Source organism: Hypanus sabinus, chromosome 14 (genome assembly GCF_030144855.1).
Source record: "Hypanus sabinus isolate sHypSab1 chromosome 14, sHypSab1.hap1, whole genome shotgun sequence".
NCBI lineage: Eukaryota > Metazoa > Chordata > Chondrichthyes > Myliobatiformes > Dasyatidae > Hypanus > Hypanus sabinus.
Window position 1 is genome coordinate 5,116,297 of NC_082719.1, and position 71,831 is coordinate 5,188,127.

Consider the following 71,831-nt stretch of genomic DNA (forward strand, 5'->3'; position numbering starts at 1 on the left):
ATCTGGTAGCCCTCCTCCTACCTGCATACAGGCAGACACTAAAGAGCAAGACACCAGAGCTAAAGACAACATAGAGGTGGTTGCGAAAAACAGAGGAGCAACTACAGCATTGCTTCGAGTCAAAAATACAAGCAGTCCAGTAAGGCATCTCACATATCAAGTAGCAATACTGGACCAAACTTGAATCACAGAAGAATAGTCCACAGCTGTGGCAAGGCCTGAATATTATAGCAACCAACAAAGTAAAACCAAGTGACATATTTGACAAAAAGGTTTCACTCCCAGATGAGTTCAGTGCCTTTTTAATGCTTCCCTTGACTGACAGAACATGAAGACACCTTCACAAACTCCCACAGCCCCCAACAACCCAGTCCCTGAGGTCAACATGAGAGCTTCCTTTAGGAGGGTGACCCATAAGGAGGATAATACTCAAAGTTGCCTTTTCTTGGATGGGAGACTAAGGTCACAAGTGCTGTTCCCCTTTAAGGAAACAAAGTGTGGCTGACGCACCGGTCTGCAAGTATGATTGATACGCAGAGGCTTTAGATCCCCACTCCCCTTGGAAAATAAAATTGAAGACCTCAGAGCAAGATTGCTGTACCAGAGGGACATCAGAGACTGTTGTGTACTTTGCTTCATGGAAACATGGCTATCCCGCATGATTTTGGATGCAGTGCTGCAGCTTGATAGCTTCATGATATTCTGCAAAGACAGATCAGCTGAATCTTTTAAAGTTAGAGGGTGTGGAGTATGCTTTATGATGAACTCACTGTGGTGAACAAACATGGCAGTTCTGTCTCAGTCCAGTTCACCTAGCCTGGAACATCTAGCAGTCAAGTGTCATCCATTTTATCTGTAGAGGAAGTTTTCCACCATCGTCCTGAATCCTGGTAACTGTCAACATTCCATCTCAGGCCAATGCCAGGCAGGCACTGGCAGAGCTGAGAAATGTAATCAAGGATGAAACTGCACACCCTGATGCCTTCCCTAACATTGCTGGGGATTTCAACAGGCCAGCTTGAAGAGGTCTCTGAACAACTACCAACAACACATTATCTGTGGAACCAGAGAAGCTAACAATCTTGGCCACTGTTGTGCCACCATCATGCTTACTGTGCCATCCCATGCCTACAATTTGAAATGTCCAACCATCTGGTTATACTTCTATTCCCAGTGCATAGGTAGAGACTAAAGACTGCATTATCAGTGTTAAGGACCAACAAGGTGTGGTCAAGGCAGGTGGGGGGGCACTTACTGTGTTGAGTCAGTGGACTGTACGATATCCAAAGATTTATGTCCGGAGTGTCACCAATTTCATCAAGACCTGCACCGAGGACAGTGTGCCTTGGAGAACATATCCAATCCAAAAGCCATAGATGAACCAAAAGACTTGTAGTCTTCTGAGGGCTAGGTCTGCGGCATTCATGACTAGTAATCCAGACCTATACAAGAAGTCAAGGTATGGCCAATGGAAGGTTACTTTAAGGGCAATAAAACAATTTCAATTGCAGTTAGGGTCAGAATTGGATGCTTATCAGCACTGCTAGTGTTTGCAGACCATTACTTCCTACAAAGTGAAACCATTAATGGCTGTGATATTCACTCCCAGATGAGTTCAAAACTTTTTATGCACACTTCTAAAGGGAAAATAAAACTATACATGTGCAAATCCCTGCAGCATCTGATGACTCTGTGATCTCTGTCTCTGAGGCCAATTTTAGAATATCTTTCAAGAGGATGAACCCTTGCAAGGCATCAAGCCCTGATAGTTTACATGCTGGAGCTCTGAAAGCCTGTGCCAACCAACTGATAGAAATGTTCAAGGACATCTTCAATTTCTCACTGCTGCAGTCAGAGTTTCTCATCTGCTTCAAAAGGACGACTATCATCCATGGCAATCATATCTACCATGAGGAAGTGCTTTGAGACGTTGGTTATGGTGAGAATTGACTCCTGCCTAAGCAAAGACCTGGACTGCTACAATTTGTCTATCACAACAATAGGTCTACAGTAATGCAATCTCACTTGGTCTCCAAATGGCCTTGGCTCACCTGTATGATAACAATACCTATATCAGACTGCTGTTTATTGATGACAGCTCAGCGTTCAAAACAATCATGCTGTCAGTTCTAATCAAAAAGCTGCAAAACCTTGGTCTCTGTACCTCCCTTGACAAATGGATCCTTGACTTCCTCACTAGGAGACCAGTGTAATGTAGATCAGAAATAACATCTCCTTGGTAACAAGCAACACTAGTGCACATCGAGTATGTGTGCTTAGCCCACTGCTCTACTCTCTCTATACCCACAATTGTGTGGCGAGGCACAGCTCAAGCAGCATCTATAAATTTGTCAATGCTACAACTATTGTTGGCAAAATTTCAGATGATAACGAGGAGGCATACAAGAGTGAAATAGATCAACTGGTTGAGTGTTGTTCCAGCAACAACCTTACACTCAACATCAGTAAGACTAAGGGATTGATTGAGGACTTCAGGAAGGGGAGGTCGAGGGAACACATAACAATCCTTACCAAGGCATCAGAAGTGGAAAGGGTGAGCAGTCTCAAGTTCCTGGATTATCAACATCTCCGAGGATCTTTCCTGGGTCCTACATGTTGATGTGATTACAAATATGGCACAACAGTGGCTATATTTCATTATGAAAGTTTGAGAAAATTGGTTGACTACCAAAGACACTTGCAAGTTTCTAGAGATGTACCATAGAAATCATTCTGACTGATTGTATCACAACCTGGTACGGCAGGATGCACAGATTGGAAAAATCCGTGGAAAATTGCAAATACCGCCGGCACTATCATGGGCACTAGCCTCCTCAACATCCAGGTCATCTTGAAGGAACAATGTCTCAAAAGGCGGCATCCATCGTTAAAGACCTCATCACTAAGAACACGCCTTTTTCTCATTGCTATCATCAAGGACAGGGTTCAGGAACCTGAAGACCCACTCTCAATATTTCAGCTTTCCCTTCCACCATTGGATCTCTAAATGGACAATGAACCCACTAACACATCAGTATTTTCTACTCTTCATTTAATTTAACTTTCTTTTTTTACATGCAGTGCTTGTAAAAAGTGTTCACCCCACCTTGGAAATTTTCATGCTTTATTGTCTTACAACATTGAATCAAAATGGATTTAATTTGGCTTTTTTAACACCGATCAACAGAAAAAGACTTTTTGTGTCAAGGTGAAAACAGATCTCTGCAAAATTATCTAAATTATTTACAAATATAAAACACAAAATAATTGATTGCATAAATCTCACCTTTAATATGACACACCAAATCATCACTGGTGCAGCCAATTAGTTTTAGAAGACAGATAATTAGTTAAATGGAGATCAACGTGTTCAGTCAAGGTGTTTCAATTGATTGTAGTAAAAATACACCTGTATCTGGAAGATTCAACTGCTGGTGAGTCAGTATCCTGGCAGAAACTACACCATAAAGACTTACGAACACTCCAAACAACATCAGGAAAAGATTATTGAAAAGCACAAGTCAGGAGATGAATACAAGAAAAATTCCAATTCATTGACTATCCCTTGGAGTACAGTTAAGTCAATCATCAAGAAATGGAAAGAATATGGCACAGCTGTAGATATGCCTAGAGAAGGCCATCCTCAAAACTGAGAGACCATATAAAAAGGGGACAAGTGAGAGAGGCCACCAAGGGACCTATAACAACTCTGGAGAAGTTACAACCTTCAGTGGCTAAGATAGGAGAGACTTTGCATAGAACAACTGTTGCCCGGGTGCTTCACCAGTTGCAGCTTTATGGGAGAGTGACAAAGAGAAAGCCGCTGTTGAAAAAAAACTCACATGAAATCTTGACTAGAGTTTGCCAGAAGGCAAGTGGGAGACTCTGAAATCAGCTGGAATAAGGTTCTATGGTATGGTCTGATAAAAACAAAATTGAGCTTTTTGGTCATTGAACTAAACGCTATGTTTGGTGTAAGCGGAGCAGCACAATAATCAAAAACACACTAAAAATCAACAAAGTTAAGTCTTGGAGTGGCCAAGTCAGATTCCAGACCTCAACTCGATTGAGAATGTGTGGCTGGACTTGAAAAGGTTAGTTCACTCACAATCCCCATGCAATCTGACAGAACTTGTGCAGTTTTGTAAAGAAGAATGCGGAAAAATTATAGTGTCCAGATGTGCAAAGCTGATAGAGACCTATCCACACAGACTCAAGGTTGTAATTGCTGTCAAAGATGTATCTACTAAATACTGACTTGAAGTGTTGAATACTTATGCAAGCAATTATTTTGCATTTTATATTTGTAATTAATTTAGATCACTTTGTGGAGATGGGTTTTCGCTTTGACACGAAGGAGTCATCTTCTGTTGATCAGTGTCAAAAAAGCCAAATTAAATCCACTGTGATTCAATGTTGTAAAACAATAAAACATGAAAGCCTCTGGGGACGGGGGGTTTAAACACTTTTTATAGGCACTGTATACTTATTGTAATTTATATTTTTATAATCATGTATTGCACTGTACTGCTGCCACAAAACAACAAATTTCACAACATATGAGGATGAGGTAAAACCTAATTCTGATTCTGATTCTGGAATTCTGGAAATCTTCTGGTCCAGTCTCTGTACCTGGCTGAGTACTGAAAACCTGTGTAAATCAACTGGCTGGACTGTTTACTGACATCTTTAAACTCTCACTTCAGTGTTCTGAGGTACCCACCTATCAAACAGGCTTCAATCATACCAGTGCCCATGAAGAACGTGGCAACCTCTCTCAATGACTTTTGTCCAGTGGCACTTACATCCACTGTGCTGAAGTGCTGAGAAAGGATGGTCATTAAACATATCATCTGCCTGAGAAGTGAGTTGGATCCACTCTAATTTGCCTCCCATCACCACAAGTCAGTACCAGATGGTAATACATTGGCTCTTCACTCAACCCTGGAACATCTGAACCATGAAGATGCATATATCAGAATGCTCCTCATTGACTGCAGTTCGGCACTCAGTACTATCATCCACTCAGAACTAATCAATAAGCTTCAAGTGCTAAGCCTCAATACCTCCTTGTGCAATTGGATCCTCAATTTCCTCACTTTCAGACCCCAGTCAACAAGTCAGATTTGCAACACCTCCTCCATCAGCACAGGTGCACCACAAAACTGAATGCTAAAACCCCTACTCTGCTCACTTTATGACCGTGAGGCTAAGCACAGCTCCAATGCCATGTTTAAGTTTTCTGATGCCGTCACTATGGTTGGCTGATTCAAAGATGGCAACCAATCGCCATATAGGAGGGAGATGGAAAATCTAGCTCAATAGTGCCACAAGTACAGCCAAATGTCACCAAAACCAAAGAGTTGATTATTGACTTCAAGAGGAGGGAACCAGAGCCAGTTCTCATGGGGAGATTAGAGATGGAGATGGAACTTTAAGTTCCTTGGCAACCAATGAAACCAATTAGGGACAACCATGTAAGCGCCATTACAAAGAAAGCATAGCAGCATCTCTATTTTCTTAGCAGTCTGCACAGACTGGGCATGTCATCTCAAACTTTGACAGACTCCAATAGATGCACAGTGGAGAGTATCATGAGTGGTTGCATCCTGGCCACGTATGGAATCACCCATACCCACATACAGAAAAGTGTATGAAAGTGATGGATATAGCCCAGTCTACCACAGGAAAAGCCTTCCCCACTATTCAGTACATCTCCAAGGAGGCCTGTCACAAGAAACCAACGTTCATCATCAAGGAACCCCACCACCTAGGTTCTATTCTCTCCTTATTTTTCCCTTCAGGAGATCCATAGAGTCAGGAGACAATATACAATAGACAATAGACAATAGGTGCAGAAGTAGACCATTCGGCCCTTCGAGCCTGCACCACCATTTTGAGATCATGGCTGATCAATTACTAACAATAACCTGTTCCTGCCTTGTCCCCATATCCCTTGATTCCCCTATCCTATCCTTGATACCTATCTAGCTCCTTCTTGAAAGCATCCAGAGAATTGGCCTCCACTACCTTCCGAGGCAGTGCATTCCAGGCCCCCACAACTCTCTGGTAGAAGTTTTTCCTTAACTCTGTCCTAAATGACCTACCCCTTATTCTCAAACCATGCCCTCTGGTACGGGATTATGGATATGTATAAAATCATGAGATATGAGGGGTGATTGATAAGTTTTGTGGCCTAAGGTAGGAGTCAATTTTAGAAAACCTAGCACATTTATTTTTCAACATAGTCCCTGCCTACATTTACACACTTAGTCCAGCGGTCATGGAGCATACGGATCTTGGACCTCCAGAAAGTGTCCACAGGTGGGTGATTGTTAAGTTCATGGCCTAGGGTAGAAGGAGATGAGTAATACAGCTCTTGTTACATGCACATGCAAGTCAACTCTTTGAGTGATTATGCAGAAAGTTTGAAGTTAATAACTCATCTCCTTCTACCTTAGGCCACAAAATTATCAATTACCCCTGATGTTATTAACTAATGAGTTATTAACTTCAAACTGTCAATGTGTAAGAAAAGTATCAAACTATCAACAATCAATATGTAGGAAAAGTAAACAAGTATATCAGAATGTGGAGTTATATTATCAGTTCAGGAGGTTATAATTTCAACTGTGCTAAACTTATACACTGATACTATGAGTCCTTGCTTTATATTCTCTAGTACAAAAAATATGGTAAATAAGAGGCTTAGAAACAAGTTATTGAAATAAACTTTCTTCTGTCTTTACTCTCCACTTTACAAGGTTGGATGCCTGTTCTATTGAGGCTGGATAATTTATTGTTGTCATGTAATAATGGAAATAAGGTTTTTGATATCATCACGCAATGATATCATTAGCACTAGCAAGTTAGATATTTGCAAAAATTGGTGGAAATCATATGACAGAAGGTGGAGCGATTTTGATCCTTGGTTATCAAAAGAGATAACTCAGAAAATAACCATTTTAAAATAAAGGACCACCCATATCTGTTGATAAGAGACAGTTGTGATATGTTTTTATTTCTCCAAGAGAGGGAGATGATGTCATCGAACCTCTTTTTCAAAAGGAAATAGAAGCAGTTTTTGAATGTCCTTAAGCCAGAGTAAAATTATTCTTGATAAGCGGATGGGTGAAATTTTACCAGAAATAGGTGAGAGTACAGAGTTGAGATTACAGTCAGATCAGCCATGATCTTACTATATGACAATGCATTCTTGAGGGACCAAGTAGCCTATTGCTCTTTATTAGAATGTTTGTATGGTGGATCTCAGGAATATTACTGTATCTTCCAGGTAAATGACAACATGAATTATCTGTCTGGGAACCCTCCGACCTGATGACATGAATATTGATTTCTCCTTCTGGTTAAAAAAAATTCTCTCCCCCTCCCCACACTTTCTATCCCCCACTTTGTCCTCTTACCTCTTCTCACTTGCCTATCACCTCCCCCTGGGTCCCCTCCTCCTTCCCTTTCTCTGATTGTCCACTCTCCCCTCCCATCAGATTCTTTCTTCTCCAGCCCTTTATCTCTCCAATCCACCTGGCTTCACCTATCAGCTTCCAGCTATCCTCCTTTGCCTTCCCCACCTTTTTATTCTGGCATCTTTCCCCATCCCTTTCAGCCTTGAAGAAGAGTCTTGGCCTAAAATATTGATTTTTTAATTCATTGCCATAGATGCTGCCTGGCTGGCTGAGTTCCTCCAGCATTTTGTGTGTTAATTTGGATCTCCAGTATCTGCAGACTTTCTTGTGTTTATTATCATTACGTAAACCAGGGTTCAATCTATCACCAAGGATGAGCATGAAAAATCCAACGCCATTAGGTCAAGAATTGCATAAATGTTCTAGAAATGACCTGACCAACATTTCTCTCTTGCTTAATACTAATAAAACAGGACTCCAAACATTTATTGATCCTGTTCTACTACTTAATGTACATTGCAGCTGGATCATTCTGCACACCCCAACTTCCCCATGCCACAGGCTAATTTTCACCCTCATAGTTGGAATAATTAAATGTTTTACATGGATGTCCACAAGACTAGCACCTCTGCCCCAAACTAAGGAAGGATTTTCACCATGCTGTCTTCTCATATTTTGGCCGCTTTGGCTGACCAGTGGTGCTGCATTATGTTTTTGCTCTTAACCATAACTTCTTCAAATTCACGTTCTTCTTCCCACCCCTCAGTTTGTCAAAAACAAGAGCTGTGCCCTTAAAATGGCCAAATTCTACAGCAGAGTACCACAAATTCAGGCACCTACTCATGAAAAGCAAAAGGAAACTGCAAATACTAAGTATTGTAGATACCCAGCTGGTCACTTTCACATCTGGAAAAAGAAATTATTACTGTTTCGGCTCCAGACTGTTCATCGGATATGGTCTCGACTGAGCCTCTCAGTGCTCCTTTCCAACAAGCCAGCTGGGGAAAGAGCTTCTGTATGACGGCAGCTTCTGAGAGCACAGTACCTGCAGTATTGCTCGATTGGGACAATCACATTTATAAAAATCATAGGGTCACAGTGCACTACAGCACAGAAACAAGCCCTTTGGCCCATCTAGCCCATGCCGAACAATTAGTCTGCCTTATCCCATTGACTTACATCTGGAACATAGTCCTCCATACCTTTCCCATTTATGTACTTATCCAAACTTCTCTCAAATGTTGAAATTGAACCCATATCAGGCACTTCTACTGGCAACTCGTTCTACACTCTCAGCCACCTCCGTGAGGATAAGGAATGTTTGGACCAAACTAATATTGAATCTTCAAGTAGAAGAGTTATAAATTACCCAAGTATCTGAGTATGAATATAATAGTTATAAATTACCTGAGTTTCTTTGAAGTTTCTCTTGGGCTTTGAAGGATGTAGAGCTTTTCCAATCCCAGAGTGGAAGATAAAGTCACAAAAGTAATAAGGAAATTTTAAAAGCAATTGCATATACTGTTCCAAGTGTTTGCAAGCTTGTTGAAATGTTTTTGTCATTCATCAACACAAATGAAAGAAATGGAACTGATGCAGGGACGAGGCTGAGGACGAACCCAAGCGCAGGACACAGGTGCAGAGGCAGAGTCGTGAGGCGTCAGTACCGTCGCGAACGGGGTACCAGTATCCAGGAGAGTCTTTACACGGAGACAAGGTTTACGTAGAATATCCAGGAAATGATGCAGACATTAGAACTGACAGTCCTACGGAATGCGGAAACGAGGCTTACTCACACTAGAGTCAACCAACGAACTGGCAAAGCAGGGCTATGATGCCCGAGTTTTATCCCATGGTCGCTAATGGGAACTAGGTGTGCTGGAATTAGTGGAACTGGGAATGACTGGAAATCAGACGAGGGGATTAAGGCCCAGTTAAGGAGGTAATAGCAAGATGGGGAATTGCCAGACAGGACCATGACAGTACCCTCCCTTCAACGGGAGCCTCCAGGCGATCCTTCGGGCTTGTTCGGATGGTCCCGATGGAAATCCTGGATGAGGGAGGGATCTAGGATGAAGGAGCAGGGAACCCAAGAATGCTCATCTGGGCCATAACCTTCACAATCAACCAGGCATTGGGAGGCCCCTACCCCGACGGTGCACATCTAGTAGCCACCGGACAGTGTATGTTGGATGGTTGTCGATAATCCAGAGGGGTTTCAGTTAGAGGACACAAGGGGCTGATAGAAAGTGGTTTTAATTGGGAAACATGAAAAGTAGGTAGATGTGCATAGACCTTGGTTGTTTAAATTGGACTGCTGTGGGGTTGATGATAATTTTGACCTCGAAAGGTCCCAGGAAGCAAGGGGCGGGTTTCTTAGGCTTGCTTTTGAGAGGGATGTCTTTGGATGAAAGCCATACCATCTGCCCAGGTCGATACTCAGGCGCAGGAGTCCGGTGTGGATCAGCAATCCTCCTATTGCGATTGGCTGATCTGAGCAGGGCCGTGCGTGTGTCCTCCCAAACCTTGTGGCACTGATCAATATGGGCCTGAACAGGCAGCACCGCAATCCCCTCTTCTTGCGCGGGAAACAGCAGTGGTTGGTACCCAAGGGAGCACTCAAAGGGAGACCTTCCGAGGGCAGTACTAACCAGAGAGTTGTGGGCGTACTCCGCCCACGTGAGGTGGTCACTCCAGGTTACCAGGTTGTTGGTTGTTATACAATGTAGCGTCGCCTCCAAGTTCTGCTTGCCCATTCATCTGTGGGTGGAAGCCGGACGACAGGCTGACCAAGGCACCTAAAGCTTGACAGAAGGCCTTCCATACCTGTGAGATGAATTGGGGACCTCGATCGAAGACGATGTCTGCGGGGATTCCATAGAGGTGAAGAGGTGGTGGAGGAGAAGGTCTGCAGTTTCCTGAGCAGAAGGGAGTTTAGGGAGGGCTACAAAGTGCACCATCTTGGATAACTGATCTACCACGGTGAGTATGGTGGTGTTTCCGTGTGAAGGGGGTAGACCGGTGACAAAATCTAGGGCGATGTGCGACGAAAAATGACCAGGGACAGGAAGGGGCGAAGTAATCCTGCAGGCGGCTGATGGGAGCCTTTTCCATGGGCACGGATGGAACTTCAGGAGAGCCAGGGTCTGATCAGTCCCAGGGTGGCAGGCAAGCCAAGATGTGTGACCCCACTGGACAACCTGAGATCTGACAGAATCAGGCACAAAACGGCGATTGGCGGGTCCATTGCCCGGGTTAGGGTCGTCCTGTTGGGCTTCATTTACTATGGACTCAATCTCCCAAGTGAGGGTGCCGACCACGCGGGATGGTGAGAGGATGGTCCCAGGGCTGGAGGTGTCCTCCTTGGACTTGTATTGGCGGGAGAGTGCGTCTGGCTTCCTGTTCTTGGACCCTGGACGGTAAGTGAGGGAAAACTTGAACTGTCAAAAAATAATGCCCAACGGGCCTGGCGGGAGTTCAAACGTTTGGCGGTCTGAATATATCCCAGGTTCTTATGATCAGTCCAAACAATAAACAGGTGTTCCGCCCCCTCCAGCCAGTGCTTCCACTCCTCTAAGGCTAGCTTGACTGCCAGTAGTTCCCGATTTCCCCATAATTCCACTTGGCGGGGAACAGTCGGTGAGAAAAAAAGGCACAGGGATGAAGCTTTTCGTCCGGACTTGATCGTTAGGACAGGACTGCTCCTACTCTGGAGTCGGAGGTGTCAACCTCAACAATGAATTGATGGGAGGGGTCTGGTTGGACCAGGATGGGAGGGGTTGTGAATTGCCTCTTCAGGTGAGTGAATGCCGAATCAGCCTCGGAGTCCCAACTGAAAGGTGTGGTAGGCGAGGTAAATTGGGTAAGGGGCGCCGCCACCCAATTGTAATCCCTGATAAATCGGCGATATAAGTTTGCACACCTTAAAAACCACCGAAGTTGCTTGCGGGTCGTGGGTCTGGGCCACTCTTCCACCATCCGGACCTTCTCGGGATCTGCCCTCAGCTGCCCACTCTCGATGATGTGGCCCAGGAAGCTGACCGAAGGGACGTGGAACTCACATTTCTCCGCCTTCACAAATAACTTGTTCTCCCACAGTCTCTGGAGGACTAGATGGACATGGTGAATGTGTTTCTGGGGGCTGCTAGAAAATATTAAGATAATGTTAAGAAAATATTATGAAGCGATTAATAATGTCCCTCTGCACATCATTGATTAGGGCTTGAAAATTGGCAGGGGCATTGGTGAGGCCAAACGGCATGACCAAGTATTCAAAGTGGCCCAAAGGTGTATTAAAGGCCTTCTCCCCCTCATCCTGACTAGATGGTAGGCGCTACAAAGGTCCAACTTCAAGAAGATGGTGGCTCTGTGAAGTGGTTCAAATGCAGAGTTAATGAGGGGTAGTGGGTACTTATTTTTAAATGTTATATTGTTTAGGCCTCGGTAATCAATACCGGGAAGAAGCAACTCATCCTTCTTCTCTACAGAGAAGAAACCGGCGCCCACCGGGGAGGATGAAAGTCGAATAATGCCTGCCGCAAGGGACTCACTAATGTATTTCTCCAAGGCCTCTCTCTCCAGTCGGGATAAATAATAGAGACGACTGGTGGGTAACGAGGCCCCGGGGAGAAGGTCGATAGCACTATCACATGGGTGGTGTGGAGGCAGGGAAAGAGCCCGTTGTTTGCTGAATACCTGTCCTAGGTCATGGTATTCTGCGGGGACTCCAGACAAGTGAAGGGGTTCCAAGACAGGCGAGATCACGGTAGCCTCCCTAGGGGATGGAGCGACCGCAGACAGGTGGCGTGGCAAAACGGGCTCCAGCTGGCTATCCCCCTAGCAGACCAGTCGAAGTAGGGGTTGTGGTTGTTCAGCCAGGAATATCCTAGAACTACAGGGGCTTGAGGAGAATGGATGAGATTAAATCATACCTCCTCTCGATGGTTTCAGGACAGAATCAAGGTCAGGGGTGGCGTATAGTGGGTAATCCGAGCCAGCAGTTTTCCATCCAGCGCCCCAGCCTCCAAAGGGGTACTTAATGGTTCCCGAGGTATTCCGGCTCAGGAGGCTATGTACTTGTCCAGCAGAATTCCTTCGGCACCGGAATCCACCAAGGCGGATAGGGACAGGGACTGTTGTTGATAGTTCGCAGTAGTGTGGATCTGCATCCGGGGGGTGGGTAACTGAAGTGAGTGTCGTCTGGCTCACCCTTCCCATTAGTGAACATAGGTTAAAACTCAGATTACCCTTTCTACTGGTGAGCCCTCCCTTTTGGCCGCAAAGGACAGGTATCCCAGAAATGTCCCGGCTGGCCGCAATAGTAACTATCTCCAGCTTTCTGCCTCCAAAGTTGTTTGGCAGGGAAGAGACAGTTCCATCCCAGCTGCATCGGTTCCTCCCCCAGGGTAGTGGGGATGGTCAGAACAGGAGCCATACTTGGAGCGGCTGGGGGAGGGAGGCTGGATGAAGATGGTAAGGTGGGATGTGGGCTGACCCGAGGAGTGGGGCAACTGGTCTTTTCTCTCAGATGCTCTTGAACTTGATTATCTGGCCTGGCGGCTAGAGAGATCAGGCAGTCCAAGCTGTCTGCATCATCCCTTGCTGCCAATTTGTCTTTTACCTTATCTGAGAGGCCCTATCGGAACACTTCCGGTGATGCCTCGTCATTCCACCCAGAGTCGGCCTCGAAGGAGTAATTTGCCTCACTTTGTGAACCCTGACAGAGAGTTAGCAAGTGCTTAGTGGTGTCCTGACCGCAATTGGGCTGTTCAAAGACCTTCCTCATTTCAGAGATGAAGGAGGGGAAGGAGGAACAGACCTGTGGTCAGTTGTCCCAGATCGCGGTGGCCCACGCCAATGCATCCCCTTGCAACAGCCCCATGACGTACACAATTTTTGATCTGTCCAAGGTGTACGTACGTGGCTGTTGCTCAAAGACTAAAGAGCATTGTAATAAGAAGGCCCAGCACGTCACTTCCCTAGGCCCCAGAATAGGGTTCCGGTTCGGGTACATACGGCTCTTGAGGGGATTGTGTTGCCTATCCAAGGGGTGTAGCCATCCCAGGCTGTGTGGTTTGGACAGTCGGGGTTCTTGGACGGTACAGAGTAAGGGAAGTGAATACCCGGTCAACCTGCTCACTGACCTTCCTCAGATTCGTGGACAGTGCCCGAAGGTTTTCCATGACCTCTCTGAGTAGCTGGTCGTGGGCATCCTGGTTGGTGAGGGCCTGTCGCGCGGGGTCCGTGTCTACTGGGTTCATTCTCGGCCTGTTCGTTCTGTTGCAAGGACGAGGCTGAGGACGAACCCAAGCGCAGGACACAGGCGCGGAGGCAGAGTCGTGAGGCGTCAGCACCGTCGCGAACGGGGTACCGGTATCCAGGAGAGTCTTTACACGGAGACAAGGTTTACATAGAGTATCCAGGAAATGATGCAGACATTAGAACTGACAGTCCTACGGAATCAAGAACCGAGGTTTACTCACACTAGAGTCGACCAACAAACTGGCAAAATGTTGGCTGTGATGCCTGAGTTTTAACCTATGTTCACTCATGGGAACCAGGTGTGTTGTAATTAGTGGAACTGGGAATGACTAGAAATCAGACGATGGGATTAAGGCCCAATTAAGGAGGTAATAGCAAGATGGGGAATTGCCAGACGGGACCATGACAGGAACTTATTAATGTTAAAGGCAAAAGGAAAAGAGTATTGAGAAAATACTATTTTCTTTCTTCCTTTAACTTTTTAAGTTATAATTGGTCTGAACAGGAGCGTAAATTAATACTAGTATCGACCTAATGTTTTCCACCATAAGTTGGGGAGGCAGTTAACTATAACCTGTCAAAGTTCTCCTTTTTTAGGACTTGTCCCATCAAGTTGAAAAATGGCCAATATACACTCAGTGAGTAATTCATTAAGTACAACTGCATCCTGCTTGTTAATACAAATTCCTAATCAGCCAATCATGTGGCAACAACTCAATGCATAAACATGCAGACATGATCAAGGATTCAGACCAAACATCAGAATCTGGAAGAAATGTGACCTAAGGGTCTTTGACTGTGGAATCATTGTTGACTGGCTGTATCACAGCCGGGTATGGAAAGACCAATGGCCCTGAACAGAAAATCCTACAGAAGGAAGTGCATATGGCCCAGTCCATCAAGGTTAAACCCTTCTCACTATTCAGGATATCTACATGGATTGTTGTTGCAGGAAAGCAATGTCTACCATCAAGGACACCCACCATCCTGGTCATGCTCTCTTTTCACTACTACTATCGGGACTCACAGCACCAGATTCAGGAACAGCTATTACCACTCAATCATCGGGCTCTTGAATCAAAGGAGATAACTTCCCAAACAAGAGAAAATCTCCAGATCCAAGCAAAATGTGCGACACACACAGAATGCTGGAGGAACTCAGCAGTCCAGGCAGCATCTATTGTAAAAAAGTACAGTCGACGTTTTGAGCTAAACCCTTCAGCAGGACTTCACTCAACATGCCCTGTCACTGAAATGGTCCCACAACCTATGGACTTACTTTTCAGGACTCTTCATCTCATAGTCTTAATATTTATTGCTTATTTATTTATCATAATTCTTTCTTTTTTTGTATTTGCACAGTTGGCTGTCTTTTGCATACAGGTTGAACATGCAGTTAGTGTGGTTTTTCATTGATTCTATTATTGTTATTACACTATTATGGATTTATTGATATACTGTATGTATTTTGATAATAAATTTACTTTGAACTTTGGTGCCAGACAGGGTGGCTTGAGTATTTATTTATTTTTATTTTACTTTATATAGTGATACAGCACAGAATAAGTCCTTCTGGCCTTTGAGCCATGCCACCCAATAACCCTGGCAACCTCCGATTTAAACTTAACCTAATCACGGTACAATTTACAATGGCCAATTAACCTACTAACTGGTATTTTTTGATCTGTGAAAGGAAACTGGAGCTTGCGGCGAAACCTCTATGGGGAGGATGTACAGACCCCTTACAGAGGACTCTGGGATTGAACTCCAAACTCTGATGTCCTGAGCTGTAATAGGGTCACACTAACTGCCATGCTACCATGGAGCAGTATCAGTATCAGTACAGTATCTCATAAACTGCTGATCTTTTGGGATTTTATTGCATAACCATTCTAGAGTTTACAGAGAATGGCCAGAGAAACAGAAAAGCTGTGGGTGAAAACACCTTTTTAATGAGAGGAGACAGAGGAGAATGGCCAGACAGCCTCACAGGAAGGTGACAGTAACTCAAATAACTGTGTGTTATATCAGTGGTGTGCAGAAGAGCATCTCTGAATGCACAACACATTGTACCTTGAAGTGGATGGGCTACAGCAGCAGAAGACCACACACATACCCTCAGTGGCCACTTTATTGGGTACAGAAAGTACCTAATCAAGTGTCAAGTGAACTTCATTTTTCAATAAAAAGAATGAAGGAGCAAAACAAGTCTATAATCCTAATAATCTCATATGCATTGTAAGTTTCTGAAATGTATGGTTAATACTGAGTAACTGAGCAACTGGGGATAGAGATCATTATCGAATGAAAGGCATTCCTGAGATGTTGGCTATAGTTCAATAATTTTCTTTGATGAAGTAGAATAAATGGTAGAAAATGGGTGTATTTATGGTACATTGTTTCTGGGTCTTGCAGAAGGCATTCTATTGAAGGTATTCATGTGGTATGAAAGTTCATGATAGAATTGGTGTGGACAGGAATGTAAATTACAAAATAATAAATTAATTCAAATAAAGAAATAAATTGTGTGCTAGACATTTGTGGAACAAGGAGGCTCACCTGAAAAATTGACAGCACTCATTTATCTGATTTGGACTTAAACATGGAGTTTGGACCCTTCCCCCCTCCCAAATGGCATAGACTATCAACTTAGTTATTAAAATGAACATTTTCACAAAATGGACAAGAGTGACAAGGGTCAGTGGTTTAGGCAAAATACATGTGGACCTTAAGCATTCAAAATGTGCACAAATCAAAGCAATTAATTTTATTTCTTAACAGTTGATTTCAAACAGCTAGAAGTCTGTATAATAATTTAAGCTAATAGTCATTGTAAAGTGACCCCGGACACTAAAGGCACACCAGAAAATTTAAGCTCATACAGAATTTATTTTTTAATCAGTCCAAAATAATGAACCTTTTATCAGAAGTTACCATGAATTATTTGTACTTTGTTAAGCTACTTTAGTTAACTGCAGGAAATATAGAATTAGAAAGGAAACTTGTCCAAAACTTTTCTGGAAATGGGTACATTTGATTGTATATTTACATTCACCTTGTGATATGTTTACCTCAACTTCCAGAAAGGGTAATTACAAACATTCAGCAAGGAAGGCTATAAATGAAACTTCAATCTTCTGGCATGATAGATACTGTAGTTCCTGGGCCTGGGGAAGCAGCAGTCGGGAAATGTTAGGTCCATGCTAGAGTAGCTCTTTCAGAATGGGGAACACACTGATTGTCTTCACCCATTGGTTGACATTGAGCTCAGTTCCCCTTGTACTCTCTATGAATAACCTGGAATCTGAAACACAAAACAAAGTGATCAATGGTTTTACTTTTATCAAATTAGCAAGACCAGCAGGTCTGAGAAATAATAGGAAGGTTATTCTTGAGTGATATTTCTTGGACTCAGTAAATATAACTAACAAATGATCAGGCCTACTCTTGCACAGACTGTTTTAAATTTTTACTTACAACAATAGCAGAAAGAAGTGAAACTCTGAATGATTCTGAAATCATGATATTTTTTCAAGACTAGTTCTTTCTCTAATTGGCTTTAAGATCATTTTAAAGTTGGCATATATTTCCTACAATAGCTGGATATGCATATGTTAAATTCCTGGTCAGCATGGTGAGGGAACTACTAATCCTGATTTTAAAACTTGCAGCTTGTCTTTGACAGCTCTCCGTGCGTGAGTCTTGCCAGTTTTTTTCCCGCAGGGTGCCCTGTAAAGGTGACATCGTGTGGGGCCGCCCATAAAACTGGAGGAAAGCGCTTGGCGTTCCAGAAACACATGCCTCCAAAATTAACCGGAGCTCCAAAGGCATGTTTGAACGTATTTTTTTAAAAAAGCTTGAAAAGTTATACAAGCTTTTAAGATAGTTTAAACACTTCAAATATCTTAGAGATGAATTAAAACTTAAATTAACAATGACGATGTTTAACGTGCTGTTTTAAGTTAAAAAGCTACTGAGTCCGCAGCCTGGGTTTTCCGCACCTGTTCTCTCCCTTTTTTTCTACTACGGAGAAGTACTCTGCTGCTTCTCAGACTTGAAACAAAATCTTTACGTGAGTTGTCACTGTAATGGACAATTGATGCAAGTTCCTGCTCTCTGGTTGATTGATCCCTGTTGGTTTCATTGTCAGCCTGCAGCCCGCAGTCACGTCAGTTCACTGACAGCAAGCTCTGGATTTATGCATCGGATCAGGCGTATTCAGAAATACTGAAGCCCGGGTCGGTTTTGTGATTTGTAAACTTCAAGCTATTAAGATTAAAATTCTATTATTATTTCAACGGTTGAATTTCTTCGCGAAGACATCGAGGAAATTTAGGGGACGTATGGCTGTTGATAAAACATTGTGAAATACTTGAAAGAATTTAAAATAGCGGCTTCACCTAAAATCTCTGCACTCCCCCGCCCCCATATTACTAGTATTAATATTTATTCAACCAATCAATAACATTGGGCCTTAGTGAACAAAACTTAACTTCCGAGTTCTGGTGGTCCTCGATTCCTATTTCTAAAATAAAAAAGGGAACAGTGGAATTTGATGAGAGGCATTTAAGGTAATTATTTGTAGGGTTGTTACATGGGACATTCAATAGTATTCTGCTTGAGATATTGTTGACTGCAATTTTGACAACCACACGAACTGTTCTGTTGACAAAATAAATAGAAAGAATTGAGTTTACTTAGAAACTTGAGATGTTGCGTTATACATAATCCTCAAGCTTTCAGAAAGCTTCGGTACCGCGTACTTGATCTTCACATTTTCGTTAGCTTGGGGTCGCTGTTTGGCTACTTTTGGCGATATATTCTGCCCGCGCGCTGTTTCTTTGACAAATGAATTCGTGCTAATATTTCATTAAGAGTATCATCGTCTTATTGCAGAATGCAAATAAAGGTATTATCCCAACCGTGAATTTTGAAAACTGAAATATAATGCTCAAAGACTCGATGGCTTACAGAGTTGCAATTTGAAGTTATTTGGCAGCGCTAACGCAAGGCTTGCACTCTTCTCAATCGGACAGTAAAAGGGCGAGTTCAGGGTGCAGTGGCACTATCAACTGAACCAAACGGGTGCTTTGATCTGCAGTGGGTGAAACGTTATACAGACATCAGTTTGTTCATTTCAATCCGAGTCGGCCCGAAGGGACCACTTAACAGACACATTACATTGTCTACCACATAGACTATCGCCTAATCTCACAGCCCCCAATACCCCTGCCCAAAAATAACTTCGCACAGTTGTTTTTACTCGGAATTCGTGTCAGTGCAGGGCACATTCCTTTAAAGCTCGGTTATCCTTGATAGCATAAAGGAATCTATTACCTGTTGCTTTTTAAACTATGCAATTTGCGTTGAAGCAAGCTTTAGATGTGTTTCAACGCTACTTGAATCAGATGCTATGTTTAAAATAAGTAAACGCGAACCATCTATAGTACCACGAAAATTAGATTTGTAATTGAATTAGCGTTGTAATTTAATTACGCGGACAGACATCTAGTATCACTATTTCCATTTTACTACGAAACAGTAGAACATTTCAAATTTGACAGCAAAAGCCATGGAATTATGAATCTCCTGAATCTGTTTAATGCATAGCGTGATGTCCACGGATCACTTTTGCGTTGATCCCCCCCCCCCCCCCCCCCCACGGGATTGTTGTTTAAATTGCTAATAATTTAACGATCAAAATTATTCGAATTCCTGAAAAAACATGGCAGCTAACCGCAAATCTACAGTTAACCCGACTGGAAGTGTCGAAGTTCATTTCACTCCTTCGTCCCCATTGGAACCAATACACCGAGACTGCCAAGTGCGCTTCTCTGGAGAGCGTCCGGTTGATCTTTTTGTTTAATGCCAGCTTTCCTTCAGCTTTAAATTTATATAATGACGACAAGCAGGAATAGCTTGTATGTTTAGTTCCTGTTAGTACGATATGGGATGCTCACAAAGACCGTTTAATATAACCGCTCATATGGTGACAATACATTCACATTTGTTACTAAATGTGTATGGTCATGTCTATTATGATTCCTTGCTTTTTTAAAAGCCGAGCCTCGGTTGTTTGATCAAATTACTTTCGCTGCTGATCTATATTAATGCTTTAAGATTGAGGAATCTACAAGTGCACTTTTAAATTCATTTATCTATGAAGATCATTCTCATTTCTCAACAATGAGGCTGTCTAAGGATCTTGGTCATTGGAAGAATTTTCAAGCATATTTCACGACAGGTCTGACGTGAATTGCCACACGCAGCTTGCATAGCCTTCTGTATAACTTGACATATATAGTAATAGTTGGTGTCCAGACTGAAGCAAAGAATAAACCGTAATGGTAAATCTTCAGACCGGCAGAAGCTACAGTGGGAATACCAAGAACTGTGTTTACAGTTTACAGTTTACATTAGCAAAGTAGACAGCCGAACCCAAAGCGAAGTTCCTAAATTTGCGGACGGAAGGCACTAAATGACTCACCTATGGGGAGGATGACAAACAATTGCAAAAAATATAATTATAATATGCATAGTTATATAATAGTTAAATCGATTTGGTAAGAAAAAAAGAAAAAAAAGTTAAACTAGGAAGAGAAGTGAGGCTGAAGTAGTTCCAAGTGGGATAGGGATGGACGGGAATCTGAGAGAGCAAATGCGCAAATCACTAGGATTATACAGGAAAACAAGTATAACAGTGTATTTCAGAGACGTGGAGCTAAGATGTAGGGAAGTAAAGATCAACTTGTTTCTAACTTTTTTGTCTGCCCAATTAGGGACTTCTGTGTATCCCTATTTATTCAGAAGTTACAGAAGCAACGGGGGTGGGGGGTGTAAAAGAAGGGTTTACAAAGATTGTGCGCAAAATGTGATTTCAACTTTATAAGTAAGATCTCACTCCCAGAAGGTGGTCAGAACATGTACCATTCTATCACATCATATGGGCTGGTTAAGTCAAACGGTATAGATGTACTTTAGGGTAGGAAATGGATAGTTAGGAGAAGATGGTACATCGAACGGTTTGGTCATATAAAACTTTGCTGCAGGGTTTATGGTGTTCTATGAAAAGCAGACAGAGAGTGGGTTCCAGAGTTGAAAGATAGACCTCAGTATCTGCTGTCCCTGAATGAGTGCACCATATACCTGATGCCTGTTGTATAGCGAATCTCATGATGAACATTAGGTAATGAAAAATATATATCATTTTTCAAAAGCGTAATTAATAGAGTATAAACATTTACCAGAAAGAATTATAATTAATTATTATTGTAATATAATATTATTTGTAGCATTGTGAGCAACAATTTAGGATGTTAACCCTACTTCTTACCGTAGGTGAAGTAATAATTGTCTCTCAATATGCTTTAATTTCAATCAAAAAAAAACACGCGTGCAGTGATTCCCTTACGGTACTCTTCTGTGCATGGGAACTCAACTTCTGATTTGTAAAATACTGGAATTTGCAAAAGCCCATCGCTGCATTGCTAAGATAAGAATAACTGTGACTCCGATAACGTGAGAAAGTATGAACAAAAGCGTTACAATGTAGTTGTGTAGGTTTTAGATTCAAGGCAGAGGCGACACTTCTGCGGCGTTGCATATTTTGTTCATAATCATCCATTTTTAACATGTCATATAAGTGTTATTAGAAATATTTAAAGTATCTCAGAAAGCGTTTTATTTCAGTTGTTGAGCCCAACTGCACCATCCCCCACCAAAAAAACTTATAAATTAATTATGTTAATTAAAATGTACATTGTGTGTTGTATGACTTAATGTGTAATATGATTTTAATTTTCATTGGAGTACTCTAAATCATTTATGACTTCATTACAGAAATTATGATTTATTACACACTTGCACGCTATTAGGAGTGCTTTTAGACTTTAAGTTGCAGTGTGGCAAATCATATCTGTGTTATTTGAGTTCTGCTGGATAACATATTTCTCTTCAGGGCGGAGTTTTACACTTATTAACATTACTTGCACGAATTCCATTAAGTAGAAGTTTGTTTTTGCTTGCAACGTTCACAACAATATCACATTGGATTTACAATTTATGTAATGTTATAACTGAGCTGAAACGTGAAGTGACGCGTAGAGTAGGTCTCATTTGAATATTTCTGCCCTTCCTAATGCTGTTTTCTGTTCATTTTGCATGGTCAAATGAAGTGGTTGTGAGCCGGGTTAAACTTGTCTTTAGAAAGGTCGCATTTACTATTTAGATACTATTAAGTTTTTCAAAAAAAAAACTCTTCTTTACTTCCTATAAAAGTAATAGAAGTCACTGAGTTAAATAAGTTTGTAAGCCAAAGCATTTATGGAATAAATTGAGCCTTGCAAGTTCAGGAATTTGATTAGAGTTATTTGAATGAATAAGACTACCCCCCACCCCCCGGATATAGTCAAAGTAGAGTGGTATGCAACAGTACTATTTTGCTATGTTTCTAACGATCACAGAAAGTGGATTTAAAACCCCGTTTGGTCTGTAAATCTTCGCCCTGTCTGTACAATTGCCTTTCTTTGTTATACAATAATATCATTGTATAACATATATTAAAGCTAATAGAATTCTCGTAACGGGCAGTTACCTTCCTCTATTATTCCCATTCTTTTGCTCATCAGTAAGACTTCCCTTATTACTCCCCATTTCCGAGCCATTTGCCCCTACATCTTCCATCAGACACTCCCTTTCTCGATACCTATTTCAAACCGTTTCTATTTTGGTTTAGTTTCAGATTGCTGAACATTTAGAGTTGTACATGCAGTACACTGTACAATTGGACTAAGAAAATCCCCCTCCAACAAAATAACCATCCCCGGGGTAATAAAAATGTGCAAAATAAAGCAACTGAAATATGTCAAAAATGCCGTGAATAGACTGACCAAATTATATCTTACTTACAGAAATTAAAAAAGAGTAATGAATATAATTAAGTTTAGAAAATACATTTTAGAAGTGTTTCAGTCGTGTATTCAGCCAAAAAAGATTCCCTACTGAAGTTATAACAGGTACTGAGTTTTTAAGTTAAAGAAATACATTATACCTCATGTTCCTCTTGTTATTCCCTTCATTCGTCCCAAAGGCTGACTTTTACCATTGACTTCAATAACTTTTATTTATTGTGTGATCGAGAAAGCAAGATATTATCAGTTAATTTTTGGTGGTCTCAGTGAGAATCGAGATTTAGAGCTGATTGCGTACCAACAGTGGTTCTTCCTCTTGATCTTCAGTAGTGTGTGTGTGTGTGTGTGTGTGTGTGCGCGCGCGCGCGCGCGCGCCCACCCGCTAGGAGAAGGGGTCGCATAGTTTGAAAAGTGTTGTACAACTTTAAACACTTTCTTTGCTGATTTTCACTCACTCTGACTCTTAAGATTTCTTCATGTTTATTTGAGAACATTATTTCTACGTTAGGTTTGAACCAGGATTGTTTTAGCGGAGTCTTTGCAGTTCCAGTCCAATACAAACTCAGTAACTTGAGCAAATTGGGAACTATTTCAACCTACGTTGCAGCATCTTTTTTCTGAAATATTATTAATATGAATGAGAAAAACATTCAACAGTTCTGCTGTAGGCAGCGCCTTTAGTGTTTGCACAACTATGTGTCTGGTTCGAGCGCGCTACTCCACGGTATATGATATTGCGCCTTTACTATTTTATAATGAATTTGTCTATGGCAATCGACTTTCTGCGCGTAATCTGTTTCTCAAAACAAATCGGAATTAAGTGTGTAGAAACTATATTAATTATGGGCATTACTGAGTTACAATATTTTACCAACAAATTTAAATGATTACATATACACATACATATGGTCAAGTAAAAATAAAGCTATTTATTGTTGAAGCCAGCCAAAATGACCAGATAAACTATCAAGATTCATAGATTTCGCCAAGATTGAGAAACACAATAACTATTAAGACTTTTTTTACACTGGCACAAAATAGTACATTTGATTTGTTTTATAAACGAAAATATTTACAAAAACAACACATATTCCGCACTGTCCCACCTGCATTTTGGTGTTCATAATTTTACGCGTTTTACATGCATCTATTCTGTCATCAGCTCTGCATCTCCTACGGATAAACCGCTCATATTTGTTTAATGGTGACACTGAAGTGCCTTAATGAAGTCAATTAGACAAGATCCATTCTTTTACCTTTTATTTATCTAAAATAAAATTATTTACTTAAATATGATAATATCATATATTCCTCTGCCAAGCTACCATAAGCACCTAAAGTATTTAAACTGAAATAAATTTCTGACAAAATGCATTTGTTTCACTGTTGTTCATAGTTACAAAATGGCAAATGTAAAGGTGTCATCACAATCACCCCTTCCCTTAGTTTGTCTGTATATTAAATTAGTATTACAATCGGGCATAAAGTTTATTCAGTTATGAGACGTCATGTGCCGGGAAAGATGATGGCGTTCCCTAAAGGATTCATTGCAAATGGGACATTTAAGTTTTTCTTCTCTTCGTCTTTTCACTAAAGGCTCCATGGCATATTCTTTTTTGTGATGAGATCGCATGTGGTACACTAAATCGGACGTCATTCTGAAAGAAGCGTTGCATTTGGCACACCAGTTTTGTGCAGGTAAACAAAAGGATGTGAAGGAAGGAGGAAGAAGGGTCAGAGCGGACGGAACTTGCAGCTGAATGGGCCCAGCGGCCTTTGGCCAGAAGGCAGTAGCATAGATGAAAGGACTTTGTTTAGCAAGGCCTCCTTGCAGATTACAACTGCCGTTAACGTCTGCACTTTGGAGCTTTGCAGCCAGTGCATTCGCCTGATAAAGTCTGCCAGAATCGCCAACGCCGGGGTGGCACTCTAAACCAGGGATCACCTTTTGGGACACCAGGAGTGGGGGCAACTGTGCAAATGATCTGGCCGGTTGAGAGAACGCGCTCTTCCTCTCTTCCGTTGCACAGAGCTGAGAGACGCTCCTGAACGCGCTTCCCATGGCAATGTTGTCCAGACAAGAAGGGGCCTGCGTTTCAGTCAGGACTGATTTAATGTCCACTGGCTTCTCCGCTGGGCCGGTGTTGGCCACTGAGCCATTCTTGTTATCTGTTTCAGGAGCGTGATCCTTTGTTGTCTGTTTAAGGGAAAGTGAAGTTCTCCTCACCTCGTTGAAGGCGCTCTGTTTAGCATCCGTAGACTCTGGGCTGGATGTCATCAACCTTCCATTTTCTCTCAGACTGAAATAGCTCCCTCTGAACTGCTGGGAAGGACAAGGGAGCTTCTCTCTCGGAGTAGGCTGTGATCTGTCTGCCATTTTTGTATCGTGCATTATATCGTCATTCTTTTCCATTTCGTCGTACTTCCTTTTATTTTCATTTATGCTTTCAGCTTCCCGGCGATTCCTAGCGTCTTCCCTTGGATTTTCCATGTCCCTGGCGAGATTGTGGAAATCCGTCGTAGGTTTGCTGTTTTCTACATTGGTGAAGACTGATTGGCGCTCCGATCGGCCGAATTTGACACTTGACTCCACGGCAACAACGTGGTCACGGTCTTCGCCGCTTTTAACGTTCTCATCTGAGGCAATGCAACCCATTCGCTTCTGACAGCGGAATCTCAGGTGAGCTAGAAAGGGGTATTCACATTGGAACCGCTGGCTGCAGTCCAGGCATGTGTACGGCGAGGCTCCTGTATGAATAAAGCACATTCGAATGAGATTGCTCACTCCCACAAGTCAATCGGGCTCCAGCTTCCACTGGTTTAACAGCCAGCAATAAATCACAATGTTAACCGTGCACATTCTCAATGTAAAAATATATCAATAACGTGATACATAGTTCATTGTCATTGCAGTAATTACATTAGCATGCATATTCCCGAATCTCTTCGCTTACGCTTGTCCTTGTGCGGATCTCTACTCCATTATACTCCCACTGTGGATCTGTCCATACAAAATTGTCCTTCCATTTTCCTATCTGGCCCCTCCTGTAAGCAATTCGGCAGGTTCTTTCCAACTACACACGTCTCCATCACTTCTTTCGACAACTTGTTGTTGTTTGAAAACCACTTGAAGGATATGAACATACATCACACGCCGATTTGTTACATAAAAGGGATTCAGGAAAATGAAATAATCTTAAAATTACTCATGCGAGTTGACAAAACTCACTACAGACACATTAAATAATACATTTTCAGTGGCCAAATACACAGTGCAGCGTGCATCCGCGTGTGTGATTGTGTATTATAACTTCAGTGGGAAGCTTTAGGAATACCGGCTCACCGTTCATTTTGGCTGGCGCTCTGACGTTGCAGAGAAGGAGCAGTTCCAGCAGTTCTTTTCCATACCACACAAGTAATTCTTCGTCTTTATCAATCCGCCTCAATGACCGATAAAACAGCTGGCCGTTCTTCACATAGGCTTCGAGATTCTGTTCTTCTTTATCTCTGGCCGACTGGACCAGCCTGAGCCACATTAAACCCTCGGAGGAGCCGTTTGCCGATGATGTATCCACCTGCAGTAAATATGAGCCACACGCAAGGTGAATACAGGCCAATTATCAATAATCAAATTTAGATCTCCCTCCCCCAAGTTCCACATAACATAAATCAAACCCGTTACTGAGATCGTATTGGGGTTTGCGACTGTTATATAGCGTAATTTCATGTTAATGAATTCCGGGGTCAGCAGGATAACATATACCGCCGAATATTACAAAGACGATTGAACGTCTCATTAGTGATTTACTATGCACTACATCAAAACTGATTCAGCACTGTATTAGGAGTAAATCGTGGTCAGATTCGCGATCTAAATACTTTACTGAATCACGCTCACTCGCTCGCAAATGTAAGGAATACATGAAATGCCGCTGTTCGGCGGAATGTCTGTCAGTGATCAAGAAATTATTATTCAAAAGTGGGGGAGGGTTGTTGGAAGTGACAAGCACTTTCCAGTTACTGAGTCACTCTGGAAAAACCAAATGACAGGCGAGCCTTGGGCGTCTTTACGCGCTTCTATATACTTTCAATTTCGCTGCCCCGCCCAAACCTCAGTTACCCCCCCCCCCCCACCAACACCAGCACTAACCACCCCCCTTCCCCCATTACCAACCACCTCCCCTCCTCCAATAAACCACTTTCCCGGTGTGTCGCTTCTCTAAAGGGCAAGCGCGAGAGCATTGGGGAAGAAATCGCTCGAGATACACATATATGGGGAACATTTTATGAAGAAAGGAGACGCATCCCTATGTCTAAAGTAGAGGGAATACAATATGGGCCCATATGCAAATCTGGTGATAAACAGAACGTTTAAAAATGTAACGAGCGCACGAAACGTTTAACTGGTGAGACAAAAGACGAAATCATGAAGGGCATATGATGAGCACAGAGAAATAAAATTAATCCTACCCTAAAAATGTAGGGCACCGTCCTTTTGTCGGCTGACTTCAGAGCAATGAAAGCGATGCTGTCATAGAGGGACGTGTGGCTCAGTACGCAGGGCCCAAAGATGGCATTTTCCGGAATGTCACAGGTTGTATAGACGCTGGTGAAAATGTCGGTTAGACACTGCTGAACGGCCCTGCTTGCATCGCTCTCCCAAAACCCCTTGTGAGCATTTGGATCTTCCATCATCGAGGTTTGTTCTTGGAGGAAATGATATGAAAAGGTCACCTCGATGCTTAAGGAGACAGAGAAGGCAAAATGCTCAAGCTTTGAAAATCACGGCACCATTACTAGCCCTGATTACAAATTAATTCCCTATCTTTGACCAAGGACATTATGAGACACCATTAAAATATTTACAGCATGCATTAAGTGTGCAAACAAATTGTCTAATACTCCAGGGATAACGGATAAAACCAAGCCTTGCGAAAATTAGGTCTTAAGTTTTACAGCTAAAATAGCACTGACGTGATCAGCCTAAAAAGGCTTTTCATGTCATTTTAAAAAAAACTTTTGTTCACGCGGTATTATCATAAACAGCTTCCATGTTGCAAATAATAATCTCGTCCTTGCACTTACTGATGATCAGTTTTCAAAATTTGGGTGGGTTCTAGCACAATGAGTGGGATTGTTACCTGCGTCGCTCCCAACTCGGTGTGTTATTTTGGCAGAATGCTGACGAGACCATTCATCAATAAGCATCAAATCGAACTGTTCCGGTGTCTGGAAGTGCAAATAAAAATGGATGGAAAGTGTGCAGTCATCTACGGTGGTTTGATGTCAGATAACCTTTAGATCTTTTCTACAAGAAAGAACGTATGTCTTCTTCGTCCGCTCTCCTCATTACCATAATACACCACTTTCCCTCTGAGACTTTAATTAAAAGCAGCATGCAGAGTTAATTATTTTTACCTCGACACGGTTATTTATGGATGAGAATGAATCCCAGTTACCTTGTTCGACACAGGGAGAGATTCGGTCAAACGTAGCTTGTGAAATCTGAATTGTAAGGGGAAGGGGGTGGGGGGTAGTTTGCATTGCTGGTAATCTTCGGAAGGTTTGAATGAGTTCCGGACCAATTCTATGCAGCAGGCACGCTTCGTAATCGTAACCTATGTCAGAAGCTTCTCAGTTCCAACTTGGATTATTTGAGCAAGCATTTGCGTTGTATTTCATGTGCCAAATATTTTGACATTGCATCTTACCTTTCAATATACATTTCAATACAGTAAAACGCTTATTATTTTAAAAAGAGGAACACAATTGCATCGATGGCAAACCGATAAAGTGCTAGGCATTTAGACTTCGGAAAGTAGAAAGTTAAAGGCAAAAATAACCCCCATCGTCCTTCGATGCAAGATGGATTGTTTTGATTGCAATAATAATAAAAAAAAGAAGTCTGTCAGTCAACGCCAGAAAGCTACCTATTCTAATGTTAAATGTACTGGCGTTAACCAGCGGAGATTTCGCTGCCCAGTCTTACTGCATCGTTCGCGCAATGTGAAACCAAAGCCAAGTAGACAATTGTAGCCCTTACGAACTTGGAGTGAACGCAACGCAGAGAGTCCTCAGCCAAAGCACTGTCACACAAGAAAGTGAAACCCTCACCTTACCTGATCAAGGGATAGTTATCGGCACATTTCTCTAGATTCCATCTTTTGTTTTGTTTGTAAAGCAATGAGTAAAAAATGCAACATATCCTGTAAGCTCATTTTATAAATGCCTTTTTTTGTGAATGAGGTCGCGCGTCGCTTGGGGCGTCAAATGAAAATAAAAACGGCTTCATGAATATGCATTTCTTTCCAATCCCCGGCGTCCAGGACGAATGAAAACAATAACAGAAAGTAGACACTCACCAGAAAAAAGGCAGCGTTTTGTTTTAAAAGGTCTCTCTCTTGGCTCTTGATTTGGGGAGGGGGGGAGAAGGGGACGGGTGCAGGAGGATGGAACAGCAACTGTAGACGCGGCGCTCCGGCTCTGTGCTGTCAGCGCAGTGGCATCGTTGGTGAAAGTGACGGCGATGCTGTGCTTCCGATACAAAAAGAAGCAGAGGAGCCGCGGAGAGAGTTGCATATGGGCCCAAGCGTAAGTGGCAGACACTTTGTTTGGTGGAGATAATCTATCCAATGACGCGTGAAACTCCATCCCCACCCCCACCCGCTCCCGGAATAACCACCCTGCCTGCGCTCCCGATTGGCCGGCGGGAGGTCGCTGTTGGTGGCGGCGGCTCGTGCCCCGCCGCACCTGCCACGCGCCGGGTGAACGCTCAGGAGCGCGCGCGCACGGGGGGGGGCGGGCACGCGCACGGCCGCTCGGTGGAATGCGGGCAATGAGGGCTCGGCTCGGCTCGGCTCGGCGGCACGGCGGGCTACCACCCCGACCCTCCAAAAGTGATCCCAATTTCACAATGTGAGGGGGAAATGCTCTTCATCCGAGAAGGTAACATAATGCATTCTCTGAGCTTGCCAACTCTCATGTTCCACTGGCGGCTCATTATATTAAAGCTCTTCCCGACATTAAGCCGCTCAGTAGGAGCAGTTTCTCTGTCACAAGTACATTTTACACAGATGCTCTTCAGCCTGGAATGATCAACTTACGGCAGGGCCTTTAAAAGGGATGGAGAGGTACGGTTTGTTATTCATGTTGAAAGAGGGCTGCCTAACTTTAAGAAATTCAACATGCAGTTTGTTTCCTGCTGAAATTGGAGCCTGTTTGGAAATTTTGAATTTTTACACGCAATTCAACATACAGAGCTAAGGTTCTATAAAGTTTAACAATTTTCCGTTTCCAATTGATTACTTTGATGCTTTTAGAGTATTTGGAGTGCATTACATCTTCTATTTGACCGGGAAATAACATTATCATTATTTTTTTACTGCTAATATGTAATTAAATTATTAGGGAATGCATAAATTCATGGTGGAGTTTTTTTTCTATGTTTCATAAGCAGCTTTGTTCTGAAAGTGTTCACGCTCTTCACTTGAGAAAGTTTGCAAAATTATTATGACAATTCAACCTTTTTTAAAAAAATTAATTTTTGCAGCTATGAGCGATCCAAAGGTGCAGAGTGAACAGGTGCGAACCTACGCGGTACCGGGGCGAATTCTTTTTAACCTGTCGGGAAGCTGCAGTCGAATTCCTGCATCTCATTCAGGCTCCACCAGCGTGGATGGCTGGTGTTTTAACCATTCGGTACAAACGGAAAAACATGGCATCCTATAAAAGCATGTGGCACTTCTGTGAAGTGTATTTAGTATATACCTCCCTACCTGCCATGGTCCATATACCTGCATATGTTTATTCACCAAGGTAAAATTGTAGACGCGTGCACATTGTCATTTACAAATATGTACAGAAACACCCACGCACACAGAAAGATCATGCATTGATCTAAATATTAATAGAAACATTCACCATAAATATGTATATGGGCAGTTAAACGCCAAATACACACTCATTTCATGAATACTTAAGTAGGAGCAAATGCAATTATCAAATTATCTACACAATTCCTGTTGAATTTCACTCAGAAAAAAGCAGTTTTTGCAAGCATTTTTATTATAGATGATATAATAATTCGCAATTTGTTTTATATTATTAGCTAACTGCGGTGATTACATGCAATAATATGCCCGGGAAGTTGCTATGCAAACAATTCCGGGGCTCTATTGCCTTTTCAATGAGTACATTTTGTGAATCAAGTGTGAAATCTGGAAGCTGTCACTCAAAACGTTATTTTGCTGCTGCTGTATTTTCAGGATTAACAATATTCTACGCTGAATTAAGGCATAATGAAGACTATAAAGATCCAAGAGGGGAATCAAACTAGAACTAATAATGGCTTGTGTACCAGGCCATAGACATCACGTAGTGATGAAATATGAAAATATTGAATTTAATTTGCTATTATGTATCGACTGAGTTACAGGAACAGTGAATAATCACACAGCGCAAGCCAATGAAAGGCTCACAGTCGCACATGCTAACAGGGCAACATGCTGTTCAAAATAACAATGGAACTATCCGGTATATATTTTATTATACTCCAAAGAGTACCCTTTTCCACATGAAATCGATTGTCAACAGCTTTTAGATGCTTTACTCGGCGTTGCTTACGTGAGTGGGATTTGAAATGCGACCCCTCCTTTAAGAACAGTGTTTTCAAACTTACGGTTAAACAATTTGGGAGATCTTTTTAAATGGTAAAGTAGGACACCAACCAACTGAATTGCTGCGAAACTGTTTTGTGATTTCTGTCGATAAAGCACAGAAAACGATTGATATGCCGTAATCATAAATCTTCTCCATTGTGCCTCTGACCAACGAAGCATGATAAAACCCTTTTCCATAAAGTATTCAGCATTAAAACCACAAAGCTCTCTCAATCAGTAGCCATCTGCCTCCACCACCACAGCAGCGTGTGTGCGGGAGGACGGCGGTCTGAGCAGCCACGCATCACACAGGTTCCTAGCACAGAAACGATCTGCAACCATATCGTGTCAGCAGAGACACTATTACATTTTTAAAGTGCAAGGGACTACAAGAATGCAGGAAGCAGTTGGTATAAAACAAGCAAGTTAGTGTTACACAGCTTAACTGCAGGATCATCAATATGATGCGATGCATTCATTCAAAAAACTGAGTCGAAGGGTGCCTGCTCTTTGTAAATATTGAAATAATATTTACGTTTTCTGTCCGATTGAGTCTCTGACCTTTCCTCGAACAAAAGTGCTACAACAAAACAAAGTTAACAGCAAAAAGAATTAGGAACGAAGTCATAAATCTTAGTGATACCGAGTCAGTGAAGTGTATGAATCCGTACAACGTCGCGCGAGTAAAATTTATTGCACCACCCCCCCCCCCACCAAAAAAAAATTGTTTAGTTTTAAAGTGTGGCCCGGATGCTTCTGTATGGCATTGGGGGAGATATTATAATTTGATATATTGACAACTTTGTTGGATCATTTACTTAAATTGAAACTACACCGCTATCGGTACTCCTCTGGTCTTACTGTGCGGTGTTCATCTTTTCATGGACAATGATCTTGTCACCGCAGCTGCGGTGTGTCAATTGCGACCGCTATGAGTGTATCACTGAAGCTCATAGTTAAAAAGGCCAAGATGAATTGAACTTCTAAAATTTTCCCCCTTCACTGGGACGCTTGGAATTGCTCACCTGTATACAGGTAACGTCCGGTTATATTTGTGTCTATGCACTGCATTTGAATCTTGTAAGCATAATAGCAAACCCATACGTTGCTCTTATTGGGACCTTAATCCCCATCTTAATATCAAAGTGAATTATATCATGACTTTGTTAATCTGTCGAGAAAATATGATTCACGTCGAGATTTTTACTAAATAGTTCAAACTTCAAAGTACATTTATTAGTAAAGTATGTATACATTATGTATTATACATATGGTCAAATATGTTTTAAAGATGAAGTGGTTGATTGAATTCCAGCTAACAACAGGTACCTTTTGTTTCTCAGTTCTGCACTTTAATTTCTTATTTATTTATGAATATTTTAAATGAATTACTGTTAACTTAATAGAAAATAGTCTGATGGGAAAGAATACTTCCCCTTGTAGACATAACAGACTTATAAATTGTAATATTTGTTATTTGCTCATTATAATCACCTGCAGATTTTCTGTCATCAGCTACATGCATGTCTAGCCGTCAAGTAAATTTGATCACCTTGGCTATTCAATAACTTACAACTATACTAATCAAATCAGACATCTTTTAGGAGTACCCATTGTAATGAATCATTCCGAATAGCAATAGAGTTTTTTTTCACTTTTCGAATAAACAGTATATAGACGTGAATGAAGCAATGGTCATAAATACAATTAACTCATCTCCAAATGTATAAACATCACATTGATCGAGATGCATAAGAGAAACGTATATTGTCTGTAAACTTATATAACAGTTTGCATAGTTTCGAAATTAATATTTCGTAAGCAAAAATCTGGGTGTCAATTACTGTTTGGCAATGCTCACTCAGTCTGACCGGACCCATCGTACAATACAGTTGAACGTGAAGAAATACCTCGTAACAAGATATTTGTATGTTCAATGCAAAACAATTATTTTATTTATATTTCTTATTTGGAATACAGTGCGGAATTGGTGCCCCGCCGCCCAGCGACTCCCGATTTAACCCTAGCCTAATAACGGGACAATTTACAATGACCAATTAACCTACTAACCCGTACTTCTTTGGAATGTGGGAGGAAAGCGGAGCACCCGGAGAAAACCCACGCGGTTCACAGACCGCTTCCAAATGGCGCTGGAACTGATTCCAAACTCCGACGCCCCGCGCTGTGACAGCGTCGCGCTAACCGCAGTGCCACTATTTTGCCTATCCAAGCGGTTAGTTTTTCATATAAGTAGCACCAACTAAAATCTATACATCCCTCATAGAAACTGGTTTCATTTCATTTCAGAATGTCACATGTAGCATATCGCTTTTCATGATATGAATGAGAACTTGTCCAGTTACATTTAACTTGTACTTAACCATTAAATTTGAATTTTCGTACACGGACAAGTTTAAAAATAAACCAGAGGGTCTCGGTAATGAAGACTATTTGAATTAGAACACAAAGTATAGAGATTTTTAAAATAAACATGCCCCGTGCTTATAATTAACATACTGATTCTAGACGACAACTACCAAATTCCCGAAGGTAAATGCTGTAACTTACGTGCAACAACTTTTCAAGTGCTTTTATTATCTCACTAATTTTACGTCCTATACGGCCCGACTATTATAACATCTCACCTGAAAAGTTTGTTTTCCAATAAGTGCCCCAAATGCAATGCCAGGAACGCGTTGTATTTTTAGTTCCCATACTGTTGGAGACTGTTTGGATGAATAGCGGAATCCAGATCTATACTTGTATTAATATCTGTTGTTCGAATATTAATATTACAGGATACTACTGTTCGCAGCATATATTCAAGGATTATCCGGTGATTGCAAAAAATTCACTTTGTACCGTGACTCAATACTTAGTGTATTCACAATGCGAGCAAAGTCAACACCCTAAACAATCAAGCATACCTTTTATGTGCACTCAATTAAGCCGTGTAATAAAATATTTCCAATGTTGAGTATGGTACTTTGTTAAAAAAAAGTGTAAATACTGTTCTTTCCGAAGTGTTCAATTGAGGCTTTTGTCCTCTCCCAGTAGCAATATAATTAAACGTGCCTGCATCTATTCACTCGTTTCGAGGCAACCAATCTGCTGAATAATTTGATTGTTAGAATTCAAATGACACTTCCTCTGTTCAGTAATGAGCAAATATATTTTCTCCACAGTTTGTCTTCAGTATTTTTTTCAAGTAGAAACAAATAAAAGCCCCCTTACTTAATAGAAATGGTCAATACTGTATATTGTACGGACACGGAAGCTGGATTTTTAGACTAGTTGCTTTCTGTAATTTCAGGTTTAATTTAGTGACGTAACTGACGGTTCCATACCTAGTATATATACCATTTGGAATCGGTTAAGTTCACTTGTTCAAGATTAATCGCAGCACCAAGAGGGACTTCTTTAGATCGTTACCGAGTCTAACAAAGTAAATAAAATATATCGTTCCTTGGCACAAAAGGTAACTTCAAATGACCACTTCTTACTATTTCTTAAATTTTGGTAGCTACAGTAACTCCTGACTAGCAACCATTTTATCTTAAACTTAAAGGTAGATACCACAAAAGCAATATTTATGTACATCTATTGGCAAGAGATAAAGCCCAAGAGAAAGGGGAAAAAACGCTCATTAGGAAGTCTTAGCCTTAAGGTCACGCTATTGTTGTATACATATAAAATCTCTAAAGTAGTAAAAATTTGTTTAACAACAAGATCAGTATATTCATTCTCCTTTATTAATATTAAAGTATTTTTTCCCATTGCACCTGGTTTATCGAGTTCCTTAATGTTAATTGATGTAAATGTATTTTTCTTTTCTTTGATTAAGAATTGTACAGGACATACAGAAATAGACTTACCCTTTGATTGTAAGCAGCCACGTAGCTGGATCAATCATGTTCCCGTGATAAACTGGGATTTCAGTTCTTCCCTTACACCTGGATCTGCCTAGCATTTCACTAAAGCAAACTGCACAGCCATCTGGAAAGTTACGTCATTTAGCGGAGAAGGGTAGCTATACTGTATGGGGACTAGGAGGTGAACGTTTCCTTCCTATAACTATTCTTCAAGTGATCCACGCGGTGTAAATTAGGCATCTCCTCCGAGAGTTCAGAGAGCAAATGGACTTGCTTTAGATAAAGTCATTATCACGACGTTGAGCATTGAACAAACCATTGCCATGGCTAATTCTTGAACTCTTCTTGGCACCCAAGCGCCGCACTAATCTTAGAGTCAAAAACAATTTCAATTTCTTCTCTCTCCACCCCCCACCCCAGCCCCCATAAAGAGAGCCGCTTTGTCCTCAGTTTGCTCAGAGTCCTTGGGAACAAAACGATTGGCTTTCAAAGTGGCATCGGTATGAAAACATGGTTCTGTAGGGTTCTGCAGTAACTTTGATGGGTAAATGTTAAACATCTGACCTTTGATATTTATGAACCCGGCGTCTCCATTGTACTTAAAACGCAAGAAACACAATTTAAACACTGGTCACATAGTGCAGTATCTGGGACAAATGTCATACCCCAGAGTCAAGAATATCAGACTATCTGCAACAAGTGGATGATCATGAAATGCTGAAAATATTTAGCAGGTCAGGTCGCACCTTTCTCTTCCGGCTATTTCAAGCATTTTCGGCTTTGGAGCAACAAAGAAGATGCTGGAGGAACTCAGCGGATCAGGCGGCATTTGTCAGGGAGTAATAGTCGCATTAGGGTCGGGACGCTACTCCTGCCCCGTTTGTTGTCCCAGATTCCAGCACATGCAGTCTCCATTTTCTGCCTTTACATTTCCAGTATTCGCAGAGTTTTGTTCTATTTCCAAGTGGACAACTACTAAATCACGACTCGACGATGCAATGGACCATAATAAAATAATACAAGCGGAAAGCGATATTGGTGTATTTTGAAGGAAGCAACGTAACAACAATGAAATCATGAAATGTGTTACTCTGCACTAGATTAGATTTTGTTTTTTTTTAATTCTGGTAGAGGGCAGAAGAGTTGAAAGTACTGCATCCAAAGCGCAATCAAGGGCTGATGTATTCTGATCTTTGCTTATTTGCCCGTGACTGACACATTACGGTTTAAAACGCTCCACTCCCAAACTAATAAAACCGATTAAATTTACATGTGCCGCGTACATTTTATGTGATCAGTTATTACATTCTTTTGGCTAGTTATCAATTAGAATTCGGTTACGCAATATAAACACGAATGAGTCACCAGTCCCAGATCATTAGCGCTTCTGCTGCGGACGCCACCCAGCCTCCGCCCCCATGAATATACCGGTAGCAGCGCTATTCAGCGATTCGAGTATGGCAGACCGGACCTACTTCAAGTTCTTAATTGCATTTCTTCAATTAAAGTTCTACTGTATTTTCGAGCCTATGATTGAACATGAGAATGACGTACTGCCTCCACAACAACAGCATAACATTTACTGAGATTCTATGGTGGGTCTTCAGGGAGCTAGGGTTGAAGATTCCATTTCAGGATTAATCACTGTAATACGCCCCAGCAAGGGTAAAAACAGGAAGATAGAAAGAGTTAACGTTTTGTTTAAGACAAGGTTTGGGATTTCGGGCAGAATACACCAATTCAGAAAGGACATATTGAAACTGGAAAATACTGGGGGCAATATCCTTATCGTTAAGGAAGATGAGACAGAAGAGAGGAATAAGATGCTTAACTGAGGGTGTTAGATTGTACTAGTGAAGTAGCACATTATCAGGTAAGAGCAGAGCCCAGAAGAAAACAAATAGGGTGTGAAGCTGTGGCCGAGTGAGCCTAGGAGATAGCAGACATGTGGCTTTAAATGGTGAGGACTGAACATTTCATCGTCACTGGTGTACAATGTGTTCAGTAAAGTTGGGCAAGGACGAAAGGAAGGTGGGTGGTGGCAGTGATTTGAGAAGGTGTTTAGTGTGTTTGCGTAGAAAAGAACAAAGTCTACAGTAGTTTTTGATTAGAGATGAGAACCTTAATGGATATGTTCATACTAATGGGATATTCTGTAGGCTTTCAAATAGTGAGAGGGAGACTTCTAAATATATCTGTAGGGGAATTACAAAGATGTACAGAGATAGATTATTAACATTGGTTTTCTTTAATTAGCCAAACAGTGGATAGGGTATTGTTAAAGAAAAAGAAAAAAAATCAGTGTGTGTTCCAGAGAAATTCCTTAACTGGTCTGTTCTGGGCCTAATTAAGAGAGAGGTAATACTGAAACTGGGGCTAGAGGATCAAGTGACTGCGAATGAGAATGGTTTAGATTTGCCTTGGAGAAGAACAAAGAATATTTTAATTGGAATTAAACATGCATCATTTTCACTGGAAACAATGAAGTTTGTGGAATACAATGCCAAGGTAAAACAGGAGCAAAGATTTACAGGAAAAAGAGTGATTGAATAGTGCAAGAACTTTAAAATGAAGATGCTTTGGATTCATATGAGGTACTGTATATTCCCAGGAGAAGAAAAGTCAGGAGAACTGAAGCTAGTGTTCCTTGAGAAAATATGATGAAATGTGAACCAGAGCATATGATGAACGTCAGGTGAACTTGCAAGCTCGAACCAGGTGAATTACAATAAGTTCAGAAGGAAAGTGAAGAGACAGTGCATATGCAGATTCAGACCTGAGCTTGAGTGCAGTCTGTGTGGAGTTTGCATGTTCTCTCTAGCTGCAAATGTTTCCTGCAGTTGTTCCATTTTCCTCCTACTTCCCAACAACAGGCAGGTTTGCTAGGTTAACTGGTCGCTGTAATTTGCTCTTGGGCTGAAGACTAGTGCTTAAAACTCAGTAGAGTTGTGCTATATCACTCGGTATCACCGTCTTCTCAAGAGCAAGTATAAATGAGCAACAAACTCTGGCCTTGCCAGTGAGCCTCAGAAATCCAAACTAATCTTGTTTTGAAAAATTATAGATCAAAGGAGAAGAATGTTGGGGATTAAGGGCAAAAGCAAGTAACTAATATTGAATCTTCATAAAGGTCTTGTATGGCCTTACCTAGAATGTTAGTCTGGTCGCAGTAGAAAGGATGTGGTCCTTGAAAGTGAGCAGGGGGGATTAAACAGAATGGTTCCAATTACAAAAGTACATTAAAGATGCTGGCATTGTTCACATTAGAATAGAGGAGACAAGCAAACGATTTGATGGAGACATATGAGATTAAAATAGTTTTAGTTAATGTAAACAAACAAGATCTGTTTCCATTAGTTACTATTCAAGGACCAATATTTGAGTAAGCAGTGTGGGGAGGATATGAAGTCTTTCTGATAACTACATCTGCATGAAGTGCACTGAGCTGACCGCGTTAGGGAACTGGAGCTGCAACTCAATGTCCTTTGGTTCATAGAGGATAATCAGGAGGTGATAGATGGGAGCTACAGGGAGGTAATCACCCTAACTTGTGACTGTCAGGAGAGGGAAAAGGAATAGACAGCCAGTACAGAGTATGTATATGGCCATTCCCCTCAATAATACCTATTCTGCTTTGGAAACGGAGATGTGCAGGAAGGAGGGCTTCAGATTTTTGGATCATTGGGCCCTCTTCCAGGAAAGATGGTACCTGTAAAAAAGGAACAGTTTGTACCTGAACTGGAGGGGGACTAATATCCTAGCAGGAATGTCTACACAGGGATGTTTAAACTATAGTTGCAGGGGGAAGGGAACCAAAGCACCAGAATAGGTAGTGAAATTGTTGTGGAGAAGGATGATATTAAGCCTGCGTGCAGGGTTAGAAGTCAAAAGGTTGAGTATGGTGGCTAACGTACTGAGCTGCATGTATTTCAAGGCAAGGAGTATTGCAGGAAAGGTGGATGAGTTTAGGGCATGGATCAACTTGTGGAATTATGACATTGTAGCCATTAGTGAGACTTGGTTTAATGAGGGTCAGGACTAGCAGCTCAATATGCTGGGGTTCCATTGCTTTAAACATGATAGAGTGGAAGGGATGGTATTACTAGACAGGGAAAAAGACAAGATAGTGCTCAGTCAGAGTAAACTGGAGAACTTGTCTGGTGAAGCTGTATGGGTAGAATTGAGGAATTGGAAATGTATTACAACATTAATGGGATTATATTATAGACTACCCAACAGTCTGCAGGATTTAGAAAAGCAAATTTGTGGAAAAATAGCAGACTGTTTCGGGAACCATAAGGTTGTGATAGTAGGTGATTTTAACTTTCCACATATTGGCTGGGGCTCCCATACTATAAAAGGACTGGACGAGAAAGAGTTTGTCAAATATGTTCAGGAATGTTTCTTTATCAGTCCATAGAAGTCCCACCTAGAGAGAGTGTGATTCTAGATCTCCTATTAGGGAATGAGACAGGGCAGGTGACAGAATTCTATGTAGGGGAACACTTGCATCTAGTGATCATAATGCCATTAGTTTCAAGGTAACTATGGAAGTGGAAGAGTCTGGTCCTTGGGTTGAGATTCTGATTCAGAGAAAGGTCAACTTTGATGCTATCAGGAAGGATTTTGCAAGTGTGGATTGGGGTAGGTTGTTTCTGGCTATGTTGTACTTGGCAAGTGAGAGTCCTTCAAATGTGAGACTTTAGGAGTACAGAGCTTGTATGCTCCTGTCAGAATAAAAGGCAAGGGTAGTACATTTATAGAAATCTTATTGAGGCCCTGGTTAAGAAAAGAAGGAGATGCATAGCAGCTATAAGCAGGTAGGAACAAATGAGGTACTTGAGGAGAATAAGAAATGCAAGAGAACACTTAAAAAAGAAATAAGGAGCACGAAAGACAAGAGTTTGCTCCAGCAGACAAGTTGAAGGTGAATCCTAAGTGCCTATACAAATATATTACAAGTGAAAGGATAGCAAGGGAAAAAATGTGTCCTCTGGAAGTTCAAATTGGTAATTTATGCATGGATCCAAAAGAGATGGGGGAGATCCTAAATGGACTTTTTGCATCTGGAAATGGACGCAGAGTCCACAGAGAAAAGGAAATGCATCAGTGAAGTAATGGTCCCTATACAAATTGCATAGGAGGAGGTGTTTGCTGTCTGGAGACAAGTTTTTGCCTTGGATTCTGTGGGAGGCTAGTGCAGAATTTGCAGGGGCCTTAGCAAAGATATTTAAAACAATCTTAGCCATAGTTGGGGCACCAGAGGATTAGAAGATATCTAATATTGTTCCATTGTTTAAGTTAAGCCAGGAAATTATAAGCCAGTGGTCTTGATATTAGTAGTAGGAAAGGTATTGGAAGGTATTCTAAGGGATCAAATAGATCAATATTTGGATAGACAAGGTCTGATTAGCGATAGTCAATGTCATCATAGATCATGTCTAACCAATCTTACAGAGGTTTTTGAGAAAGTTACTAGGAAAGCTGATGAAGGCAAGGCAGTGGATGTTGTCTACATTGACTTTAGCAAGGCATTTGGCAAGGCGCCACATGGGAAGTGGGTCAAAAAGGTTTAGTTGCTTGGCATTCAAAATGAGGTTGCAAATTGGATTAGACATTGACTCTGTGGAAGAAGCCAGAGAGTGGTAGTGGAGGATTGCCTCTCTGACTGGAGGCCTGTGAGAAGTGGTGTGCCAAAGGGATTGGTGTTGGGTCCATTGTTGTTTGCCATCTGCATCAATGATCTAGATGATAATGTGGCAAGCTGTATCAGCAAATTTGCAGATGACACCAAGACTGGGGATGTAGTGGATAGCAAGGAAAATTAACTAAATAAGCTTTCAGTGGTATCTGGACCAGCTGGAAAAATGGGCCAAAAATGGCAGATAGAATTTAATGCAGCCAAGTGTGAAGTGGCATACTTTGGGTAGATCTTACACAGTGAATGGTAGGGTACTGAGAAGTGCAGTATAACAGAGGGAGCTGGGAATATAAATCCATAATTCCTTGAAAGTGCCATCACAGGTAGATAGGGTTGGAAAGAAAGCTTTTGACACATTTGCCTTAGTAAATCAATGTATTGAGTGCAGGAATTGGAATGTTACATTGAAATTGTTTAAGTCGTTGGAGTATTGTGTGCCAGTTTGGTCACCTACCTACAGGAAAAATGTAAATAAGATTAAAAGAGTGCAGAGAAAATTTACAAGGATATTGCCAGGACTTGTGGGCCAGAGTTACAATGGTAGGTTGAATAGGTTAGGACTTTCGAGCATAGAAGATTGAGGGGAGATTTGATGGAGTTATACAAAATTGTAAGGGGTGATGTGGTTCCTTAAGGTTCTCATAGCAGGAGCGGTAGTGGGGATAAGCCTCCTCTACCTATTAAATGCTGCCAATGGCATACATCTCAAATTACCTCTAACAGCCAAACTCCTGGACTCCTCATGCGGCTTAGCTACTAAGCCTACTCACAGAGGTGTGCTACTGGAGCCTTAAGACCAGTCACTTCAGGCTCATCACCTGTGGTTGGCAGCTCATCTAGGAGAAGGAAAACTCTGATCTCAAGCTTCTGCTGTCTTTGGGAATATACCCACTCATGGGGAAGGCTTTGGGAACAAACACTGAGGAAAAATCTGGAGCTGGAGTCCCTAAGGTAGTCCAACATTGAGTTCAATGCAGGCTGGCAATTCCTGAAAAGATGCTGGTGCCAAAGTTATTGGTCTCTGTCTTTTCTTTGGATTCATCAGCTGTGTGGCGAATTGGAGCCTACTGCATGGGCAACTGCTTGCTCTCCCTATTGTACTTCCCTGACTTGCACATCACCTGAACAACTAGGACACAAGATCCATAGTTGACCGCAAACAATGGAGGGCCTCATTGCAACAGGGTTGGGTAAGACAACAAATAGAGGTCATGGGTTAAAGATGAAAAGTGAAATGTTTAAGGGGAACATAAGGAGAAATATCTTCACTCAAGAGTATGATGAGAGTGTGGAACAAGATGCCAGTGCAAGTTGTGCATGCGGGGTTAATTTCAATAGGTAGATGAATGAGAGAGGCATGGAGGGCTATGGTCCAGGTGCAGGTTGATGGGACTCGGCAGATTAATGGTTCAGCACAGACTTGATGGGCTGAAGGGCCTTCTTCTGTGTTGTAGTGTTCTATGACTCTGACATATACTGTGAAATTTGTTGTTTTGCAGCAGCAATACCATGCAATACATAAAAAGAACTATTAGCTTACAATGAGAATGAAATAAATAAATTTTATACATTTATAATTTTATAAATTTTATAAATTCATAATTTTATAAATTTTATAAAAAATAAATAACGTGCAAAGAAGAGCAAAGTAGTGAGTTAGTGTTCATGTGTTCACGGACCAGTCAGAAATCTTACAGTGGAAGGGAGGAAGCAGTTCTTAAAGTGCTGAGGCTACTTCAGGCTCCTGTACCTTCTCCTCGATGGCAGTAATGAAAAGAGAGCATGTCCTGATGGGCATCACCTTTCTGAGCTTTTACCTTCTGACAATGTCCTTGACAGTGGTGGGACTAGTACCCATGATGGAGCTGGCTGAGATTACAACCCTCTGCAGCTTTGTCCAATCCTATGCATTGGCACCTTCATACCAGACAGTGATGCAACCAATCAAAATGCTCTCCACGTAGACGTGCACCAGTCTTTGGTGACATTCCATTATCTCCCAATGAAGTATAACTGCTAGCTATGTTCTTTGTAATTGTATCAGTATATTGGGCCTAGGATAGACCTTCAGAGATGTTGATGCCCAGGAACTTGAAGCTGTTCACTCTGTAGGGCTATAGGGACAGGATGGAAAATAAGACCCTGTACAGAGCTGCCTTGATGAGTTCACTGGCCTGCTTAATGACTTTCTGACTCTAAGAACAAATCTCACTTACGTAATTTTAATCAAGTAGACTATACTGAAGTCTACACTGTGGAGACATCGAGGCACTGGAAGAAATGTCATGTGGATTTGCAATCATGCAGTATTTTCTGTTATTCTTTCGATATCTTCATTTGCTGAAAAGATTAAGCTGCACATAGATATTTTCTGCTGAAAAGAATTCCTTAGTGGCATAAGGTTCTTTTCATGTAATATATTGATCTTTCAGGTCAGAAGCCATGAATGCATTTTTAGAAATGTTATTTTAGCAATACAGCATGGTAACAAGCCCTTCTGACCCAATGAGCTTAGTTGTCCAATTACACCCGATTAACCTACTAACCCGTATGTCTTTGGAACGTGGTGGGAAACCAGTGCATCTGAAGGAAACCCATATAGCCACGGGGAGAACATACAGTCTCCTTACAAACAATGGTGGGAATTGAACCCGGGTCACTGGCACCACGAGAGCATTACGCTAACCGGTACACTACTGTGTCGACCCAAAATGTGGAACCTTTTATGCATTTGCGTGCCATCATTGTGCACAGGACACACTAATCTTCTCTCTATTGTTCCAGTTTTAGTGTATGTGTGGCATTTGATAGGCTACCACTAGCACTTCTTTCCATTAGGGAAAACCTTTGCACTGCTACTTTATTTTGGTAAGACATATATAAAGAATTGATTTATGAATATTTCTATTATTCTCACACATTGCTAAGGAATTATTTAAACATTACTCAACTGTATAAGGAGTAGTGTATGGAGAAGACAGAGCAACGATAAATCAGCCATGATGGAATTGTGGAGAAAACTCAATGGACTGAATGGCCTAATTCTGCTTCTGTGTCTTTTGGGCGTATGATCTAATTTTCTTTAAATCTTGTCACAATTTAATGTAGCTTCCCTTAAGGCAATGATTCACTGTTTGCCATTTTTAAAATGTCAACAATTCAAACAGCTTAGCAATTATTTTACTTCCACCAATCTTCACTGTGCAGAAGAGTGGACATTGACAAAAGAAAGTGGAAGCCAAGGTGATTGTTAAAACATAATATAGCAATCAAATGTGCTAAGTGTTCTTTACTTCATCTTACAGAGCACACAAGTGGAAGGCTGACTACACGAGTATGATTTCTTTTGAGTAAAGTATGATTTTACAAAGAACTGTCAGATAGTCATTGAAGGAGACATAGCTTAGGAGTTAAAAATTATGTCTTCCTTTCTCTACTTAAAAGGTTCGGACTCTTAGAACAGTAACACTGGAAATTAAAAGATAAAGGACATGGAGGAAAATGTCATGTTAATCATTAATATTTCAGATCAGCTTTGGTGAGATTTGTATAATGCTTAGAAATATATTCTTTTTAAAAAAAAATTAATTGAGTTTTCAAATGATTACAGAAAGAAAAAACAAATTATTTACCCTTCCCCCTCCCCTTAACCCCTCCCCCCTAACATCCCTATAGAAGAAAAGAAAAAGAAACATAAGTAAAAAGAAAGAAAGAAAGAGTGCCTGGATATCGGAAGATCCCCACATGCTCCACGGAGTTCATAATTTTAGTATATATAGTTCTTTCTTTCCCCAAATAACCAATTATTTTATCTTCAGAGCACCTATATATTTAATCCTGTCTTTTGTAAATAAGGGTGCCAAATTTTCAAAAATGTTTCGTATTTATCTCTTAAATTATAAGTAATTTTTTCAAGTGGAATACAGCTGGAAATTTCATTCTTCCAACGATCTATACTTAAGTATGCATCCGATTTCCAAGTAACTGCAATAGCCTTTTTGGCTACTGCCAGTGCAATTTTTATAAACTCTTTCTGATATTTATTCAATTTGGGTTTCGGTTTTATCCCTTCAATATCGCCTAATAAAAATAATATTGGGTTATGTGGAAGTTGTGTTCCAATAATTTGTTCCAGTAAAACTCTTAAATTTGTCCAAAAATGTTGAATTTTAGAACAAGACCAAGTAGAATGTAAAAAAGTACAAATTTCTTGGTTACATCGGAAACACTGATCAGATAAATTTGGGTTGAATTTATTAATTTATTTATTTAAGGAATATATTCTTGACATGAAAAATAATCATACCTCATTACACTTTGAATATTCCACCAGTTTGCTTATTCATTTTCAACTCAGATTTTAATTTTGATTTAATAAATATTGTTTGAAAATATAGAAATGAAAATTAATTGCATAGATGTGTATACAGTGTGTGTATGTTTTTTCATTGTTCAGTGCCTCAGACAGCCAATGCAGTCAAAGGTAGCCATTTCATTCATTGCATATACTTGATATACTAAGCCTTTATTTGAATAAAGCATCTTTTATTTTTGAATAGTAGCCAGAATACATTTTAGTATGTTAATATGGTTAATGCTTTGAACAAAAAAGATTGTATAGGCATTCCTATCACAGTAGGATCATATATCACAGCTAATCGGTTGAATTTTCCCCTTCAGGATTTCTTCATGCTGCAGATGGTTCTGACTGCTATGAAGGACAGATGCAAAGTAGATCCTTGGCAATCTCCTGTATACTCAAGAGCAGGCAACCTGGATCTGCATGTGCCCTCCATGTAGTGGAGTCACTATGAAATTTATCCACTTAGGGGATAGCCATCTGGGGAACACAGCAGAGACAAACCAACACAGAATCAGGTTTATTATCACCGGCATGTGGCATGATATTTGTTAGCTTAGCAGCAGCAGTTCAATGCAATACATAATCTAGCAGAGAAAAAATTAATAAACAAGTAAATAAATTATGTATATTAAATCAAATTGAAACAAATATTACACTAAACTGTGCATATCAGAAGACATCTGTTGTGATTTAGGATTTTACCTCTGATTATAAGGCCAAGGTTTTAAGGAACTTCAAGAGGTAGCTGGGGGAGAGGACACAAATTGGGAAATGCCTCAAAGCTGCGGAACTTAGTATTGGATCTCACATGACTTTGTAATGACATATGATGAGCAGCCATCTTCGGCAGGGCAAAGCAAAGTTAAACAGAAGTGCCCACACAATAGAAAGAACCCATAAACCAAAACTAATTTTGAAGTATTGAAAAGTTGTAAAATATGAGCTTCAGTTGAGTTACAGTTCAAACTCCATCAATTTGAAGCAGTCCAAAATAGTTTATAGCCAGCACAAGAAAATCTGAGATGCTGGAAATCCAGAGCAACACCCACAAAATGCTGGAGGAGCTCAGCAGATCAGACAGCATCCATGGAAAAGAGTAAACAGTCAACGCCTCAGGCCAATTCCCTTCCTCAGGACTGGAAAGGAAAGGGAGAAGTTGGAGTAAGAAGGTGTGAGAAGAGGAGGAAGAAGTATAAGGCAATGTTTAAAGCTAAAGTTGTAGATATTTGGGGAAACTAGGAAATGCTTTAAAACCTCCAACACCAATTAGAAATATGAAACTATGAAGATTATTTCAGCATTAATATATCACATGAAATCATTACACTCCGGAGCATCAAAATTAAGCATTCTTTGAACAGAGCCTCAGCTTTAGAATGCCAGAGTCATGCATTTGCGTGTCAATACTTTAGTTAAGCTCTGCTAACATAGATTAACGTTTTAAAGCTATTACTGCCAAGTAATCTTCATATGGGAAACATAATCTGCTGTACAGTAATTAGTTAGGAAATCGTTCAAATGAACAAACAGTAATTTGATCTATAGGAACATTTGCAACACTAAAAAGAGGGTGATTGGCTTCTTGGCTCTGATATTTTCCATTATTTTTCACTGAACGTTTTCTTGTGATGATTTAGCATTTTGAGGCTGATGGTCTCATAAATGTTTCTCCATCAACCTTCAATAGGTTGATTATTTTCTTTATCCTTGTAACTTGTCCTGCAATTGAAGCTGGCCCACAGCCATCAGGCACTCCTCATATAATAAGCTCTTCAATCCTGGAATCATTTTCATGAAACACACACAAAATGCTGGTGGAACACAGAATGCCAGGCAGCATCTATAGGGAGAAGCACTGTCGATGTTTTGGGCCGAGACCCTTCGTCAGGACTAACTGGGATTCTCTAAAGGTCCAAATTGAGAAGCTCGAAAATGGATCCTGAAACCAACTGGAGTCAGTTGGTGGTGGAGACACATTTCAAGGAAGGATTTATGGCTGTAATAGTGGGTCTGGGTCAAAATATGATCGAAAAGTTGAAGGGCCGAAGAAATTATACATGGGGAGCAGTGAGAAAGGGTTTCACTGAACTCCCGTCGAAGAGAAGATTTAAACTTCTTCAGTGTAGGCATCACTGTCAGAGGGTTCGCAGTAGTGAATTTAAAAATGCAAACACGAGGAAATCTGCAGATGCTGGAAATTCTAGCAACACACACAAAATGCTGGTGGAACACAGAATGCCAGGCAGCATCTATAGGGAGAAGCACTGTCGATGTTTCGGGCTGAGACCCTTCGTCAGGACTAACTGGGATTCTCTAAAGGTCCAAATTGAGAAGCTCGAAAATGGATCCTGAAGCCAACTGGAGTCAGTTAGCGGTGGAGACACATTTCAAGGAAGGATATACGGCTGTAATAGCAGACAGGTTCCAAGGAAGGATATAAAGGCTATTACAGCTATTAATGCTAACTGACTCCAGTTGGCTTTAGGATCCATTTTCGAGCTTCTCAATTTGGACCTTCTGAGGATCCCAGTTAGTCCTGACGAAGGGTCTCGGCCCAAAACGTCGACAGTGCTTCTCCCTATAGATGCTGCCTGGCCTGGTGCGTTCCACCAGCATTTTGTGTGTGTTGCTTGAATTTCCAGCATCTGCAGATCTCCTTGTGTTATCATTTTCATGAACCTCCTTTGAATCCTCTCTAATGTCAACACACCCTTTCTTACATAAGGGGCCCAAACAGCTCACAATTTTCCAAGTGAGGCCTCACCAGTGCTTTAAAAAGCTTCAACATTACATTCTCGCTTTTATCTTCTGTTCCTCTTGAAATGAATGCAGAGATTGCATCTGGGAACAGCACAGAGAAAACACCAGGAACTGAGTTTTTGCAGAAGTCATCAAACTTCAAGTGACTGTAACCACCAAATATTCATCATGCATTTGTACCCAGCATTGGACCTCTTGAAAAATGACATCAATGGAGTTAACAAACTTAAGAAACAGTACTACTTTGAGAATGTCAATACTATTTTAAAAATGGTTTCAGCAAATTAAAATTATGTGTGGTGGAGTTATACGATTGGATTTGGAGTTCGAGTTTGCTTTGCTGTTACAACAGCAACAGGAATGTTAAAAACGACGAAGTGCTTTGATGTTGACCGAATGATCGATTTTAGATGTATTAGTCAAGAAAATGCACCTATTTGCACTTGTTTTACTTTACTTACAAATCACCATAAGAATGAAATAATTCAAAATTTTGATTCATACCCACCATCAAAAGAAAGAGGAAACTCAAAGAAAGTCAATAAGAAGACATGAATTAAGTGAATAATACTTAGACATCAACATGTTGCTAAATATGTACATCATCTAGTCTGAGAGTTTAATGCTCTAAGTATTTCACACATCATTATTGGATCTCACAGTACATGGTACAACAATGTACAGGAGTTGCACATACTACAGACTCTGTGGTGTGATGATCCAATACTTTACGGTGGCTCGCAGTCACTCCTAGCATAGTGGTCCTGTAGTGTTGATGTTCATGGTGATGTTGACAATGGCCACAATCTGAAATCACTCACAGCCTCCTATGCCCCAAATAAATGTACGATACTTATCATCTTACTTCAATAATAGACTTACTTCAAACTTTGATCCCTGAACAAAACTGATAATTGGATGCAGTACTTCACCAAAGGAGTATGAACTGTATTTCCTAGGTAACTAACACAAAGAAACTAATGTACTGGCATAAATCTAAATTTTAGAAAAATATGAATATACTTTACCAGAATTTTTATACTTTTACAAGCACTTAACTTTGCAAGTCAGAATGTTTGCCGGATTATTTATAACACTGGGTGCAGATTGGGATAAATTAAGGGACAATATTGAAGACATCAGAAGGAAATCACTTTAATAGTGTGGAAGCCTTTAAATTTCCTTTGAAGGAAAATTATACAAAAAGGAAAAATACTTTCAGACTTTGAAAAAAATTGAAAATTTATCACCAGCCACGGTTGACTTATAAGCAGGGGAGACCATACATCTGACAGGTAAAAACGGAGAGAAATAAAAACAAATATACAAGCAGTTTTCTTCAGGCAGGTGTTGAAGAATATAATTCATTATTTCATGGCTGCCGCAGGGGAGATCCTGTTATATGAGGTGGTTGTGAGAAGGAATGTCTGTCTTCTAGTCCATGTCTCAGCCCCGTAGGCTGGTATTGCAGAATACTTTCAAGAAAGTGAAAGCAGGCCAATGTGTCATTGCCAAAGGAGCTACCCTTGTAACAGATGGTACAGTATCTGACTATCCAATGACCTAGAATCTAAGAAGGCAATGCCTTCCAATCTTTATCTGGTAAATATGCCAGAACCTCAGCAGTGCTTGATGCCACCTTTGTGGTTTGCAGCCAGTCAGAATCCACTGGATCACATTCAACTTGGCAAACACCTTCCGTTATACACTGCCAAAGAAAGGACATCTTTATGGAATCATTTCTGAGAAAGCTTTCAAGAATCTTACTGAGTTCCATCAGTCTCCTACCACAGCTCCTGTAGCCTCAGTGCACATTGATCTTTGATTAAAGCAAAGTGAATTCTCTGAGACTACAGTAGTGCATGTCTGGCACATTTTGTGAAATATCAGTTCTTACAGGTCACCTCTTCAGCTTCTTGTGAAAGGACTAATTCTAGGCAAGAACATTTATTCTGCACAGCTTTATAGAAACCGGCTGAATGGACCATCTAATGATAATCCATGCCATTGTTTAAACGATACCTTAAACCCACTTATCAAACACCCATTGTCAAACTACCATACAGGCCATGCCGTCTTTTCACAGTAACATTGGGCAGGAAGTACAGAAGCCCTAAAGTTCCATACCACCTTGCTCAAGAACAGCTATTTCCCTTCCACCATTAGTTTCTCGAACCTACTCAACTATACTCAACATTTTAATACCACCATGACCACCTTGATCTCTTCACACTAAAATTGACTTTTTTGTTCTAACTTTATTCTTTCATGTTAAATTGTGTAATATTTATGTTCAACTTAAGTTTATCTTATGAATGATGTTTGCATGATGCCATTCTTAAAGCTGTTGTATCTGCTTATAAATATACTTTGACATCTGGCAATAAACTCTACTTTGACTTCTAACTCTCTTGATTTAATCTCACCATCAATTCTTGACTCCCTCTAAAATATTTTTGTTATTTATCTTAGCTGTCCTTAGAGGAAGGAAAGCTCATATTGTTTTCACCTTCTTTCCCTAAATACATGCTATCTGTAGCGGTGTGCTACACACAGTGCTGAAATAACGACACGGAGTCGGTGAGTTGCAGTTGCAAAAGAGATTTATTCAAACTTCGCGGCCTCGCTTTAAAGCCTTCCTGTTCCCGCCCTCCCCGGGTGGGAATGCTGTAGGGGGCGCGTATTCACAGTCCCGTCCTGCACGCGGGCTTTTCCCCTTGCTGGTGAAGCAGGCCTGGCTTCCCTTTTGGGGACAGCCCCAATGCCGGCACGCGCCACTTTGTCAGCCGGTTCGAGTGCGCTGGGAATTGGGTCGCCACATAACCGGCGATACACTCCCCCAATGTCCGCAGTCCGGGTCGGTCTCTGTTTGGGAGGTCTGCCTCTGCGCCGCGGTGCCGGAATCTCGACAGGCTGCGCCAAGTCTGCATGGGCCGGTTTGTGTCGGTCCACCGTGAAAACCTCTTCTTTCCCCCCAATGTCCAGCACGAATGTGGACCCACTGTTTCTGATCACCGTAAACGGCCCCTCGTAGGGCCGCTGTAGCGGTGCCCGATGTCTGCCCCGTCTTGCAAAAACAAACTTATAGTTTTGCAGGTCTCTGGGTATGCAGGTCGGGTTCTTCCCATGCTGTGAAGTGGGTATGGGGGCCAGGCTACCGAGCCTCTCACATAGTCTGTCCAGGACTGCTGCAGGTTCTTCCTCTTGCCCCCTTGGGGCTGGTATGAACTCTCCTGGGACGACCAGGGGTGCGCCGTACACCAACTCAGCGGACGAGGTGTGCAGATCCTCTTTGGGCGCCGTGCGGATTCTGAGCAGGACCCAGGGAAGCTCGTCCACCCAGTTAGGCCCTGTGAGGCGGGCCATGAGAGCCGACTTCAGGTGACGGTGGAAACACTCCACTAGTCTGTTCAACTGTGGGTGGTAGGTAGTTGTGTGGTGCAGCTGTGTCCCCAAAAGGCTGGCCATAGCTGACCACAGGCTGGAGGTGAACTGGGCGCCTCTGTCAGAGGTAATGTGGGCCAGTACACCAAAGCGAGATACCCAGGTTGCAATCAGTCCCCGGGCGCAAGATTCGGAGGTGGTGTCAGTGAGCGGGACTGCCTCTGGCCAACTTGTGAACCGGTCCACGATAGTCAGGAGGTGCCGCGCTCCTCGTGACACTGTCAGGGGGCCCATGATATCCACATGAATGTGGTCAGAACGCCGGTGGGTGGGGTGGAACTGCTGCGGCAGGGCTTTGGTGTGCCGCTGCACCATGGCTGTTTGGCAGTGCATGCACATTTTGGCCCATTCACTGACCTGCTTGCGGAGTCCGTGCCAAACGAACCTGTTGGCTACCATCTGGATGGTTGTCCTGATGGAGGGGTGCGCTAAGTTGTGAATGGAGTTGAAAATGCACCGCCACCAGGCTGCCAGGACGATGGGATGGGGTTGGCTGGTGGTGACGTCACAGAGTAGGGTCCTCTCACCTGGGCCTGCGGGGATGTCCTCGAGCTGCAAACCGCAGAATGCAGACCTGTAACTAGGGATCTCCTCATCTGCCTGCTGCGCCTCCGCTAGTGCTTCATAGTCTACCCCCTGGGACAGGGCTTGGATGTTAGGTCTGGAGAGAGCGTCTGCCACGACATTGTCCTTTCCCAAGACATGCCGGACATCCGTTGTGTATTCGGAGATGTAGGACAGATGTCGCTGCTGGCGGGACGACCAGGGGTCGGATGCTTTCGTGAACGCAAAGAGAAGCAGTTTGTGGTCCGTGAACGCGGTAAAGGGCCTACCTTCTAAGAAGTACCTGAAATGCCAGATTGCCAGGTAGAGCGCCAACAGTTCCCGGTCGAAAGCACTGTACTTGAGCTCGGGTGGCTGCAGGTGTTTGCTGAAAATCGCCAGGGGTTGCCAGTGACCCTCGATGAGTTGATCCAGCACTCCACTGACTGCTGTGTTGGATGCATCCACTGTGAGGGTGGTAGGGGCGTCCATTCTGGGGTGCACTAGCATCATGGCGTTTGCCAAGGCTTCTTTGGTTTTAACGAAAGCGGCTGCAGACTCTTCGTCCCAGGTAATGTCCTTGCCCTTACCTGACATCAGGGCGAACTGGGTGCATGATTCGGGCTGCTGAAGGGAGGAAGCGGTGGTAGAAATTCACCATACCCACGAATTCCTGAAGGCCTTTGATTGTGTTGGGTCAGGGGAAATGGCGGACCGCGTCTACCTTAGCGGGCAGAGGGGTTGCCTAGTCTTTAGTGATCCTGTGGCCCAGGAAGTCGATGGTGTCGAGCCTGAACTTGCATTTGGCGGGGTTGATTGTAAGACCGTACTCACTCAGTCGGGAGTAGAGTTGACGGAGGTGGGACAGATGCTCCTGACGACTGCTGCTGGCTATGAGGATGTCGTCCAAATAGATGAAAGTGAAGTCCAGGTCGCGTCTCACCGCGTCCATTAACCGCTGAAACGTCTGTGCAGCATTCTTTAAGCCGAACGGCATGCGGAGGAACTCGAAAAGGCCGAGTGGGGTTGTGAGTGCCATTTTGGGGTCGTTGTCCGGATGCTTTGGGATTTGATGGTATCCCTGGACGAGGTCTACCTTGGAGAAGATCCATGCGCCGTGCAGGTTTACTGCAAAGTCCTGAATTTGCGGCACAGAGTAGCTGTCCGGTGTGGTAGCTTCGTTCAGCCTGCGGTAGTCGCCGCATGGTTTCCAGCCCCCTGTTGCTTTGGGCACCATGTGCAGGGGGGAGGCCCATGGGCTGTCGGACTGCCATATGATCCCCCAATTCCTCCATCCTCTTGAACTCCTCCTTCGCCAGCCGGAGCTTGTCCGGGGGAAGCCTTCGAGCACAGGCGTGGAGGGGTGGTCCTTGTGTCGGGATGTGGTGCTGTACGCTGTGTCTGGGCATGGCTGCCGTGAACTGCGGTGCCAGAACCGATGGGAAATTTGCCAGGACTCTGGTGAAGTCGTTGTCGGACAGCATGATGGAGTCCAGGTGTGGGGCCGGCAACTGGGCTTCACCCAGGGAGAACGTTTGAAAGGTCTCGGCGTGGACCAGTCTCCTCCCTTGCAGGTCGACCAGTAGGCTGTGAGCCCGCAAAAAATCCGCACCCAGGAGCGGTTGGGCTACAGCGGCCAGTGTGAACTGTCTGGAACCGAACTGTAGCCGCACCGTATGGGTGCCGTAGGTCCTTACTGTGCTGCCATTCGTAGCTCTTAGGGTGGGACCTGGTGCTCTGTTGCGGTTGTTGTAACTCATCAGAGGTAAGACGCTGATTTCGGCTCCAGTGTCGACCAAAAAGCAGTGTCCCGACTGCTTGTCCCACACATACAGGAGGCTATCCCGATGGCCAGCCGCCGTAGCCATCAGCAGCGTCTGGCCCTGGCGTTTCCCAGGAACTTGCAGGGCGGGCTACAGCGGCGGGCTTCTGTGCCCTACCGTTGGTGTTAGAAGCACCATTGTTCGTTGGCCTCCTCACCCCTGCCTCTGGGGTTAGCGGGCTCTGTGGCCGGGCCTGGTCTGGTCTGCTGCTGGGAGCGTGGCCTGGTGATCTGTGCGACGGACTCCCCACTCTCCTCCTTGGCTTTCCACAGCACGTCCGCCCGGGCCGCCACCTTCCAGGGGTCGCTGAAATCCACGTCGTACAGCAGCAGGCGTATGTCCTCGGGCAGTTGCTCCAGGAATGCCTGCTCAAACATGAGGCAGGGCTTGTGTCCTCCGGCCAGAGACAACATCTCATTCATTAAAGCCGATGGAGGTCTGTCTCCCAAACCATCCAGGTGCAGTAAGCGGGCAGCTCGCTCACGCCGTGAGAGTCCGAAAGTCCTCATGAGCAGGGCTTTGAATTCCATGTATTTGCCGTCCGCTGGGGGAGACTGTACGAACTCCTCAACCTGGGCGGCTGTCTCCTGGTCGAGGGAGCTCACCATGTAGTAGTAACGTGTGGCATCCGAGGTTATCTGCCCAATGTGGAATTGGGCTTCTTCTTGCTGGAACCATAGGTGAGGTCGCAGCGTCCAGAAGTTTGGCAGTTTCAACGAAACTGCATGAACAGATATGACGTTGTTCATCTCCAGTCCAAATATTGTTTGGGCCGTCGGGGTCACCAATTGTAGCGGTGTGCTACACACAGCATTGAAATAACGACACTCAGTCGGTGAGTTGCAGTTGCAAAAGAGATTTATTCAAACTTTGTGGCCTCACTTTAAACCCTTCCTGTTCCCACCTTCCCTGGGCGGGAATGCTGTAGAGGGCGCGTAGTCACAGTCCCTTCCAGTGCGTGGACTTTTCCCCTTGCTGGTGAAGAAGGCCTGGCGCCCTCTTTGGGACCGGCCTCAATGCCGGCGCGCGCTGCTTCGTGAGCCAGTTCGAGTGCGCTGGGAAGTGGGTAGCCACAATCAAACCTTTTCACCATCTTACATAACTGTCAGGTTTCTCAGCCCTTTCTAAATCACTTCTTCTTCCAAACTAGAGTACTGCATTCAATATTCATTACGTGGTCTCCTCTACGTTAGAGGAACCATGAGTGGATGAGATAGATGCTTTGTCAACCACTGCACTTGGTCTGCAAACTTCCAGTTGCTTTCCACTTAAATTTTCCTTTCCTCTCTGACACAACTGCCTTCAGCTTCCTGCACTGTTACAAAGAGGCCCAGCCCAAGCTTGGGAAACAACATTTCATCTTCTGTCAGGGCACATTGTAGCATTTGAATATTGAATTCTTCAACTCTAGGTAGCTAGCTCTATCTTGTCTGTTTTAGAATTGACCATTTCAGCTAGTCACCTGTCTGCATTTTTAATCCAGTTTATCTGTCTCCATCTATACAGCTTTTCTTGTTAGACATTTCCTACCACCCTGCTTAGTCAACATAAACAAAAATGTGTAAACTGCTTATAAATTCTACATTAATGCATTTGCCCTCACCCTATCAAAGATTATCTCTTTATTCCAGCTATTCCCCCACCCAATTTCTCTGCAATTGAAAATGGTTTGTTTTCTCCTTCCTAATTCTGACAGAGTGGCCTGAAAACAAAACATTAACACAAGAGATTCCGCAGATGCTAGTGATCCAAAGTAACACACACAAAATGCTGGAGCAACTCAATATCTATGGAAGTGAATAAACAGTTAACACTTCAAACTGAGATCCTCATGAAGACCAGAAAATCTGCTCCTATGGCTTATGTCTTAAGTCTGATGTTGGCACATACTTGTCAGGTGACTGGGTTACCTAACCCTTCGCACAACTGGGGAGTTCTTCCGTTCTTCCCAGGTTTGCTGTTTGTTTCCTTTGATAAGGTCCTGTACACAATCAATGGCAAGTACATTTTTCACAAGCTGCTGGAGATACTGCATTCAAATTCTTCAGTAGGAAGAATTTCTTCTATGGAACTTATTCATTTTGTTTAGCAATGAGCAAAATATCCTGCAAAGCAATGTAATATGTATTGAGTTTCTTTCACCTTTGAAAATATGAACCTTTCTGAGTTTTTCAGGAAAAAAAGAATCATACTGATTAATAGTATATGACATACTGTATACAGTAGTTCTATTCAAAAAAATTATGATCTTAGTAAGAATTCTTGGAAAGGTAGTGTAGGAGTTCTACAGTAAGGTACTGGCCAATCAAACTACCATTGACTTGATTATTTGGGTCATAACTTGCGAGTGTCATTATCTCTGACTTAACCCATCAATTCCGGGCGCATTGCATTGACCCAATCTTGAAGAAGGCTCAGCAGTGGCTATGTTTTGTTGGAAGTTTAAGGAGATTTTGTATGCCATCAAAGACTCAAGCAAATTTCACCATGGAGAGCATTTGACTGGTTGCATCTCTGCCTAGTATGGAGGAGCCAATACCCAGGATCAAGAGAGGCTGTGGAGATGTAGACTTAGTCAGATACATCACAACCACAACCCTCCCCACAGTCAAGTGCATTTTCAAAGGTGGCCTCTCAAGAAAGTGGCACCCATTATTAAGGACCCTCATCACCTGGCACAAGTCTCTTCTCATTACTATCATCAGAGAGGAGATACTGGAGCCTGAAACCCAACAGCCTCTTCCCCTCTGCCATCAGGTTTCTGAACAGAGCACAAGCTCATGAGCATTAGCTTTCGATAAGCACCGGAAAATCTGTAGATGCTGGAAATCCAAGGCAACTCTGCAGGTCAGGCAGCATCTGTGGAAATGAATAAACAGTCAAAGTTTTGGGCTGAGGGGCTTCTTCAGGACTGAAGTGGAAGGGGGAAGATGCCCGAATAAAAAGGTGTGGTGGGGGGGGAGGGAGGTCAGCTAGAAGATGATACGTGAAGCCAAGTGAGTGGGAAAAGTAAAGGACTGGAGAAGAAGGAGGAACAAGTCCATAGACCGGTATGTCAGAATAGGAATGGAATGGGAATCGGAATTGATTGCTTGACCATTGGGAAGTTCCCACTTCGGCAGATGAAGTGGAGATGCTCATTGAAGCGGTTCCCCAATTTACAACAGGTCTCAACGATGTAGAGGAGGCTGCATCGGGAGCACTGGACACTGTAGATGACCCCAGAGACTCGCAGGTGAAGTGTTGACTCACTACCTTCTGTTCCTCTTTTGCACTACTTATTTATTTATTCTTGTAATTTTGCACTTGTACTGCTGACTCAGAACAACAAATTTCGCCACATTGAAAATGAGCCTGATTCTGAGTCCTATTTAGTAGTCTTAAGATAGAAGCTGACCTTGGTGGTATGTGTTTCAGGCTTTTGTGTCTTTGCCCGATGGGAGGGCTGAAAAGAGTGAATGACCAGGGTGGGGTGGGTGCTGGCCCTTGATTATGCAGGCTGCTTTACTGAGAAAGCAAGAAGTGCAGATAGAGTCCATGGAAGGTTGCTGGCTCTTCGTGATGTGCTGTGCAGACTTCAGAATTCTCTGCCGTTTCTTACAGTCATGGGCAGAGCAGTTGCCATAGCAAGCTGTGATGCATCCGGATCCATTCTTTGTGTGGTGCATCTATAAAAACTGATGAAGGTCAAAGACTATACGTTAAATTTCTGGAGACTTTGGAAGAAATAGGGGTGCTGGTATCCTTTCTTTGTATGATATCTACATCGTTGTAATAGGCTGTTGGTCATGTTTGCTCCTAGGGACTTGGAGCTCTCAACTCTCTGAACTTCAGCATCATTGATGCAAACTTAAGCATGTGAACTGACCCTTCCCCCTTCCTGAACTCAATGACCAACTCTTTTAAATTGGTAGCTATTGCTTTGCCATTAGCAATAGCTACCAATTATTCTGCTGTCAGCCCCTCCGGTGCGCTTAAAAATATTTAACTCTTGTTGATTCATTGCAAATTAAAATCTCTGTACAAAGATAGAGCAGGTATTTAATGATGCCATTTATTTTCCTGTAGTCTTACAGTTACTCCTCTACCTCCCCAAATAGGACACAAAATAACTGAAAATTTATATTTTTCCACTAAACATTTAAATAATTTAAAACATTATTTTTTTATATTTTAATTGCATTTCCATTCCAATCCTGTTCCCTTATCCCTATTAATGCAATCTTGCTATACCAAATTTAACTAAAATTCACCCTTAATCCTTCAGTTTTTCCTTCCTTTGACACATATTAATCTCATTGGCTAAGTGGATGACATGATGGTCCTACTCTTCACTGAGATATCAAATGCCCACTCTGTTTTGTTGTTTCATTACGAACTTTACTCCCATTAATTTGTGACATAACTAATTTCAGTTGGTAATTGACAGGAAAATTCTAATTGGTAGGATAGATCATTGCAAATTCTGGCATTATTTTTTGCTACAAATTGTTCTTGTTATTGATGCTGTTTCCGACTATGCCAGACCTGGATTGCCTTTGCAACTATAAACAGAAGCAATCATCATTTGTGTGGGTCTTTCTGTCAAAACAAGGCCTGCACCAACTACTACAATAAACTCCCATTTATCTGGCAAAATTTTCTACATGTATAGTTAATATTGTTCAACAATGCTAATAAGCTCAAACAAAGAATTGTATTTTAAGTGTTAACGTGCAAAAGGACATTTCTTGTATATTTTTGTACATACAGTACAGTAAATAGATGAAGTGCAGGTGTAGTTCTGAAGCAGTGTGTGTAACTTCACTCACCTCAACTCTGAACTGATTCTGCAACGTATGAAAAATTGTCAAGGAACCTACAACTCATGTTCTCGGTGTTATTTATTTGTTGGTTATATTTGCAATAGTTTGTCTACTATTGCACATTGGTTGTTTGTCAGTTTTTGTTTTTGTGTAGTTTTTCATTGATTATGTTGTGTCCTTGTTCTACTGAGTGCCTGTATGAAAATGAATCTCCAGGTAGTATATGGTGACATATATATACTTTTAGAATGAATTTACTTTGAACATTCTTTTTGAAGATTTGACTCTTCATGTGATGTTGAGTATAGCAATTAATGTGATATATTTTTGCTTTATTTTACTTTAATACTGTTGAGACAAAATTACAGAGTAAAAATTTGAAGTTTGAAGTGGTAAGGAGCAGGTGTAGAAGATGCAGTAAAGTAAGGGTTAATGAAAATATCCAGGCAAAAATAGCCAGAGGCAGTTGTAGTCAAGTGAGACCTTTAAAATGAGACTGCGGCAGACACCTCTGCCTTCTACAGGTGAGATAGGCTGGGGTGCCCACAGCATTCTTTACTAAGGCCATTTGAAGCCTCTGTTGTGAGAATTTTTTTCAGAAAGGTCTAGCTAAATCACAGCATCCCTTCACACAATAGGGGGCGCAGGAGACAAATGAGATAGGATTAATGGAAGGATGTGAAACACACCCAACAACCAAGGGACAATTGCTTAACTGACTTCAAATATCATTAGTTGTCAATTTGAAGTTTTGAATGTGAATGATGATTTATCTTGCAATTAAGGAATTCAAAATATATAATTTACTAAATTGTCAATATCCATAACAGATAAGCTAATTCTGTATAAACATAGCAGTTTTCTGAATAGACTTTAGAACAGTGTGGGTGACAGGGGTCATAGGTAAAATAAAAGAATGTTTGAGTCATAGGAGTCCAGGTCCAGTTATTTTAGTTAACTGATTTAAATTTTTAAAAATCAGTGATGAAGTTACCTGGAGTGTCCATGAAGAAGTCTAACCCTTCACATTAGAACATGGGAGAAAGGATTTCTGCTCTGGTAGTCAATCAGTCCTTAATCCCAGGCAGCTGCGACATGAGCAAGAGACTGTCTGCTGCTGGAAAGCAAATTAACCCCTGTGTGGAGAGTTAAAGGATGGCAACACCTTAGCTATTGATGTAGGAAAGCTGCAGCTTTAAGAAAAAGGTTGCTATGTGTCCAGGTCCTGACCCACACGAGGTTGGCCTGGTGTGGGTTGGGTCCTAAGTAAGGTGGCCCTGCTGAGGGTCGGGTTCTAAATGTGGTGGCCCTGGTGAGGGTCGGGTCCTAAATGAGGTGGCCATGGTGAGGGTCGGGTTCTAAATGAGGTGGCCCTGGTGAGGGTCGGGTCCTAAATGAGGTGGCCATGGTGAGTGTCGGGTCCTAAATGATGTGGCCCTGCTGAGGGACGGGTCGTAAATGAGGTGGCCCTGGTGAGGGTCGGGTCCTAAATGAGGTGGCCCTGCTGAGGGTCGGTCCTAAATGAGGTGGCCCTGCTGAGGGACGGGTCGTAAATGAGGTGGCCCTGGTGAGGGTAGGGCTCTAAATGACCCGGCGCTGGTAAGGGTCGGCTCCTGAATCTGGTGGCCCTATTGAGGGTTGGCTCGTAAATGAGGTGGCCGTGGTTAAGGTCGTTTCCTAAATGAGGTGACCCTGCTGAGGGTCGGGTCCTAAATGTGGTGGCCTTGGTGAGGGTCGTGTCCTAAAAGTAGTGGCCCTGGTGAGGGTCGGGTCCTAAATGAGGTGGCCCTGCTGAGGGTTGGGTCATAAATGAGGTGGCCCTGGTGAGTGTCGGGGCCTAAATGAGGTGGCCCTGCTGAGGGTCGGGGTCTAAATGAGGTGCCAAGGTGAGGGTCGGGTTCTAAATGAGGTGGCCCTGGTGAGGGTCGGGTTCTAAATGACGTGGCCCTGCTGAGGGTCGGGGTCTAAGTGAGGTGCCCCTGGTGAGGGTCAGAACATGAATGAGGTGGCCCTGGTGAGGGTTGGGTCCTAAATCTGGTGGCCGTACTGAGGGTTGGGTCATCAATGAGGAGGCCGTAGTTAAGGTCGTTTCCTAAATGAGGTGGCCCTGCTGAGGGTCGGGGTCTAAATGAGGTGCCAAGGTGAGGGTCGGGTTCTAAATGAGGTGGCCCTGGTCAGTGTCGGGTTCTAAATGAGGTGGCCCTGCTGAGGGTCGGGGTCTAAATGAGGTGCCAAGGTGAGGGTCAGGTTCTAAATGAGCTGGCCCTGGTGAGTGTCGGGTCCTAAATGAGGCGGCCCTGGTGAGGGTTGGGGTCTAAATGAGGTGCCAAGGTGAGGGTCAGGTCCTAAATGAGGTGGCCCTGCTGAGGGTCGGGGTCTAAATGAGATGCCAAGGTGAGGGTCGGGTTCTAAATGAGGTGGCCCTGGTCAGTGTCGGGTTCTAAATGAGGTGGCCCTGCTGAGGGTCGGGGTCTAAATGAGGTGCCAAGGTGAGGGTCAGGTTCTAAATGAGCTGGCCCTGGTGAGTGTCGGGTCCTAAATGAGGCGGCCCTGGTGAGGGTTGGGGTCTAAATGAGGTGCCAAGGTGAGGGTCAGGTCCTAAATGAGGTGGCCCTGCTGAGGGTCGGGGTCTAAATGAGATGCCAAGGTGAGGGTCGGGTTCTAAATGAGGTGGCCCTGGTGAGTGTCGGGTTCTAAATGAGGTGGACCTGGTGAGGGTCGGGTTCTGAAAAGGTGGCCCTGGTGAGGGTTGGATCATGAATGAGGTGGCCCTGGGGAGGGTTGGGTCCTAAATGTGGGGGCTGTAGTGAGGGTTGGGTCGTAAATGAGGTGGCCCTGGTGAGGGTTGGATCCTGAATGAGGTGGCCCTGGTGAGGGTTGGGTCCTAAATGGGGTGGTAATGCTGAGGATCGGTTACTAAATGAGGTGGCCCTGGTGAGGTCCGTGTCCTAACTGAGCTAGCCCTGGTGAGGGTCGGGTCCTGAAGGAGGTGGCCCTGGTGAGGGTTGGGTCGTAAATGAGGTGGCCATAGTTAAGGCCGTTTCCTAAATGAGGTGGCCCTGCTGAGGTTTGGGTCCTAAATGTGGTGGCCCTGGTGAGGATTGGGTCCTGAATGGGGAGGCAATGCTGAGGATCGGTTACTAAATGAGGTGCCCAGGTGAGGGTTGGATCCTGAATGAGGTGGCCCTAGTGAGGGTTGGGTCGTAAATGAGGTGGCCCTGGTGAGTGTCGGGTTCTAAATGAGGTGGCCCTGGTGAGGGTCGGGTCCTAAGTGAGGTGGCCCTGCTGAGGGTCGGGGTCTAAATGAGGTGCCAAGATGCGGGTCGGGTTCTAAATGAAGTGGCTCTGGTGAGGGTCGTGTCCTAAATGAGGTGGCCCTGCTGAGGGTCGGGTCCTCAATGAGATGGCCCTGGTGAGGGCTGGATGCTGAATGAGGTGGCCCTGGTGAGGGTTGGGTTCTAAATGAAGTGGCCCTGCTGAGGGTCGGGTCCTCAATGAGATGGCCCTGGTGAGGGTTGGATGCTGAATGAGGTGGCCCTGGTGAGGGTTGGGTTCTAAATGAGGTGGCCCTGGTGAGGGTCGGGTTCAAAATGAGCTGGCCCTGGTGAGGGTCGGGTCCTAAATGAGGTGGCCCTGCTGAGGGTCGGGGTCTAAGTGAGGTGCCAAGGTGAGGGTCGGGTCCTAAATGAGGTGGCCCTGCTGAGGTTTGGGTCCTAAATGTGGTGGCCTTGGTGAGGGTTGGGTCCTGAATGGGGTGGCCTTGGTGAGGGTTGGGTCCTGAATGGGGTGGCAATGCTGAGGATCGGTTACTAAATGAGGTGGCCCTGGTGAGTGTCGGGTTCTAAATGAGGTGGCCCTGGTGAGGGTCGGGTCCTAAATGTGGTGGCCCTGCTGAGGGTCGGGGTCTAAATGAGGTGCCAAGATGAGGGTCGGGTTCTAAATGAAGTGGCTCTGGTGAGGGTGGTGTCCTAAAAGAGGTGGCCCTGCTGAGGGTCGGGTCCTCAATGAGATGGCCCTGGTGAGGGTTGGATGCTGAATGAGGTGGCCCTGGTGAGGGTTGGGTTCTAAATGAAGTGGCGCTGCTGAGGGTCGGGTCCTCAATGAGATGGCCCTGGTGAGGGTTGGATGCTGAATGAGGTGGCCCTGGTGAGGGTTGGGTTCTAAATGAGCTGGCCCTGGTGAGGGTCGGGTCCTAAATGAGGTGGCCCTGCTGAGGGTCGGGGTCTAAGTGAGGTGCCAAGGTGAGTGTCGGGTCCTAAATGGGGTGGCCCTTTTGAGGGTAGGGCTCTAAATGAGCCGGCCCTGGTAAGGGTCGGCTCCTGAATCTGGTGGCCCTATTGAGGGTTGGCTCGTAAATGAGGTGGCCGTGGTTAAGGTCGTTTCCTAAATGAGGTGGCCCTGGTGAGGGTCGGGTCCTAAATGAGGTGGCCCTGCTGAGGGTCGGGGTCTAAATGAGGTGGCCCTGATGAGGGTCGGGTCCTAAATGAGGTGGCCCAGCTGAGGGTCGGGGTCTAAATGAGGTGGCCCTGCTGAGGGTCGGGGTCTAAATGAGGTGCCAAGGTGAGGGTCGGGTCATAAATGAGGTGGCCCTGGTGAGTGTCGGGTTCTAAATGAGGTGGCCCTGCTGAGGTTCGGGTTCTGAAAACGTGGTCCTGGTGATGGTCGGGTTCTAAATGAGGTGGCCCTGGTGAGGGTTGGGTCGTAAATGAGGTGGCCGTAGTTAAGGTCGTTTCCTAAATGAGGTGGCCCTGGTGAGGGTCGTGTTCTAAATGAGGTGGCCATGCTGAGGATCGGTTACTAAATGAGGTGGCCCTGGTGAGGGTCGGTTTCTAAATGAGGTGGCCCTGGTGAGGGTCGGGTTTTAAATGAGGTGGCCCTGGTGAGGTCCGTGTCCTAACTGAGGTAGCCCTGGTGAGGGTCGGGTCCTGAATGAGGTGGCCCTGCTGAGGGTCGGGGTCTAAATGAGGTGCCAAGGTGAGGGTCGGGTTCTAAATGAGGTGGATCTGGTGAGGGTCGGGTCCTCAATGAGATGGCCCTGCTGAGGTTTGGATGATGAATAAGGTGGCCCTAGTGAGGGTCGGGTTCTAAATGAGGTGGCCCTGGTGAGGGTTGGGTTCTAAATGAGGTGGCCCTGGTGAGGGTCGGGTTCTAAATGAGGTGGCCCTGGTGAGGGTCGGGTCCTAAATGACGTGGCCCTGCTGAGGGTCGGGTTCTAAGTGAGGTGGCCCTGGTGAGAGTCGGGTTCTAAATGAGATGGCCCTGGTGAGGGTCGGGTCCTGAATGGGGTGGCCTTGGTGAGTGTCGGGTCCTAAATGAGGTGGCCCTGCTGAGGGTCGGGGTCTAAGTGAGGTGCCAAGGTGAGGGTCGGGTCCTAAATGAGGTGGCCCTGCTGAGGTTTGGGTCCTAAATGTGGTGGCCTTGGTGAGGGTTGGGTCCTGAATGGGGTGGCCTTGGTGAGGGTTGGGTCCTGAATGGGGTGGCAATGCTGAGGATCGGTTACTAAATGAGGTGGCCCTGGTGGGTTCTAAATGAGGTGGCCCTGGTGAGGGTCGGGTCCTAAATGTGGTGGCCCTGCTGAGGGTCGGGGTCTAAATCAGGTGCCAAGATGAGGGTCGGGTTCTAAATGAAGTGGCTCTGGTGAGGGTGGTGTCCTAAAAGAGGTGGCCCTGCTGAGGGTCGGGTCCTCAATGAGATGGCCCTGGTGAGGGTTGGATGCTGAATGAGGTGGCCCTGGTGAGGGTTGGGTTCTAAATGAAGTGGCGCTGCTGAGGGTCGGGTCCTCAATGAGATGGCCCTGGTGAGGGTTGGATGCTGAATGAGGTGGCCCTGGTGAGGGTTGGGTTCTAAATGAGCTGGCCCTGGTGAGGGTCGGGTCCTAAATGAGGTGGCCCTGCTGAGGGTCGGGGTCTAAGTGAGGTGCCAAGGTGAGTGTCGGGTCCTAAATGGGGTGGCCCTTTTGAGGGTAGGGCTCTAAATGAGCTGGCCCTGGTAAGGGTCGGCTCCTGAATCTGGTGGCCCTATTGAGGGTTGGCTCGTAAATGAGGTGGCCGTGGTTAAGGTCGTTTCCTAAATGAGGTGGCCCTGGTGAGGGTCGGGTCCTAAATGAGGTGGCCCTGCTGAGGGTCGGGGTCTAAATGAGGTGGCCCTGATGAGGGTCGGGTCCTAAATGAGGTGGCCCTGCTGAGGGTCGGGGTCTAAATGAGGTGGCCCTGCTGAGGGTCGGGGTCTAAATGAGGTGCCAAGGTGAGGGTCGGGTCATAAATGAGGTGGCCCTGGTGAGTGTCGGGTTCTAAATGAGGTGGCCCTGCTGAGGTTCGGGTTCTGAAAACGTGGTCCTGGTGATGGTCGGGTTCTAAATGAGGTGGCCCTGGTGAGGGTTGGGTCGTAAATGAGGTGGCCGTAGTTAAGGTCGTTTCCTAAATGAGGTGGCCCTGGTGAGGGTCGTGTTCTAAATGAGGTGGCCATGCTGAGGATCGGTTACTAAATGAGGTGGCCCTGGTGAGGGTCGGTTTCTAAATGAGGTGGCCCTGGTGAGGGTCGGGTTTTAAATGAGGTGGCCCTGGTGAGGTCCGTGTCCTAACTGAGGTAGCCCTGGTGAGGGTCGGGTCCTGAATGAGGTGGCCCTGCTGAGGGTCGGGGTCTAAATGAGGTGCCAAGGTGAGGGACGGGTTCTAAATGAGGTGGATCTGGTGAGGGTCGGGTCCTCAATGAGATGGCCCTGCTGAGGTTTGGATGATGAATAAGGTGGCCCTAGTGAGGGTCGGGTTCTAAATGAGGTGGCCCTGGTGAGGGTTGGGTTCTAAATGAGGTGGCCCTGGTGAGGGTCGGGTTCTAAATGAGGTGGCCCTGGTGAGGGTCGGGTCCTAAATGACGTGGCCCTGCTGAGGGTCGGGTTCTAAGTGAGGTGGCCCTGGTGAGAGTCGGGTTCTAAATGAGATGGCCCTGGTGAGGGTCGGGTCCTAAATGACGTGGCCCTGCTGAGGGTCAGGTTCTAAGTGAGGTGGCCCTGGTGAGGGTCGGATCATGAATGAGGTGGCCCTGGTGAGGGTTGGGTCCTAAATCTGGTGGCCTTGGTGAGGGTTGGGTCCTGAATGGTGTGGTAATGCTGAGGATCGGTTACTAAATGACGTGGCCCTGGTGAGGGTCGGGTTCTAAATGAGGTGGCCCTGGTGAGGGTCGGGTTCTCAATGAGGTGGCCCTGGTCAGTGTCGGGTCCTAAATGAGGTGGCCCTGCTGAGGGTCGGGGTCTAAGTAAGGTGCCAAGGTGAGGGTCGGGTCCTAAATGAGGTGGCCCTGCTGAGGGTTGGGTCATAAATGAGGTGGCCCTGGTGAGTGTCGTGTTCTAAATAAGGTGGCCCTGGTGAGGGTCGGGTCCTAAATGAGTTGGCCCTGCGGAGGGTCGGGGTCTAAATGAGGTGCCAAGGTGAGGGTTGGGTTCTAAATGAGGTGGCCCTGGTGAGCGTCGGGTCCTAAATGAGGTGGCCCTTTTGAGGGTAGGGCTCTAAATGAGGTGCCAAGGTGAGGGTCGGGTTCTAAATGAGGTGGCTCTGGTGAGGGTTGTGTCCTAAAAGAGGTGGCCCTGCTGAGGGTCGGGTCCTCAATGAGATGGCCCTGGTGAGGTTTGGATGCTGAATAAGGTGGCCCTGCTGAGGGTCGGGTTCTAAGTGAGGTGGCCCTGGTGAGGGTCGGATCATGAATGAGGTGGCCCTGGTGAGGGTTGGGTCCTAAATCTGGTGGCCGTAGTGAGGGTTAGGTCGTCAATGAGGTGGCCGTAGTTAAGGTCGTTTCCTAAATGAGGTGGCCCTGCTGAGGGTCGGGTCCTAAATGTGGTGGCCTTAGTGAGGGTTGGGTCCTGAATGGTGTGGTAATGCTGAGGATCGGTTACTAAATGACGTGGCCCTGGTGAGGGTCGGGTTCTAAATGAGGTGGCCCTGGTGAGGGTCGGGTTCTCAATGTGGCCCTGGTCAGTGTCGGGTCCTAAATGAGGTGGCCCTGCTAGTGTCGGGGTCTAAGTAAGGTGCCAAGGTGAGGGTCGGGTCATAAATGAGGTGGCCCTGGTGAGTGTCGGGTTCTAAATGAGGTGGCCCTGGTGAGGGTCGGGTCCTAAATGAGGTGGCCCTGGTGAAGGTCGGGTCCTAAATGAGGTGGCCCTGCTGAGGGTAGGGGTCTAAGTAAGGTGCCAAGGTGAGGGTCGGGTCCTAAATGATGTGGCGCTTTTGAGGGTAGGGCTCTAAATGAGCCGGCCCTGGTAAGGGTCGGCTCCTGAATCTGGTGGCCCTATTGAGGGTTGGCTCGTAAATGAGGTGGCCGAGGTTAAGGTCGTTTCCTAAATGAGGTGGCCCTGGTGAGGGTCTGGTCCTAAATGAGGTGCCAAGGTGAAGGTCGGTTTCCAAATGAGGTGGCCCTGGTGAGGGTCGTGTCCTAAATGAGGTGGCCCTTGTGAGGGTCGGGTCCTAAATGAGGTGGCCCTGGGGCGGGTTGGGTCGTAAATGAGGTGGCCGTAGTTAAGGTCGTTTCCTAAATGAGGTGGCCCTGCTGAGGTTCGGGTTCTGAAAACGTGGCCCTTGTGAGGGTCGGATCATGAATGAGGTGGCCCTGGGGAGGGTTGGGTCGTAAATGAGGTGGCCGTAGTTAAGGTCGTTTCCTAAATGAGGTGGCCCTGCTGAAGGTTGTGTCCTAAATGTGGTGGCCTGGTGAGGGTCGTGTCCTAAATGTGGTGGCCCTGGTGAGGGTTGTGTTCTAAATGAGGTGGCCATGCTGAGGATCGGGTTCTAAATGAGGTGGCCCTAGTGAGCTCCGTGTCCTAACTGAGGTGGCCCTGGTGAGGGTCGGGTCCTGAATGAGGTTGCCCTGCTGAGGGTCGGGGTCTAAATGAGGTGCCAAGGTGAGGGTCGGGTTCTAAGTGAGGTGGCTCTGGTGAGGGTTGTGTCCTAAAAGAGGTGGCCCTGCTGAGGGTCGGGTTCTCAATGAGATGGCCCTGGTGAGGTTTGGATGCTGAATAAGGTGGCCCTAGTGAGGGTCGGGTTCTAAATGAGGTGGCCCTGGTGAGGGTTGGGTTCTAAATGAGGTGGCCCTGGTGAGGGTCGGGTTCTAAAGGAGGTGGCCCTGGTGAGGGTCGGGTCCTAAATGACGTGGCCCTGCTGAGGGTCGGGTTCTAAGTGAGGTGGCCCTGGTGAGGGTCGGGTTCTAAATGAGGTGGCCCTGGTGAGGGTCGGGTCCTAAATGACGTGGCCCTGCTGAGGGTCGGGTTCTAAGTGAGGTGGCCCTGGTGAGGGTCGGATCATGAATGAGGTGGCCCTGGTGAGGGTTGGGTCCTAAATCTGGTGGCCGTAGTGAGGGTTGGGTCGTCAATGAGGTGGCCGTAGTTAAGGTCGTTTCCTAAATGAGGTGGCCCTGCTGAGGGTCGGGTCCTAAATGTGGTGGCCTTGGTGAGGGTTGGGTCCTGAATGGTGTGGTAATGCTGAGGATCGGTTACTAAATGACGTGGCCCTGGTGAGGGTCGGGTTCTAAATGAGGTGGCCCTGGTGAGGGTCGGGTTCTCAATGAGGTGGCCCTGGTCAGTGTCGGGTCCTAAATGAGGTGGCCCTGCTGAGGGTCGGGGTCTAAGTAAGGTGCCAAGGTGAGGGTCGGGTCCTAAATGAGGTGGCCTTGCTGAGGGTTGGGTCATAAATGAGGTGGCCCTGGTGAGTGTCGGGTTCTAAATGAGCCGGCCCTGGTAAGGGTCGGCTCCTGAATCTGGTGGCCCTATTGAGGGTTGGCTCGTAAATGAGGTGGCCGAGGTTAAGGTCGTTTCCTAAATGAGTTGGCCCTGGTGAGGGTCTGGTCCTAAATGAGGTGCCAAGGTGAGGGTCGGTTTCTAACTGAGGTGGCCCTGGTGAGGGTCGTGTCCTAAATGTGGTGGCCCTGGTGAGGGTCGGGTTCTAAATGAGGTGCCAAGGTGAGGGTCGGGTCCTAAATGAGGTGGCCCTGCTGAGGGATGTGTCATAAATGAGGAGGCACTGGTCAGTGTCGGGTTCTAAATGAGGTGGCCCTGGTGAGGGTCGTGTTCTAAATGAGGTGGCCATGCTGTGGATCGGGTTCTAAATGAGGTGGCCCTAGTGAGGTCCGTGTCCTAACTGAGGTGGCCCTGGTGAGGGTCGGGTCCTGAATGAGGTGGCCCTGCTGAGGGTCGGGGTCTAAATGAGGTGCCAAGGTGAGGGTCGGGTTCTAAATGAGGTGGCTCTGGTGAGGGTCGTGTCCTAAAAGAGGTGGCTCTGCTGAGGGTCGGGTCCTCAATGAGATGGCCCTGGTGAGGTTTGGATGCTGATTGAGGTGGCCCTAGTGAGGGTCGGGTTCTAAATGAGGTGGCCCTGGTGAGGTCCGTGTCCTAAATGAGGTGGCCCTGCTGAGGGTTGGGGTCTAAGTGAGGTGCCAAGGTGAGTGTCAGGTTCTAAATGATGTGTCCCTTTTGAGGGTAGGGCTCTAAATGAGCCGGCCCTGGTAAGGGTCAGCTCCTGAATCTGGTGGCCCTATTGAGGGTTGGCTCGTAAATGAGGTGGCCGAAGTTAAGGTCGTTTCCTAAATGAGGTGGCCCTGGGGAGGGTCTGGTCCTAAATGAGGTGCCAAGGTGAAGGTCGGTTTCCAAATGAGGTGGCCCTGGTGAGGGTCATGTCCTAAATGAGGTGGCCCTGGTGAGGGTCGGGTCCTAAATGAGGTGGCCCTGCTGAGGTTCGGGTTCTGAAAACGTGGCCCTGGTGAGGGTCGGATCATGAATGAGGTGGCCCTGGGGAGGGTTGGGTCGTAAATGAGGTGGCCGTAGTTAAGGTCGTTTCCTAAATGAGGTGGCCCTGCTGAAGGTTGTGTCCTAAATGTGGTGGCCCTGGTGAGGGTCGTGTTCTAAATGAGGTGGCCATGCTGAGGATCGGGTTCTAAATGAGGTGGCCCTAGTGAGGTCCGTGTCCTAACTGAGGTGTCCCTGGTGAGGGTCGGGTCCTGAATGAGGTGGCCCTGCTGAGGGTCGGGGTCTAAATGAGGTGCCAAGGTGAGGGTCGGGTTCTAAATGAAGTGGCTCTGGTGAGGGTTGTGTCCTAAAAGAGGTGGCCCTGCTGAGGGTCGGGTCCTCAATGCGATGGCTCTGGTGAGGTTTGGATGCTGAATAAGGTGGCCCTAGTGAGGGTCGGGTTCTAAATGAGGTGGCCCTGGTGAGGGTTGGGTTCTAAATGAGGTGGCCCTGGTGAGGGTCGGGTTCTAAATGAGGTGGCCCTGGTGAGGGTCGGGTCCTAAATGAGGTGGCCCTGGGGAGGGTTGGGTCGTAAATGAGGTGGCCGTAGTTAAGGTCGTTTCCTAAATGAGGTGGCCCTGGTGAGGGTCGTGTTCTAAATGAGGTGGCCATGCTGAGGATCGGGTTCTAAATGAGGTGGCCCTAGTGAGGTCCGTGTCCTAACTGAGGTGGCCCTGGTGAGGGTCGGGTCCTGAATGAGGTGGCCCTGCTGAGGGTCGGGGTCTAAATGAGGTGCCAAGGTGAGGGTCGGGTTCTAAATGAGGTGGCTCTGGTGAGGGTCGGGTCCTAAATGACGTGGCCCTGCTGAGGGTCGGGTTCTAAGTGAGGTGGCCCTGGTGAGGGTCGGATCATGAATGAGGTGGCCCTGGTGAGGGTTGGGTCCTAAATCTGGTGGCCGTAGTGAGGGTTGGGTCGTCAATGAGGTGGCCGTAGTTAAGGTCGTTTCCTAAATGAGGTGGCCCTGCTGAGGGTCGGGTCCTAAATGTGGTGGCCTTGGTGAGGGTTGGGTCCTGAATGGTGTGGTAATGCTGAGGATCGGTTACTAAATTACGTGGCCCTGGTGAGGGTCGGGTTCTAAATGAGGTGGCCCTGGTGAGGGTCGGGTTCTCAATGAGGTGGCCCTGGTCAGTGTCGGGTCCTAAATGAGGTGGCCCTGCTGAGGGTCGGGGTCTAAGTAAGGTGCCAAGGTGAGGGTCGGGTCCTAAATGAGGTGGCCCTGCTGAGGGTTGGGTCATAAATGAGGTGGCCCTGGTGAGTGTCGGGTTCTAAATAAGGTGGCCCTGGTGAGGGTCTGGTCCTAAATGAGTTGGCCCTGCGGAGGGTCAGGGTCTAAATGAGGTGCCAAGGTGAGGGTTGGGTTCTAAATGAGGTGGCCCTGGTGAGGGTCGGGTCCTAAATGAGTTGGCCCTGCGGAGGGTCGGGGTCTAAATGAGGTGCCAAGGTGAGGTTTGGGTTCTAAATGAGGTGGCCCTGGTGAGTGTCGGGTTCTAAATGAGGTGGCACTTTTGAGGGTAGGGCTCTAAAAGAGCCGGCCCTGGTAAGGGTCGGCTCCTGAATCTGGTGGCCCTATTGAGGGTTGGCTCGTAAATGAGGTGGCCGAGGTTAAGGTCGTTTCCTAAATGAGTTGGCCCTGATCAGGGTCTGGTCCTAAATGAGGTGCCAAGGTGAGGGTCGGTTTCTAACTGAGGTGGCCCTGGTGAGGGTCGTGTCCTAAATGTGGTGGCCCTGGTGAGGGTCGGGTTCTAAATGAGGTGGCCTTGGTGAGGGTCGGGTCCTAAATGAGGTGGCCCTGCTGAGGGATGTGTCATAAATGAGGCGGCACTGGTCAGTGTCGGGTTCTAAATGAGGTGGCCCTGGTGAGGGTCGTGTTCTAAATGAGGTGGCCATGCTGTGGATCGGGTTCTAAATGAGGTGGCCCTAGTGAGGTCCGTGTCCTAACTGAGGTGGCCCTGGTGAGGGTCGGGTCCTGAATGAGGTGGCCCTGCTGAGGGTCGGGGTCTAAATGAGGTTGCAAGGTGAGGGTCGGGTTCTAAATGAGGTGGCTCTGGTGAGGGTCGTGTCCTAAAAGAGGTGGCTCTGCTGAGGGTCGGGTCCTCAATGAGATGGCCCTGGTGAGGTTTGGATGCTGATTGAGGTGGCCCTAGTGAGGGTCGGGTTCTAAATGAGGTGGCCCTGGTGAGGTCCGTGTCCTAAATGAGGTGGCCCTGCTGAGGGTTGGGGTCTAAGTGAGGTGCCAAGGTGAGTGTCAGGTTCTAAATGATGTGTCCCTTTTGAGGGTAGGGCTCTAAATGAGCCGGCCCTGGTAAGGGTCAGCTCCTGAATCTGGTGGCCCTATTGAGGGTTGGCTCGTAAATGAGGTGGCCGAAGTTAAGGTCGTTTCCTAAATGAGGTGGCCCTGGGGAGGGTCTGGTCCTAAATGAGGTGCCAAGGTGAAGGTCGGTTTCCAAATGAGGTGGCCCTGGTGAGGGTCATGTCCTAAATGAGGTGGCCCTGGTGAGGGTCGGGTCCTA

General features: G+C 44.7%; 1 protein-coding gene and 1 non-coding gene across 3 annotated transcripts; both read right to left on the reverse strand.

Moving 5' to 3' along the window:
- Positions 1 to 16,869: 16,869 nt before the first annotated feature.
- Positions 16,870 to 29,223, reverse strand: prdm8b (PR domain containing 8b). 2 transcript variants are annotated; one of them, XM_059988495.1, is made up of 6 exons: positions 28,957 to 29,223; positions 27,736 to 27,823; positions 27,065 to 27,300; positions 25,938 to 26,169; positions 24,822 to 25,342; positions 16,870 to 16,989 (listed from the first exon to the last, which is right to left on the reverse strand). In XM_059988495.1, exons 2-6 carry the CDS (start codon positions 27,800 to 27,802, stop codon positions 16,972 to 16,974), a joined length of 1,074 nt encoding a protein of 357 aa, XP_059844478.1. In that variant the 5' UTR covers positions 27,803 to 27,823; positions 28,957 to 29,223; the 3' UTR covers positions 16,870 to 16,971. The 2 variants fall into 2 exon arrangements, with proteins under 2 accessions (XP_059844478.1, XP_059844477.1); XM_059988494.1 differs by lacking the exon at positions 16,870 to 16,989 and having other exon boundaries at positions 23,593 to 25,342.
- Positions 29,224 to 43,531: 14,308 nt separating this feature from the next.
- Positions 43,532 to 43,643, reverse strand: LOC132405098 (U6 spliceosomal RNA). The gene has a single exon (XR_009515750.1). It is a non-coding gene; the product is annotated as a U6 spliceosomal RNA (small nuclear RNA).
- Positions 43,644 to 71,831: the final 28,188 nt, after the last annotated feature.

Excerpts from the sequence above, each read along its gene's own strand:
- prdm8b (XM_059988494.1), bottom strand. The coding sequence starts at position 27,802 with ATGCTTATTGATGAATGGTCTCGTCAGCATTCTGCCAAAATAACACAC. Across the intron at positions 27,301-27,735 it reads CCGAGTTGGGAGCGACGCAG|AACAAACCTCGATGATGGAA; the intron begins GTAACAATCCCA and ends ATTTCCTCCAAG. Across the intron at positions 25,343-25,937 it reads AGCGCCAGCCAAAATGAACG|GAGCCTCGCCGTACACATGC; the intron begins GTGAGCCGGTAT and ends TTATTCATACAG.